The sequence below is a fragment of the Rattus rattus genome, chromosome 5 (assembly GCF_011064425.1).
Source record: "Rattus rattus isolate New Zealand chromosome 5, Rrattus_CSIRO_v1, whole genome shotgun sequence".
In the NCBI taxonomy this organism is placed as follows: domain Eukaryota; kingdom Metazoa; phylum Chordata; class Mammalia; order Rodentia; family Muridae; genus Rattus; species Rattus rattus.
In genome coordinates this window covers 6,885,551-6,953,286 of record NC_046158.1, presented here as the reverse complement: position 1 = coordinate 6,953,286, position 67,736 = coordinate 6,885,551, and the positions used below count along the sequence as shown (strand labels likewise).

The 67,736-nt window shown below is 50.4% G+C and overlaps 5 protein-coding genes and 1 long non-coding RNA gene across 7 annotated transcripts in view; 3 read left to right on the top strand and 3 right to left on the bottom strand.

The window, feature by feature from the left end:
* The window catches only part of LOC116901215 (mitochondrial mRNA pseudouridine synthase Trub2-like), a 6,363-nt gene extending 2,755 nt beyond the window's left edge, over positions 1-3,608 (bottom strand). Inside the window, exons 1-2 of the mRNA XM_032902932.1 lie at positions 3,174-3,608; positions 1,937-2,018 (exon numbers count right to left, since the gene is read on the bottom strand). Coding sequence (XP_032758823.1) covers positions 1,937-2,018; positions 3,174-3,359 — 268 coding nt within the window. The 5' untranslated portion in view covers positions 3,360-3,608. The remainder of the gene's footprint in view (positions 1-1,936; positions 2,019-3,173) is intronic.
* An 847-nt stretch (positions 3,609-4,455) lies between these two features.
* Positions 4,456-7,874, bottom strand: LOC116901216 (mitochondrial mRNA pseudouridine synthase Trub2-like). Its single transcript, XM_032902933.1, has 4 exons — positions 7,769-7,874; positions 7,014-7,260; positions 5,995-6,126; positions 4,456-4,898 (listed from the first exon to the last, which is right to left on the bottom strand). Exons 1-4 carry the CDS (start codon positions 7,784-7,786, stop codon positions 4,780-4,782), a joined length of 516 nt encoding a protein of 171 aa, XP_032758824.1. The 5' UTR covers positions 7,787-7,874; the 3' UTR covers positions 4,456-4,779.
* Coq4 (coenzyme Q4) lies at positions 7,786-15,948 on the top strand. The gene is made up of 7 exons (XM_032902930.1): positions 7,786-7,877; positions 7,958-8,089; positions 9,131-9,227; positions 9,701-9,803; positions 14,283-14,412; positions 14,889-14,982; positions 15,362-15,948. Exons 1-7 carry the CDS (start codon positions 7,808-7,810, stop codon positions 15,531-15,533), a joined length of 798 nt encoding a protein of 265 aa, XP_032758821.1. The 5' UTR covers positions 7,786-7,807; the 3' UTR covers positions 15,534-15,948.
* A 5,632-nt stretch (positions 15,949-21,580) lies between these two features.
* On the top strand, positions 21,581-34,405 carry Slc27a4 (solute carrier family 27 member 4). The gene is made up of 13 exons (XM_032902929.1): positions 21,581-21,906; positions 23,112-23,278; positions 24,561-24,955; positions 26,389-26,547; positions 28,071-28,140; positions 28,244-28,335; positions 29,192-29,301; positions 29,514-29,723; positions 29,868-29,994; positions 30,547-30,684; positions 30,864-31,028; positions 31,104-31,250; positions 33,449-34,405. Exons 2-13 carry the CDS (start codon positions 23,118-23,120, stop codon positions 33,604-33,606), a joined length of 1,932 nt encoding a protein of 643 aa, XP_032758820.1. The 5' UTR covers positions 21,581-21,906; positions 23,112-23,117; the 3' UTR covers positions 33,607-34,405.
* Positions 34,406-38,104: 3,699 nt separating this feature from the next.
* Positions 38,105-62,731, top strand: Urm1 (ubiquitin related modifier 1). 2 transcript variants are annotated; one of them, XM_032902927.1, is made up of 5 exons: positions 38,105-38,203; positions 51,438-51,508; positions 59,444-59,525; positions 61,487-61,535; positions 61,860-62,731. In XM_032902927.1, exons 1-5 carry the CDS (start codon positions 38,109-38,111, stop codon positions 61,926-61,928), a joined length of 366 nt encoding a protein of 121 aa, XP_032758818.1. In that variant the 5' UTR covers positions 38,105-38,108; the 3' UTR covers positions 61,929-62,731. The 2 variants fall into 2 exon arrangements, with proteins under 2 accessions (XP_032758818.1, XP_032758819.1); XM_032902928.1 differs by lacking the exon at positions 38,105-38,203 and adding an exon at positions 46,665-46,767.
* A 1,042-nt stretch (positions 62,732-63,773) lies between these two features.
* Positions 63,774-65,258, bottom strand: LOC116901210. The gene is made up of 2 exons (XR_004387966.1): positions 64,931-65,258; positions 63,774-63,951 (listed from the first exon to the last, which is right to left on the bottom strand). It is a non-coding gene; the product is annotated as an uncharacterized LOC116901210 (long non-coding RNA).
* Positions 65,259-67,736: the final 2,478 nt, after the last annotated feature.

Here is a 67,736-nt window from a genome sequence, read left to right as displayed (position 1 = left end):
TTGCCTAGCAAGCGCAAGGCCCTGGGTTCGGTCCCCAGCTCCGAAAAAAAAATAAGTAAGCAACACAATAGTGTTAATGTATTTTATTAATAAATCCATATTATTAATAAAGACATAAAGCTGCCAATTGTAGTGGTGTACACCTTTAATCCCAGCACTCAGGAACACAGGCAGATCTCTATGAGTCAGAGGTCAGCCTGGTCTAAAGAGTGAGTTTTAGGCCAGCCAGAGTTACAAAGTTAAGACTATCTCAAAAAATAAAAAGAGAACTTGATGAAGGGGCTGGAGAGATGGCCCAGTGGTTGAGAGCACTGGCTGCCTCTACAGAGGATCTGGATTCTGTCCCCAGAACCCACACTGTGGTTCACAACCATCTGTACCTCCAGTTCAGGGGATTCACGCACATGGTACACACACAGAGAAACACACAAAAGCACAGGTTATTTTTAAGTTGATGAAAACTGGACTCTTTCCTCGGCTTTATTCACTGTCTGAAGAGCTCTCTCCACAAAGAACTAGTAATGGAGTCAGTGACCGCAGGAGGCAGCACGTGGCCAGGAGCAGAGGCAGACACCCAAGGAGGAGCAACTATGCCTCCAGGCCCCACAAAGGGACTGAGCACCTGAGCCTGAGACTTTCGCCGAGGCCTTGAGGCACAGCGGGGTCACACACCAATTGCTAAGCAGTGCCAGGATTTGGGAACAGCACAGGGCTGAATGAAGCCTAGTTGGCCGCTGTCTCCAGTCTTCTGATTTCACTGAACCCACCATGCCACCTAGAATCCAGCTGTCACTGTCTTCCTGCCCTCTGACAGGCCCAACCCAGTAATTCCTCTTCCAGGAAGCCCTCCCAGATCTCCTAACTTCATCCCCCAAACCCAGCTCTCCTAGCTTCTTCTCTTGGTCACTTTGCATGTGGGTCTTTCCCCCACCTGGTATACTCTGACTTTTACTCTACTTTTCAGTTATGTGACTGATACATGAAGAGTTGGAACATTTTTAGTGGCAGGGCAAGCACAAGGCCCTGAGTGGTTCTCAGTACATACTAAGACAACAACAAAAAGGATGAATCTCCTTTAAGAAGTGGTGGTGCGGGAGCTGGAGAGATGGCTCAGTCATTAAGAGCACTGACTGCTCTTCCAGAGGTCCTGAGTTCAAATCCCAGCAACCACATGGTGGCTCACAACCATCTGTGATGGGATCTGATGCCCTCTTCTGGTGTGTCTGAAGACACCCACAGTGTACTCATATATAATAAATAAATCTTAAAAAAAAAAAAAAAAAGTGGTGGTGCACACCTTTAATCCCAGGGCTCAGGAAGCAGAGGCAGGTGGATCTCTAGTTTGAGTCCAACCTGCTGCACAGAGTGAGTTTCACGACAGTCAGAGCTACACAGAGAAACCCTGTCTTGTAAAACCAAGAAATGTTATTTATTATTATTATTTTATTATTATTTTAGTTTTTGAGACCGTCTCCCTATGTAGTCCTAGCTGTCCTACTCGCCGGAACACAGAGGTCTTCTTGCCTCTACCTTCCATGCTGCGATCAAAGGCATGAGACAATGCACCCACTTACACCTACACTACTAAACCTGGACAGTGACCCTGTTTGAAGTGTGCGGCCGTGAGACAAACCTTGCAGTCCATCTCTCCTGAGAATGAAAAGGCGGATCTTAAGCAGTATTTATAGCTTCTCCCCACTCTGAGTGCATCTGAGGTGGAGAAGCCTCCCCAGGGGTAGAACATTCGAACCAGGAAAGGAAGCAGGTTAAGGGGTATTCTGGGAGACAGGCGGTGAGGGCAAGGCTCCAACCTGAGCTTAGTTTGCCGAAAGCGCACAGGCACCGCTGTGGCCTGGAAAGGTCAGGAAGAGATCAAGGACACGGGAAATGAAGGCGCTGAGGCAGTTCCCTCTCCCGCCCCGCCTCTGGCTCTCACCATATGTTGTCTTCTCTATCAACTGCCCATCTTCACAGAAGTTGTCTGTAGCTTTGCCCAGGAGGCCACGAACCGTGTAATCCTGTGGGGACAGGCAGGCAGGGGAGTCCCCATCCTAAGCTCTGATGCTGAGGAAGTGCCAGTCCTGATGGTGGGTGGGGCCTCTCAGAGCTCCACACACAGCATACCCTGAGGGAGGGTGTGCACTCTTCTCTGGAGCCTGGGGAAGCTCTCTGTGCCCTGTTCTCCGTGACCAGGGGATGGGCATGGCACCAGCCCAGTCTCCACCCACCCAGCCAGACAGAGCAGGGTCACCCCATACATGTCCTGGGGCTGTTTCAGCGCCCAAGTCAAGGCATTCTGGATGCCCTCAGAAACTCCCCTTCCTCCAACTCTGTACAGACAGCCACCTCTTCCCTGGAGTGATGATAGCAAGGAGCAGAGAGACAGTGGTGGCAGTGATGTTGATTTGACCTATACTGCATGCCGGGCACTGAGCCAGGCAAGGCTTTACATGAAGTCACTTTAACTCCCATTTCTTCATCTCCATCATAGACTTGAGGGAACTGAGGCACAAAGAAAAGATGTTCATTGACTCACCAAGGACATGTGAGCTGTGGCCGGCAGACTGGTAGAAAATGGATTTTTTTTCCAATGCTGGCTATGGAGAGCCTTGTGTACAATGGGCAAGCGTGTTACCACAGCCTTGATTGGGATTGTAAACTGGAACCTTTAGTCCTGAATTCTGTGCTGTTCAGCACTGAAGACATAGCTACCCAAAGTGTCCCCTCGGCAGACTTCACAATACCACAGTCTAAGGCTCCACCCGGTCCTGGAGGAGTCTCGGGGACTGGACAGTGATATTCACGTTTCTTGTAGTGAGAACAGAACATGGCTGGGCTTGGATGGTGGTGTGGGGTAGATCTGAGCTCAAATTTCAGTTCCTAAGGCTTTAAACAATTTGTGCCTGGTTAGGCACGTCCTTCCTAAGCCTCAGTCTACTCAGCTGTAAAATGGGAGAGCAGCTAAGTGGTGTGGGGCTTTCATAAGGGGATCCACAAACAGCTTTTGGTGGTAGTCAGAATAGAACAGTGTGATGGGTAATGCTGCATCGCTAGTCTTTCCTAGCTACAGCAAGCAGAAAATGCTTGCTAGTGGCCTTGGTCTTCCCTATCTATGACCTCTGGGAAAGCACCAAGGGATAATTAGGCTGTACCTGTACTTTTAGCCACCATACCTTGGTGAGGTGAGCATCATACATGTCAGTGAGGAGACTGCATCCGTGTCCCACAGCGAGCACTGAAAGGCAACCAGACCCTTTCTCACACCCACAGTCCCTTTCCCTGGGAGCTACCCTTGCCCCTCCCTGACACCAAAACACTCTCCCCCTCCTTGCAGCCAGACAGGAACAAGGCTCCAGCATCAAGGGAGGGAGCCATTACCAACACTGGTCTCTAGGACTCACGTGAGGATGGCATCTGACTCATTGTGGGAAATGAGCCTGAGCACCTGAGGAAGCTCCCAGAGGGCCCTGAAACACCCCAAAGCAAGAGACCATTGTCCCAGCTCCACCAAGTTGCATTTACAATTGGGGTTGGAGGGGAGGCACACACCCATAATCCCAGGATGTAGGAGGCCAAAGTTGGAGAACCTTGAGTTCCAGGTCAGCCTTGAAAGTAGTCAGACTTTGTCTCATATAAACACATAAATTTGAAAAATAAATCAGCTGGGTAGTGGTGGAGCATGCCTTTAATCTCAGCACTTGGGAGGCAGAGGCAGGTGGATCTCTGAGTTTGAGGCCAGTCTGGTCTGTGGATCAAGTTCCAGGACAGCCAGAGCTACACAGAGAAACCTTGACTCAAAAAAACAAAAACAAGGGATTTAGCTCAGTGGTAGAGCGCTTGCCTAGGAAGCGCAAGGCCCTGGGTTCGATCCCCAGCTCCGAAAAAAAAAACCAAAAAAAAAAAAAAAAAAAAAGAACAAAAAAAACAACAACAACAACAAAAAAAAAAAACAAAAACAAAACAAAACATCCAAGTCAAGGTGACACATGCCTACAATTCCCAGCCTTGAGATGGAGAGTCAAGACTTTGAGGTCATTTATAGCCAACTGGAAGCCAGCCTTGGCCCACCGAGACCTTGTCTCAGAAACAAAAGCAGGAATCTAGGTTTTCTGACTCTTTCAAGCCCTCGATCAGTAAAACAGATAAAGATTCTCAGGCCTGTGTTTCACAGTCAGGTCTGTGTATCACAGACTGGGGGCGGGGGGTGGAGGGGTTAACAGAAAGCTAATCGTACAAAGGAAGGACCCCAAACAGTGGCCTATGGGGCCACTTCCTGCCTATTCTCTGATCTGTTTATCCCTCTGTCTAAAGAAATGAATGGCTTTCAATTCACTGCTAGAGAGGGAAACAGGGAGGGGGCATGAGATCATGTCTGACTGCCTGTACCTCAGGAAGAAAGACAAGGGAACCAAGACTGTACAGGCCGGACAATGGCTGCCACATGACCGGAGGCTCTGACTGGAGCTTTGTACCCAGCTTTGGCAATATGCAGACCGCAGCCAGAGGAGACAGAGCTGCATGCTTGCTGCACCCTTGCTGCACCCTTGCTGATGGTAGCTCCTCTGGGGACCACGGGCATTTGCTGGCCAGGCCTCAGCCCCAGTCTTACTCTCTTCACTGATAATATTACATGGCATCTATCATGGGTAGGGTAAACAAATGTCCATGAGGCCTTGAACCACGTGCCAAGGTGGGATCCCTCGACAGAGGTGGGACCTTCTCAGCTCATGAGGTCAGATAAACTATGGACTGGGCTCCGGATCACTTCCTGATCCTTCTCTAAGTCCACAGCACGACATCCCCAGACCGAGTGCATGACTCACCAAGCACACCAGAAGCCTGGACATCCAAGCGATGCCCCACACCGATCTTCAGGTTTCTGAATGCTGGACCACGAACTGCAAAGAAAAAGTCAGTCCATTCCTTCAACTAACGAGCTTTGAGAGTGGCTTTGGCATGAGGCCCTCACTCCACAACAGAAGGGCCTCATGGGGCTCAAATTTTGACAGCTGGACTTTTAGCCTGCTCCTCTGTGGCTAGGACCACTAATTCCCTAGTTCCCTGGGTTCAGAAAAAGGGCAATTCAAGATCTTCTTCCTCTGCCTATCACTGTTCTCCTATGAGAGGCTTTGAGATCAGGCATTACACTGGGGATCTAGATTATGGGGTTCTCTGCACAGCATCTGCTGATAAAAAACCTGGCCATTCTCCCCAAGTCAGTGAGCTCCCTCAGGTGGGACCTAGGTCTGTCTGTGGAACAATACTGACCTATGGCCCCAGATTCAGCTTCTTGGCCACTGAAAGACTAACTACAGACTAATGTGCCCCAGCACTTGGAAGGCAGAGGCAAAAGGATCAGAATCTGGACTTCGAGGTCAGATTCAACGACACAGTGAGTTCAAGACTAGCCTGGATTACAGGAAACTGTCTGGAAACACAAAAGCAAGGGCTTGTTGAGGTGACTCAGTGGGTAAAGGTTCTTACTGCCAAGCCTGATGACCTAGTTTGATCCTGGGACCCATCTGATGGCCTGAGAGAGGTAACTCTCAAAAGATGCCCTCCGACTTCCACACTCATGCCCTGGTGTGCATACATGTGCACACATACATACAAATAATACATTATTTAAAAAGAGATCTACCTTATAGACCTGTGGTAAGGACAAAGATAACACGATGTCTAGTACTGAGCAGGGGTTAAACTCCCCTAGAAGACACAGTCTATCGCATCCTGGTGTTTATAACTGCTCTCAATAGCTGTTTTCACTCCAATTTTGACTGAAATAGGAGAAGACTCTCTCCATACTGTCTAATGATGCTTGGCGCTACAATGGCAGAACTGAGCAGGGCCAAGGAAACCACAGAGCCTGTAGGCCTAAGCTGTTTAAAGTCTTCCCTCTCTAGCAAAGTTTGACAATCCCTGGGCTAGAAATCTAACTCAGGCCTGGGATTTCCTATGACATCATAGCCAGGATCCTGCCTGACTCTGCCTTACCAAGTCTGTGGGTGGTGAGGGAGGGCACACTGGTGGCCGTGAGAGTCAACTTCTTCTCTTCACTGCCTTCCACAGGGCCTAGTAAGAAGCGAACACGCTGTTCTGGAGCAGAAGGCTGCTGTGCATTGAGACCTAAACACAAAAGAACACACTGTCTATACGTTCCCACCACAGACAGAAGGGGTAGAGAGATGGTAGCATAGAATATAGATCTCCGTATTGTGGAAAACAGACTGTGAGTTCTTCAGAGGCCAGGTAGGATGGTGCATATCATTAATCCCAGCACTGGGGACGCAGAGGCAGGCAGATCTCTGAATTCAAGGCCTGACGAGTCTACAGAGTGAGTTCCAGGACAGCCAGAGCTCTACAAAGAAACTATTCTCAAAAAATGAAAAACAAACAAAAAGCAAAACAAAACAAAAATCCTGGGCTGGAAATATAGCTCAGTTCACAGAGTGTTTGCACAATATGAAAGATTCCTGGGTTCCATCACCGGTACCCTAACGGGAGGTGGTGGTACACAGATGTAGTCTAAGCCCTTGGGTAATGAAGGCACAGGAGAGTCAAGAGTTCATTCAAGGTTTATCTTCAGCGTACATAGCAAATTTGAGGCTACATGAAAGTTGTTTTTAAAAAGAGAAAGAAGAGAAAAAGAGAAAAAAATTGGTTGTTTGAAGTTCGGTGTGGTGGTTCATGGCTGTGATCCCAGCATTTGACAGGTGGAGACCGAAGAGTCACTTCTCAAGGCCTCACTGATTTAAAGGTCGGATTAATTACAAGAAATCCATCCTGTCTCAAAAAGCCGACAAAATAGTTCGAGTTCTAACTCCACAATAGAAATCGTGTGAAAACCAACACTATAGAATGCATTTCTCTAACGGAAAACAGCGGAAAGTGGAGAGTAACAAAATGTGTACAAGAGAAAACCAAGAGCTCCAACCAGGCAAACGAGTCACGTGACCTCGTTAAGCATCAGACGGAACTGATGCAGAACCGTGGGTCGGCGGCCGAATACTCACCTTTAAGCAGTTGCAACTCCACGGTCTCACGCACATGCAGCCATTTCAGCCCCGGAGGTTTATAGACAGCGAAGAGACCCTGCAGTCGAGCTAGGCCAGAAGAACCCATGGCTGGAACTCTGCAGTACTGCATCATGCAGAAGCGCGGATGCGGACGGAAGTTCCACGTGGTCCTTTCCCAAATGTGGTCCCTACTGTAGGCAGCGGCTTCGGTTCCTTGGCCGGAAAAGGTTCGTTTCTTATTGTCCTCCGGGGAAAAATACGAAATCCAGAAGGAAATAGGGCCGGATATTGAACAACCTAATTCTCGATTATGTCCTTTTTGGAATCCCTTTCAGGAGTTGTTTATTTCTCATATATCCCAGGCTGCCCTTGCTACGTTGCCGAAAATTCCTGATTTTCCCTTCTCCACTTTTCCAAGTGCTGGAGTGACCGGTAATTCACAATGGGCTTGGTTTTTTGAGACAAGGTCTCAAGTAGTCTGGTCTTAAGTAGACCAGGCTGTCTTCGAACTTAAGAAATAGCCAAGAAGGATCTTGAACTGATCCTTCGGCCTCCAGTTTTCAAATACTGAGTTGACAGGCATACGTTATAAATAACGCCTGGTTCACAGCAGTTATCTTACATCAGTGGCAAACAGATCTTGTTGCTTTTCTTCTCATGCTCCTGTCTATATTACAACATCTCCGATCAAAAAAAGCCACAGTGAGTGCAGTTCCCAAGTAGTCTTTTGACTTCTCGGGCCTCCGTCTTACCTGAGGAGCCCCGCCCATCCACCGCGGACGTCCGCTGCCATGGCGACCCTGCTGCTTCGCTCCCGGCGCCTCCACCGCAGTCTCCGGCACCGTGCGCGGCCAACTGTAGGTGAGCGGCTCTGACTTCGGTATCCGTGGCGACCGGAGGAACCGAGCTCCTCTCACCTTAACCTCTTTCCTGCCCCGCAGATGTGCTCCTCAGGGCCGGGAGCCATGGCGCCCGCCTGCTGTACCCAGACCACATCCCTACCACGCCGCTGCAGAAGATGCTGCTGGCCGCCGGCGCGGCGGGAATGGCGCTCTACAACCCCTATCGCCACGGTAAGGCCGTTCACTCCCCGGTCTCAAAAGCTCCGGCCGGTCTAGACTTCTGTCAAGACCTTGGTTTGTGGGCATCCAAATATGGCTGTGCCTATCCTATAGCTCCCAGAATAACCAGGTGCCTGATTCTAACCAGAACTGTTACGAATCTGCTGGGTACAGGGAGGAGAGGAGGAAAGAAATGTAAGACCTACAGGTCTGCTTTTTTTGTAAGTCTTGGGAGAATCTGTCATCCAAGCATATTAATCTCTGGGCTGAATGACTTACAGGTGCACACCACATTACAACATTCTCACTGGGTAGTAAGTAAACTTGGTAAGGTCAAGGATCATGATCTTCAGGCTTTTCTTTACAGTTCAGGGCCAACTTCTTATTCCGTACATAATTAATCTTGTTTGAAGAAAGAAAAGAAAGTGGGAGGAAGAGAAAGACAACATGTGAAGTGGCTTATATAGGATCTGGTGACTGCACCAGGACTCAACTCTAGCACCATTTTTTTAAAAATTGTTTTGTTGAGACATGGTCTCAGTAGACTGAGCTGGCCCCTAACTCCATAGATAGCAAAAGATGACTTTGAATTTCTGATCGCCCTGCCTCCCTAACCCTGAATGCTGGTAGTACAGGTGTGTGCCACCATGCCCAGTTTATATGATGCTGGGAACGAAACTCAGGGCTTTGAGTGTGCTAAGCATGCACTGTGTCAGCTCAGTTACTGATGTCCGTCACCGTTCAATCTCAAGACCTGTACTAGTCGGTGGAAACATGACAGTCTGTCTTGATAATGGGCTAACAAAGTGGTTCATACTGTTAATGAAAGCCACCATATTCCAATAGATTTGTAATGTCAAGAATAACAGCTAGCTGTCCTGGTGGTGTAGGCCTTTAATGTAGCGCTTGGGAAGCAGAGGCAGGAAGATCTCTGAGTCTGGGCAAACCTGGTGGACATAGTGAGTTCCAGGACAGCCTGTACTACAAAAAGAGAATGTCTCAAACAAACAAACAAATTCCTTCCTTTCTCTTTGCCCATCTTTGTCCTTTTAGACATGGTTGCAGTTCTAGGGGAGACCACAGGATGCTACACCCTGAAATTCCTTAGGGACCAGATGAAGAAGGATCCAGAGGGTGCCCAGATTCTGCAGTAGGTCCCAGCTTTGCCTTGGCATTTGGCGGGGGTGTGTCAGTTTTCATCCTGGAAGGAGCCCTTCAGAGGACCATGGATGGATGCATTGCCTAGGGCACTGCTCAAAGCCAGGAGCACACGTATGTGTGTGGGGGATGGATCCCCTGGGTTGTCTTAGTCCAGTGTCAGCCACAAGACTCTGCCTGCATTAAGCTCTCAATGGCAAGCAGTACTTCTCCAAATGTCCTCTATCCCCTCCCCTGACATCTGTGGCCCCTCTTCTCTGACTGGATTGTGCCTTTGATGGCACCAGCTCAGCCCTGGGTTGGGACTGTCTCCACAGTCCCTAATATCACCGTGCTCCATTAGGGATTGTGGCTACTACATAGGTGTCCTGTAGCTCTGTACTCACTTCAGCTTCCTTTGTGTGACCCTTTCACTTGCCTTGGCTGACACACACCCAGTCCTACCTCCTACATTCTATCTTTCAGAGAGCGTCCCCGAATCTCACTGTCTACCCTCGATCTAAGTAAGCTCCAGAGCCTGCCTGAAGGCTCTCTGGGCCGTGAGTATCTGCGCTTCCTGAATTCGAATGTGAGTTTCCAGGTTCTGTGTATCCCGCAGTACCCAATAAGGGTAGAGGGGTGGCACGGGAGGATATAGCGTAGGGCCGGAGGATGCTTATGCTGGCAACTAAGGCAGGAGTGCTTTTCAGTCTTTGATGTTTTCTGTGTGATGGATGAATGGTCTGATGATGTCATACCAAATACTGGAGGTTACTAACCTCCTGTTGCGTGCCAGCTCCCAGGCAAGTACGTGATCTGGCTAGATCCTCCCAGTGACCTTTCTAGTAAGTTCTGTTGTCAATGCCTCTTGCACATGATGAGGACTCAGTCACAGAGCAAGCAGTGAAACAACTTCACAGCTAGTCCAACCCTGGGCCGTGTTCCACTCAGAGTACTGGGAACCACTGTGCTGTGGCCAGTGTAGGACTCTCCAACACCAGGCAAGACAGATGGTGGTAGGAGGGGATTCCCAACTACTGAAAGACTCACTACTCACATCTGCCACCCATCATTCCGTGCGCTGCCATGTAGCAAGCCAGGTCCCTGACCTCCTGGAGCTTGTGCTCTTATTACGAAGGCAGTTAATAAAGTAGTTTTAAAAATTGAAATGAAGGGGGTTGGGGATTTAGCTCAGCGGTAGAGCGCTTGCCTAGCAAAAGCAAGGCCCTGGGTTCGGTCCCCAGCTCCGAAAAAAAAGAAAAAAAAATTGAAATGAAAAAAGTGTGTGTGAAAAAATATATATAGCTCAATTAGCCAAGTTCACGTAGAAAGCAAGTTCAGTCCTCAGCTTGAACCTGCATAGAATAGAGGAAAGGGAATCAGAAACTCAGCCAGCCTTACCCGCATAGTGAGTTTTTGGCCATCCTGGGTTATATAAGACCCCATGCCTCCTGCTTTTTGAGGTAAAGTATTTCTTAAGAACTTAGAATGCACCAGACAGCATGCTCAGCCGCGGAACACACCGAACTAAAATAGCCAAACATCTGTGAGCCTCAGCCTAGCAGGCAGGCATGCTGAAGGGAACAAGACATGGGGCAGAGGCTATCTCTGGATGGAGAGGATATCTACAGCTGGTTCACTGGTCAGGAGAAACCTTTCCAGGGAGACTTGGAAGATGGAGCATGGTCAGCTTTGTAGAACTTTGGGGAAGAGCACTCTAAGCAGATGAATCAAACAGCTCAAAGAAGCAGGATGACTCAGGGGCTGGGAAGATCGCTCCACTGGCCCAGTGCTTGCTGCTTAAACCTGGGCTCCTGAGCTTGTAAAAGCAGACCTGGCAGTTCATACCCGCAACCCTAGCGCTGTGGAGGGAGGAATGGCTGACCCCAGGAGGTCATTGTCCAGCCAGCTGCCCTGTATCAGCGGGCCCCTGGCGCAGCTAGAGGTCTGTCTCGGAAACACCAACCTCTGGTACCACACATGTCATACATGTGCATATGAGCACATAAGCCAATTGCTCTGATACACCCCTACAAGCCTGGTTGAAGCAGGAGGGTTACCACTGGATTCAAGGTCAACCTTGGCTACCTAGGGAGTGACCATGCCTACTTACAGGGCAAGACCCTGTCTTTAAAACACAGGCACACATCCTGGAGAGACAGCTCAGTGGTTAAGAGCGCTTACTGCTCTTTCAGAGGACCTGGTTCAATCCCCAGTGCCCACATGGCCGCTCACAGCCTTCTGTAGCTCTAGTTCCAGGGGATCTAACACGCTCTTCTGGCCTTCGTAGGCAGCAGGCAAACATTTGGCACAGACGTACATACATGAGAAGCAGTCATTTGTATATTAGAATAACAAAGCAGAGCTCAGTGGTAGATAGCTCGACATTCCTAGGGCCCTGGGCTCCGTCCCCAGCATAAGTCCACGGACAGACAAAATACACGACAGAGGCATGAGTAGGGGAAAGGGAAAGGTTAGGCTGATAGTTGTGCTGGGGCCTTGGGAAAGAAACCGCATTTTGTAACAGGAGCTACTAAAGGTGATTGGAAAGTTTGAAAATAGTAATCCCAGATGGGTAGCTCTCTGGTCTTCACAGTTCCAGGACAGCCAGGGCTACACAGAGACCCTCTCTCAAAATGAAATAAAGGAAAGAACAGTGTAATACAGTTTTCCTATCCACCTGCCCCCTCCCTCTATCATGCCCACATCTCCTCGAAGCTAAATGGCTCCCCAGCCAGAAGCCAGCCAGGCTGAAGGAGGAGGAGGGTGACAAAGGGTCACTGTAGAACAAGTCCTTAGTGTTTGTTATGCTACTGATGCTGTGGGCTGGGCTGTTCTTGGTTGGGAATTCCAACCTCTCCCTCCCGGATGCCAGTTGACTCCCTCATCCACCCAGTAGTAGCAACCTTAAATGTCTGGGCACTATAGAGATCCCTGATGAGCAGTTGGAAACCACTATTCAATAAAGGAATGGCCCCAGACAGCAAGCTGCCTCTCACCCTCTCCTAGCATCTTTGCCTTGGCAGGGCAAAACCTGCCCTAGTTTCACCAGGGTGCAGGTTATTTCATCAGTGAGGAACCTGCCCCAAGTGCCACCATGGGAGGGACAGCTTCTGTATTCCCCACAGCCTTTAGGCCTGGCTGGGCTGGGGAGGAGGTCTGTCAGGGCTGCCCTGGGTGCCTTACCTAACACATTCCCTACTATGGTGGCATGGAGATGAGGCCCTTCTAGCACAAGGAAACCAACCGCAGAATGGGAAGGAGCACCTTGAGCCTTACAGAGATTTAGGTGAAAGTTCAAGGTAAAATCACAGGAGCTCAGGCTGGCAGGGCTGAAAGGCGTGGTCATCCTTTGGCAAGGTTAAGGAACATGGGTAATGTCCCACCTCTCTTCCCCGTCTCACAGCCCTGCACAAATCATCCTCCAGAAAGAGGACAGATTCTTCACCTCCGGGGCATTAATATGATGGATTGATAATGGGTGGGCTTTGGAGGCCAGCAGAGTTTGTTCTGGCTACCTCAGCTGTGGTATCTTTACCTTCCTAGCCACATTTTTCTCACCCATTTCTGAAGTTAATCTCGACCTCCAAGACTACTGTAAGGACAGAGTGTGACAGTCTGTGTGAAGGACTTCAGTAGAGCCGTCACATAGTTGGTCCTTGGTGAAAGCAGCCACTGTTGCTGCAGTTACTTCCTGCTGCAGTTATTTCTTCTTCAGCAAGAAGAAATGAGGTCTTGGGGCCCAGCAAGGCCAGAGGTTAACACCGAGCACAGCACTGTGCCAGTTGCCCCGAGCCAACAAAGACCTCAAGTCCATCAGCTTCTGTGTGGCTGAAGCCATGTTGGACCAGGCCAGCTATCTGACCCCAGGGTGTTCAGGCACCCATGCAGACTAAGCAGGGTTGAGTAAGTGAGGATAATCAGCCTGTGCTGGGAGTGTACACACCTGTAACACCCAGCATTAAGGAGGCCGAGGCAGAACTGCCATGAGTTCAAGGTCAGCCAGGGCTATGTGGCAAGAGACTCTACAAAACGAGAGAAAAGTGTTCATCTGGTCCTGCACCAGGCACCAGCATCATGACAGTGAGCAAAGTGGGCAGCCTGTCCCAAGGCATACAAAACAACTCCAGCCACATGGGGCCTTTAAATCTTCCTACTGGACCCTTAAAAGCAAAAGGAAACAGATAGGAATAATTTAATGACATTTGGGGTTTACTCTGTATTTTGATTTTTGGGAAAGGCTCATAGCCCAGGGTAACCTCAGATTCTCTATGTAGGTAAGGATGACCTTGAACTCCTGATTCTTCTATCTCTATTCCCACTGTGGGGATTACAGCTATGTGCCACTCTGCCTGGTTTTATGGACTGCTGAGGGTGTGCTTGACCCTCCTCTATCCATGAAGATGCCCAGACCCATTACAGCCATTTCTAAGTTTACAGCTCAGCAGCAGTGTGTTTCTTTTACGTGTACATGTTTGTGTATACGTGTGTGCAGATCTTAGAGATTAACATCAAGTGTCTCCTCAACCTTATGTTTCAAGTCAGCCTTTCATTGAACTTAGAGCTCATCAATCTGGCTAAACTGGCTGGCCTGCAAGCCCTGGGGCACCTGTTGGCCTCTTGTTTCTGCCTTCTGTGTGCTGGGATTACGGGCACTTGAGCAGCGACTGCTTGCTTTCTTTGTTTCTTCATTACTCGGTGTTGGGAACAGGGCTCAGGTCCTCTTGCTGTACAGCCATTACTTTATTGACCAAGTCATCTCCTTAGCTCCTGGTCTGTTCATTTTTTTAATGCAGCTTACAAAACAGAAGTTCATCCCCACTCCCTCTTTCCTCACTAAAGCTGTAGATTCCCCCAGGCTGCCAGCATTATGAGAGGTGTAAGGTGGAGTGGGGGTTGGGAACAATCGCTACCTGAGGCTCGCCAGTTAGCAGCTGTAGAAACAACTGCAGGATTCTCAGATAGAGTTTGTGTTCAGTGAGAATACAGCTGAACATCAACTAGTGGCAGGCCAGCAAGGCCCTGGAGGCTAATGGGAAGGAGTCCAAGGAGGGATTGTGTTCTCCAGAAAGTCTCTCCAGATACACGAGCACCTACACGCTTCGTGGACGATGAAGAACTAGCCTATGTGATCCAGAGATACCGTGAGGTGCATGATATGCTCCACACCCTGCTGGGGATGCCCACCAACATGCTCGGTGAGTGCCCATGGGACAGCCAGCTGAGTGGGCAATGGCCAGAACCCCACCAGGTCTCTTCCAGGCAGGGTCCCCGTTCAAGCTCCTCCTTATCAACTAGCTCCTTCAGTCTGTCCTGCCTTCTGCTTTGTATGCGCCCTGGCAGCATCCCTCCCATCTATCCTCATCCTTCCCTGCCTCCCCATCCTTGTCTCAGCATCTAGTCACCATGGATCCCTGCTTCCTAAAACCCATAGCAACTCCCTGTGGCCTGTACAGCCTGCTGTCAGCCTAGCCTTTGAGATCCTCTGCATGCTGTCCCTGTGACTCCCCTCTTCAGCCTTCTCTTACTTCTAGCTAAATGTCCCACAGCCTACATAGGATGAAGCTCGGCCCCACCAAACCCTACAGTGTGAAAGTGGGCATGCTTCTCGGGGGCCATTTTGACATCACTGACTCCCCTCACCCGCACTTCTCCTACCCTCCCTTACTTCTAGGAGAAGTTGTGGTAAAGTGGTTTGAGGCTGTGCAGACTGGCCTTCCCATGTGCATCCTGGGAGCACTCTTCGGACCCATCCGTCTCCGTGCTCAGTAAGTTTTCTGGGGTGGGGGGAGGCCTCAGAAGAGCCGGGGCTCCAGGACAGAGAGATGGCATACAGGTGCTTCATGCCTCTCCAGGAACAAGGATGGGAGGACGAGGCAGCACAGGAAACTGAGTCGATGAAGCCCAGGATCTCTTGGGCCAGGCTTCAAGGGCTGGGTCAGAATGAACAGGGTCTGCATGAAGGTGCATGCAGTTTCTGGGATTGGACAGCCCTACATTTAAATCTGAGCTTCATCATTCAGGGTGTGTGCCATGAGGTGTGGGAGCTTTCCTCACTGAAATCTGCTTAGGTGTGAGGGAGGGTTGACTGAGAACTGAGTTCGTTTGGGAACCTTATGGCTTTTCTTCTCTCCGCTGACCCTCCAGGAGCCTCCAAGTGCTGTTCTCAGAGCTGATCCCTTGGGCGATTCAGAACGGGCGCAGGGCCCCATGTGTCCTCAACATCTACTATGAGCAGCGTTGGGAGCAGCCCCTGACAGCCCTACGGGAGGAGCTGGGCATCAGTCCTCCCCCAAAACACATCCAGGGCCTGGCCTAGCCTTAGCTGCCTCCCAGGGAGGATGGAGCCTTCCTTTCCACACACTGCCTTCCTGGAGACAAAAGAGCCCTCGGCTGCTTGTGTTTCTTCTCGTTGAACCTTGAACTCAGAGTGTCACTTATCATAATTTTTATAGTGCCATGTGCCTGCCAGGAAAGAGAGGTAGGGCAGTGAGGCCCCAGGGTGCTGTAAGCTATCTGGAGAGAGCAGTACGTGTGCCTGGAGCAGCCATCTTGGATCAGTCGGGATTGCTCAGGTCTGAGGCCCCTCTTCTGGACGGTGATTCTGACGGGGCTGTCAGGCTCTGTCTTTGAAAGCTTGACTACTTACTACATCATGTTGCAAAGCACTGAACCAATTGGTGGGAAAAAGAAGGCATCTCTGGTGTCTGAATAAAGCTTCCATCAGGCCTAGAGTCGGCTGGTCGTCCTTGGCCTAGCTCCCTTTACCTCAGGTACTGGTGAGGGGAATCGTCTCAACTGGACTCCAGTTGGTTGTCACTGTCATTGGGTCTGAAGGCAAGCAGTCTACGAATCAAGTCCCCAGCCAACAAGAAATTAATAAGTCCCTTCTATTTCTAAGCCAGACTTTTGATATCAGCTGAGGAATAGTGACAGTGCCTTTGGGTCAGCAGTGAAGGTACTTCATGCTGACATGATTCCAATCCCCAGGATCCACACGGTAGAAAGATAGTGGTCTCTCACAAGTTGTCTACCAACATCTGCATGCACCACACACATGTCTGCACACACAGATACACAAAATGAAACTTCAAAACCGGAACAAAACAAAGCAGGGCTTATGAGATGGCTTACAAATGTAAAAGCCACCAAGCCGGAAGACCTGACTTCTGGCCCCAAGACACGCAGAGTGGAAGGTGAGAAACAGCTTCCGCAAGTTGTCCTGAGCAGCACAAATGTGCTGTGGTGTGCACGCATTCATACGTGTGCAAAATAAAATAAAACTATCTAAAATGATGGGCTGGGGAGATGTCTCAGCAGCTAAGAACTCTTAAACAGAACCTGGTTTAATCCCCGGCAGCCACATGGTGATTCATAACTACTCTTAACTCCAGTGCTGGGATCTAATGCTGCTTCTGAGCTCTGGTCCCAGGCACACTGGTGGTGCCTATAAATACACACCCACAAATGTTCATCCACATAAATAAATCTTGTAAAAACTACAGTGAAGCATTGGAGCTACAGCTCCTTGGTAGAGCACTGTCTATCCTGCATGAGGTCCTGGGTTTGAGCTCCAGCACCACAGGTACATGCATAACACACCTGTCTGTGCTTGGGCACCCAGGCTCCTGGGCCAGCCTTGCCCATCGTTGATCTGCTCTGCTCCCTTGAAGCAGTCTCACTTCCTGAACGTGTGTTTCCTGGCCTTGAAATGAGTGTAGACTGCCTATTGCCCATAAGAGGGACATGGCACGGTAAGATGGCACTTGATGGTACCTGTTGGTACATCATGACACTTAGGAAATAGAAGTTATCATTGCCCAGGAAGGGCTATGGAGAGCTCACCACCAGCAAAGTCAGGCCAAAGTAGTAAGACCGTCACAGCTCACAGCTGCTCTGGCCAACAGGACAATGCGTATGAGGTAAGCATTTGGATGTGGTTGAGGGACACTCAGCCTGCCAGATCTAAAGACCTGTCAAAGCAACACCTTCTATCTCAGCACTCAGGAGGCAGGGGCAGGCAGTTCTCTGAGTTCAAGATCTCTGAGATCAGGCTAGCCTGATCTACAGTGTGAGTTTCAGGACAGCCAGAGCTACACAGAGAAACCTTGTCTCAAAAGGAGGCCGGCAGGGAAGGGGAGGGTTGCTGAAGAGATGGCTCAGAGGTTAAGATTGCTGACTTCTCTTCCAGGGGTCCTGAGCTCAGCAACTACGGGGAGGCTCACAACCATCTGTAATGGGATCTGATACCTTCTGATGTGTCTGAAGGCAGCTACGGTGTACTCACAAACATAAAATAAAATAAACAGTTTTAAAAAGTACTTGTTGCTCTTGTAAAGGTCTCTGGTTCAATTCCCAGCACTCACATGGTAACTCATGGCTATTCCTAACTCCAGTTCCAGGGAATCCAATGTCTTCTTACAGCCTGGTGCTCTCTTCTGATCTCCACCGGCACCTACCTGCAAGCAAAACATTCATTCATATAAAATGGAGCACATCTAATCGCTTCTGAAACTTCACTAACGTCAATCAAGTCTAGTGTCTGCGTATCAGTTTAGTACCCGGTACGCCCTCTGTCCTTGGCTCAGAGATTACATTTTTGGAGCTAGGAGTTGGAATGGAAGCTTGTTCCACCCACTCCACTCAGGACCTCTAGGAAGGGTGTACCATACATACATGTGTGCATACACACACAAATTTTTTTCATTTTTGTTTTTTGAGGTAAGATTTCTCTTGGTTTTTGAGGTAAGATTTTCCTGGCTAACCTGGAACTTGTTCTGTAGACCAGGCTGGCTTTGAACTCAGAGATCCGCCTGCCTCTGCCTCCTAAGTGGGAAGCCAGGTATCCCCACACCTGGCTCCAGACCCCTTCATTAGCTCCCTTGCTTTTACCTTGCTACTACGATGGACTGAAACTGAGAGCTAAAAGCAACGGTTTCTCCCTTACACTACTTCTGCCCAGCTTTCAACTTTTTGCTTGTTTAAACAAATTTAAAAAGCAGCTGGTCATACGTACAAGGGAAATGGGGACGGAGAATGCCTGTGAATGCTCAGCTAGCTCTATCTTTTGTTGGTTTTATGTTTGAGACAGGATCTCACTATGTAGCCTTGGCTAGCCTATAATTCACTGTGTAGGTCTTTGAACCCATAGAAATCTTTCTGCCTCTGCCTCCTGAGTTGCTGGGGTTAAAGGCATGTACCACCAGGCCTCGATAGTCTTCTTCACTTTCTATAGCCCAGAACCTTCTGCCCAGGGAATAATGCCACAATTAAGATAGATCTTCTCACAGTATTTATGTAAGATGATTGATTGCCCCACAGGCATGGCCTGAGGCCCACCTCCCAAGTGACCCTAGACTGTCAAGTTGTCAACACCATCACAAGCAATAATGGAAACAGTACCACTTCTGGCCTTAGAGTTGAGGCCAGCTGAGGGCTTCGTGGGCCAGCTCCACGTGTGTCACCTTGAATTCTTGCCATCCCCAGGAGGGTTTCTATTCAACAGGTGTAGATAGGCTCTGGGCTCTGGGAAAGTGATTCTCCAAAGCCTAGCCACTGAGGCCAGGGACTCCATCCTAGCTGTGGCTGACCAGCAGGGAAAGACAACAGCCCAAGGAGAGTGTTAGGCAGGTGAAGTGCCAGAATTTGGCAAGGAACAGCCTAGTCCAGTCTTTACCCACCCACTCCATGTTCAACCATGCCAAGCAGTTTGAAGGCAGGATGGCTTGCATACCTGTGTTTAGTTTCTAGACCTCAGACCCACCCCAGTGTTCTGTGGGATGCTGCCTTAATTTGACTACTGTGACAAGTCTAGTAAGAGGACAGCAGTCCCCTTTCCCAGACACACTTGCTCCCTTACTGATGATGCATGCTTACACTCACTGGTCACCATCCTCTTTCCCACTCCTTCTCTCTTTGATTCAACAAGCATTTGCTCTATTACTAATCCCTGTGCATGTGAACAGACAGAATCCTTCTGCCCAGAGTTTTTAATCTAATTCAAAGTCTTGCCGTGTTACATGGCCTAGACTGGCCTGCTCCTTCTTTCCTTATTTGAAAAAAATTTTCTATTTATATATGTATGCATGTGCATGTTTTGCAGAGGCTTAAAGAGGGCTTCAGAACCCCTGGAGTCGGAGTCATAGGCAATTGTGGGCTTCTGGGTGTGGGTGCTGGAAAGCAAACAGGTCCTCGGGTAAGCAACAAGTGCTCTTACTACTGAGTCTACTCCCTAGGCCCCTGGCTCTGGGTTGTTTGGTTGACTTTGAGGCAGGGTCTCTCTGTAGCCCGGGCTCACCTGGAACTCATTCTGTAGAACTTGCTGATCTCCAGCTCACAGAGACATGCTTGCTTCTGGCTCTTGTGTGTGGAGACTACAAGTATGCACACATGTATGTCTACACACGTGCCAGAGGAGGGACATACATGGGTGGGTGGGGAAGGTGTGTATCATAATTCCCTGCTTGGCTTTTTTTTTTTTTTTTGGTTGATTGATTGATTGGTTGGGTTGTTTAGTTCTGGGATCAAACTAGGGCCTTGGGCAAGCTAAGTAGGGCTCTACTACTAGGCTCTATGCCCAGCTCTAGGCTGACACCCTCTGCACTCAGGATAACTTCAAACACAGGGAGCCATAATGTCTCCTAGAGTTTGATTTAAATGCTGTCTGTGGCCAGCCTATAAACTATAATAATAAACATGCCAGCGCTATTTCAAATGGGTCCATGGATCTGCACACCAGTGCTGTGAGGTGAGCCCATGAATCATATCTACACTCACATATTGCTCCCTTGTTTGCTTGAGACAGAATTCTCCATGTATACAGCCTTGGTTGGGCACAAATTCACATAGATCCTCTGCCTCCCAAGTGCTGGAATTAAAGTTATGTACCACCATGCTTGCCTGATGCCCAAAGCCATTTTTGTGGGGTGTTGTCTGTTTGTTCTTTTTGTTAGTTAATTTGTTTGTTTTTGAGACAGGGTCTCACTGTGTAGCCCTAGCTGTCCTGGAACTCACTATGTAGACCAGGCTGGCCTTGAACTCACAGATTCATTTGACTCCACACGTCACCTCCTAAAACCCATTTTTAATACATAAGAAGGGACTGAGATTTGGGACTCTCTGCTGAGAACATGATTCTCCTGTTGGTGAGTAACGCCCGTGCCTTTGAACACGGAGCACCTGCTATTAGAGCCGTGGAGACACCCTTTTAGCTTACTCCCCAGACCCTCCGAAGGATGTGCCCCTGAACAGGTCCAGACCATCGTACCAAAATGTCATCTGTAATCCCTATAGACGGACCCTGAAGACTGCCCCTCCCCCTTCAATGTTACTAGGCTGAGTCATTGAAGGAGCTATTTAAGGACAAGTGGCAGTAATGGAGCAAGCTGCTTAGTCACCACAAAACTTTTCAGAGGCTCTCAACTCCAAGGGCTGTGAGTCTGGACCCTTGCCCACAGCTAGACAGGTGACATGACAAAGAAAGCAGGGTACTGGGGTGTTATCAGTCAGGGTTAATGTTAGTTACACTGGCTTTAAACCCTGGTCTTTGAGGAGATTCCCCTGAGGCTACCCCTCCTGGCTCTTCAGTTCTTTCTGAACCTTGTAAAGGTACAAAAAACTGTAAAAGTCCCGGGGGAGCAATCATACCCAACTGTGGTGAATGGCTGCTCCGGGATGGCCTAGAAGCCCCATGCCCTGTGTATTCTGCCAGAATCCATAAATACTCTTTGTGGCAGGCTTACCTCTGCCAGAATCCAGATTTTTTTTTTCATTGAGTGGTATTGAACATTTGTTAAATTCTATTTCAAGACAAGTGTGGTAGTTCACGCCTATCATGCCAGTACTCGGGGCTGAAGTAGATTGACTGCAGCAAGATCCAGGGCAAAGTTAATACCCTATTTCAATAAGCAAACAGGACTGGCAAGGTGGATCAGCGAAAGGTGCTTGTCCCATGCCTGAGGGCCAAGCCTAATAACCTTAATTTGGTCACTGGAGACCATGGTGTACGAATAGAACCAACTCCCACGAGTTGTCCTCTGATCACACAGGGGCTTTGGCATATGTATCTACACATACACAAATAAACAAACAAATGTAAATAATAATAATCATAATAATAATAAGTTAAATTCTACTTGAGCCTCAGCTCTGGCTCTGGATTCTCGAATGGTCTGTCGGCGGGTATATTGTACCTGGGTCTCCTGGTCCAGGGATTTGCAGAGGGGGATAACCCAAGGAACAGATCTACACACTGCCAGACCAGGACAATTTCAGCAGCCAGAACGGGCTAGGTTACTAGGACTACAACTCCCAGCATGTCGTGCAGCTCGGCCTATCACTCCCAGCAGGCCCGGCGCCTGCGGAGGCAGTGGCGCGCGCAGGGCTGAAGGGGCTGGGCGGTGTCGGGCGCGCTCAGGCTGGGTTGCGCTGTGGAACACGGGCTCAGAAGCTCGCCCTCTGCGGGGACGGCAGGGAAGGCGGTGCTGCCGGCCAGCATAGCCGGTGCGGGTGCGGGAGGCGGGTGGGGGTGGAGCGCGACAGAGGTACAGACCCTACAAGGGCGAGGAGTGGGCCAGACGCGCCGAACTCGGCTGTGTGCGCCCCGGGGCGGCCGATGCCCCCAGCGCACCGCACTCCGCTGCCGCAACCGGGCCGCATCCTGACGGGGCTCCGCGCCGCGCAGCCGCAGCCGGGTGAGCTAAGGCGGGGACAGCGGCTTTCTGAGCAGGGAAAACGTGCCAGGCCGAGCAGGGGGGAGACGGCGGCGCCGGCTCGGGCTGAGGGGCGCGCCCTCTTTCTCCCAGCCCTGCGAGCGCTCTGATGTCCTGGCTGTCTAGAGGCAGGTCGGTCCACGGCACCCCTCCTGTCTCCTCTCTCAGCGGTCTTGGACCGGCTCCTAGCCTCTTTTCTGACTGGCTCTGGCAAATCAGAGAACTAAGGATCTTAGCGATCCTGCAATAGTCCTCCCACCCATAGCTTAATGCTTTTCTCCAGAAGGCAGTCTCATAAGGGATTCCTTATGGTCCAGGCCGTGGTCCTCCGCCTAGCTTGGAGATATTCAGGCTGCTTCATATCTTTGACCTTCCACTCTTCCCAGGAAAAGCAGTCCATTAGCTGTCCTCTTGACTAAATTCATAAAAAAGCAGGAATAGAGCTTGGGCCTTAATTTCTGCCCTGGGCTTCAACACAGGTTTTCCCCTTCTCCTCAGCCCTAGTCCCCAAAGAGTCATCAGAATATGTGGGTATAGGTGAGTACAGTGCTTCAAAATCCTCCTGCCCAACAGTCATGTCTTCCCACCCTACCCCTGAGCTGTCACCTCTCAGGCCCCTCCTGCCTCTAACCCGTTTGCTGGCTAGCCCTCTATGGCCCAATAGAGGCACGTCACTGCCTTGAGTCTTTGGGCAGAGACAGTGCAGGGATCCGTCCCCTTCCCAGGAAGCTACCCTTTTTGGGTGTTGTCATCTCCAGAACCTCCTGAAGTCCCTAGGAGAGGAGTCAAGCCAGAGGCACTTATATCAATCCTCTCTCCCAGCCATCTTGTTAGGGTATTTGAATATAGGTGAATGGATTGTCCTATTTGGGCTAGTAAGACTCTAAGAACAAATCTTACTAACCCCACTGCATAGAGCAAGGTGCTATGGCCTGAGGTAGGAAAGGGGCTAGCCCAAGGTCACTTGGTGAGGCGGTCAAAGATAGAACCAGAAGCTAGATCATCCTCTTGTTTCTTAACCCCAGAGCTTTTTATATCTCAAGTCCCTTCTAAGCCACACCTTTTGAGGTGACTAGGCAAGCCCATAGGTTGACCCTTTGAGATCACACTAAAGTGGCTGTTGCTGAAGAGGTAGAGGCTCGGAAAGAAACAGTTGTTTGAGTCTCCTGACCACCTTACACCTGCAGGCCACAATGCTGGTTGGAGCATCTCTGGTGGGAGCGCTGCTGTTCTCCAAGCTGGTGCTGAAGCTACCCTGGATCCAGGTGGGATTCTCCTTGTTGCTCCTGTACTTGGGGTCTGGTGGCTGGCGTTTCATCCGGGTCTTCATCAAGACGGTCAGGAGAGATGTCTTGTGAGTACCATATCTAGCCTCACTTGGGGTCTCAACTGTGCTGGACTTTACCAGCTGTTATCCTCACAAGCAGGAGGCATCTGGGTCATTAAAGGAACAGCGTCTTCTCTTCCCTTCTCCTGGCAATCATACCTAGAACTTTCATCTTCAAGGTCAAAGTCTCTCAAGGAATCTCCTCAATCTAAGACTCGTTGACCTGGGCAGGTTTTGGAAGCTGGGGCACACATCAGAGCAGACTTGTTGAAGACATGTCTATGAAGGGTCCTGAGGGCACTGTTCATGGCAAGGTGAAGAAGACCCCAGTAGGAAAGTACCTTTTCTTAGATTGGCACAGCCTGAGAGAGCCCAGGGGGGCAATGGATGCTAGCACAAACCCTGAGTTAGATGTCTGGGAGAAATTGCTCCTAGCTGCTATATGCTAGGTGCTAGGCTGGTTCTGAAGTCCAGAGAGGAAGAAGGCAGGCTCCATCTGTGAAGCTCAGACTTTTAGGAGGTAAAAAAGGGGCGAAGTAACTCCCTAAACTGTCTGTGCCATTGCTGCAGAGACCCCGGTGGTCTTACTCACTCCGACGTTCTAGTACCCAGAACAGGGAGCCTTGCCTAGGATGGACAGCGTTGGTCAGTCTGGGCTGACTATAAAAGGTGTCTAGGGGCCCCACAGGAGCTGTGGGGGCCTCAGACAGGGAACTTAGGCCAGAAATCCAGGAGGTCTCCTGGAGGGAAAGGTCTTTGCTTGAAAGGTGCTGTGCAGGGAGGGAGGACAGAGCACAGCTGAAAGACCCAGTACTGACAAAGAAGCTAGCAGTTGACGGAGTGAGGGTAGGGTTTCCAAAATCACTGGACGTTTTCCCTGTGCCCAGCATAGAGAAGGCCTAGGAGACAAAGTAGTAAAGGTGACAGGTACCTGCCTCTACCTACAGGGAGAAAAACTCATCCCTGATTTTCTATGGCAGTGAGGGTTAAGGGAAGCTCCAGATCTCCAGGTAGTGAATCTAGACTATGGGCTTGGGGCTTCTAGCAGAACAGTAGACTTTGAAGAGAAGAGAATGAGAGTAGAACCCCTGGTGGTGTGCACCTTGAATCCCAGCACTTGGGAGGCAGAGGCACCTGGTTGTCTTTGAGTTGAAGACAACCAGGGCTACATAGAGAAACCCTGTCTCTAAGAACCAAAAGAATGAAAGCTAGCTAGCTGGTTCCTGAGCCTCAGGCCGTTTGGACAGCAGCCTGGGCTGAGGTGTCAGGAGCCTGGTTTAGCACTCACGACTTCTTTACTCCCACACAGTGGCGGCATGGTGCTCCTGAAGGTGAAGACCAAGGTCCGACGGTACCTTCAGGAGCGGAAGACAGTGCCCTTGCTGTTTGCCTCAGTGGTTCGGCGCCACCCCGACAAGACAGCCCTGATTTTCGAGGGCACGGATACTCACTGGACCTTCCGCCAGCTGGATGACTACTCCAGCAGTGTGGCCAACTTCCTGCAGGCCCGGGGCCTGGTCTCAGGCAATGTCGTTGCTCTCTTTATGGAAAACCGTAACGAGTTTGTGGGTCTGTGGCTAGGCATGGCCAAGCTGGGCGTGGAGGCGGCGCTCATCAACACCAACCTTAGGCGGGATGCCCTGCGCCACTGCCTTGACACCTCAAAGGCACGAGCCCTCATCTTTGGCAGTGAGATGGCCTCAGGTGAGCTCTACGTGGGAGACCCATGGGACCTTGCACAGCTGACAGCTCCATTTTATCCCTGAGGGAGGCTGCATGAGTCTTGGCACCAGAGCTTCTGGACGCAGCCAGGGATGCTGCAGAGCCGTTATGAACCACAGGTCCCCCGAGCCTCAGTTTCCCCACCCGTAGCACCACAAATCTCAAGAAGGTCTTGCTCTTAAGTATCCACAGAGTGGCCAGCGCTGTCCGGTCCTGGGTAGATTGGCCTCGTCTACTTCATCTATAAAAGGGGAGCAGAACTCGGTCCCTTCTTTCCTCTCAGACCTGATTTTACTTACTGCTGAGTCAGGGACCGGCAGTGCTGTGCAAAGCTTTGATCCTCACTAGGACCGAGGAGATAGCAATTGTCATCTTGGTTTTTGGACTGCGATACAGGCTGGATAGGAAGTGCAGTGTTCACCCAGAGTCACACAGACACAGCAGGCTTAGGAGTTGATCTTGGGCTGGACCACAGTCTTCAGTCTCTGTTCCTATGCTACTGTGGCTGTGAGGTAATAGGAGAGGCATTAAGATGCTTCAAGTGGAGAAGAAAGAGTACAGTAGGAAAGAAGCCCTTAGGTCAGTCAGAGGGAAGCCAGAAAGACTGAGGATATAGCTTTCTTGGCTTGCTCAAGGCCCTGGGTTCCATTCATAGCACTGAAGAAGGAATTTAAGGCCAGAGAAAGCAGAACCAGCAGGCCAGGATTGTCTCATGCCCAGGGTAGATGGAGTCTCTGTAGCTCCAAGAGGCCCAAGAAAAGTTTTTTTGGGAATGGGATCCTCCTCTTGTCCTCTGTCTCTGACAAAACACCATAATAGAGCAAGTAAAAAAAAAAATTCAGTGTGAGATTGCAACATCTCTTCCACTTTAGCATCACTTTCCCCATCTGTAGAATGGGCTGATGGTAGCTAACATGATGTTATATACCAAGAATCCCAGCACTAGGAGGCAGGAGGATTGGATTGCATAGCATTCAGGCCAGATAATAGCTACTTTCCTCCCCACCCCTCCTCCCTACTCCTCTTCCTCTTCTTCCTCCTCTTCCTCTCCTTCCTCCTCCTTCTTCCTCTTCCCCTCCTCCTCCTCCTCCTCCTCCTCCTCCTCCTCCTCCTCCCTCCTCCTCCTCCTCCTCCTATCTCTCCTTCTGTTCTTCCTCTTTTTAGCAGGGTCAGAGGGCAGGGCGGAAGGGAATTGGTGTTGGTAGCTACCTCCCAGTTCTGTGAGCAGGAGCCCATGAGTAAGGCATCATGGTTCCTAAGAAGTTCATGGGAAATGCATCTCCTGTCAATAGTAAATGTGTTTCACCCATTCCCCACACCAGCCAGTCTCCCCTGACTGTCAGCCATGCATGACAAGGGTCCTGGGAACACCGGTTTCCTAGCCTGCGTGCTGACCTGCAGTGTCTCCTCTTCAGCTGTCTGTGAGATCCAGGCTATCCTGGACCCCACACTCACCCTCTTCTGCTCTGGTTCCTGGGAGCCCAGCACCGTGCCTGCCAACACAGAGCATCTGGACCCTCTGCTGGAAGACACCCCGAAGCACCTGCCCAGCATCCCAGACAAGGGTTTTACAGGTGGGCCTCACCGTACACTGGAGGGTTCTGAAATGTTCCAGAACACAGTGCTGGCCTCAGGGCTGCAAACTTGCCATGGGCCTCGAACAGGTTGAGGCACTTCCCCTTTTCCACCTGGAAAATGAGGCGGGGAAGGTGAAATTGTCGATTTGTGGAGTAGCCCATGGTAATGGCTTATGTGTGGGACTGTGTACCCTGCAACTTGCTTTGAGTCTTAGCCAGGTGGCGAGGAGGGTAAGTGTGAGACCCTCAGCATATCCTCCCAGCTTGTTGAGTGTAGGCTCTGCCAGGTCGAGCCTTTGCCCTCTCCTCCAGGAAGCCCTCCTGGAGCCTTCCTCTACTGGAGCCTGACAGCCCTTCAGCTGCTGCTCTATTGCCTGGTGGCTACTGAGCCCCATCTGACTTCTGGTCTGGTCTGCTACTTCCTGGTGTGATCAGAGCCACCGACCTGCCCTCTGAGCCTCAGGTCCCGCTGCAATAAAGTTGGGGAGAGTAGCAATCGACTTTATGGGCTTATCATAAAGGTTGACCCTGAGGCTAGGGTATCAGCAGGCAGGGCTGTTACTTGTTATTGCCAGTATGGAGCCTCTCCTTTCCCTCTTTCCCTACACGCTTCCAGAAGCCACCTGAGGGCAGGGACCATGGTTGGCTCCCCCTTACCCTCATACCACCCAGGGCTGACACACAGCAGGTGCCAGTGCCTGAGGTTCCTGCTGGCAGTGCCGTCCAGCAGAGTTGTGAGAAACTCACAGCTACTGTGACACGGGGCTTGGTCCTTGGTGACAGTGCCCCCTCAGTGGGTAATGCACACCAGCGGTGTGGAGCGGCTGTAGTGCCTGCTCCTTTTATTCTTTTCTCCTGTTGTTTGAGACAGGGTGTGTGGCCCCGGCTGTCCTGAAACTCACTCTGTAGACCAGGCTGGCCTTGAACTCACAGAGATCCATGCCACTGCTGGGATTCTCCTGAGTGCTGTGGTTGAAGGCCACCATGCTCTGCCTTCGTTCTTTTCGTTCTAAGATGGCATCTGTCTATGTAGTTCTCGGTGTCCTTTAGCTTGCTGTGTCTCAAACTTAGGGGACCCTCCTGTCTCTGCCTCCCGAGCACTAAAGTTATACACCGCCTTGCTCAGCTAACACTCCCCTGTACCTAAGCCTGGAAGCAGGCATCTGCTCCTTCTAGAAGCCCTTCTGACACCACCCTGGCTCCCGTAAGCAGAGCCAGTGGGTGCTTAGCTGTCATCCGTCCTGCGTTCCCGTGGTTAGGCTTGGTGTTGAAGTGTTTGCCTTCATATGACTGTCCCACTCAGCTGGGACCTCAGAGGGGCCGGCTCTGTCCATCTCAACCACTGCTCTTTCACTCCGCCTGGCTCTGCGTGAGCCTGGGGGGGTAGGTGCTGTTGACGTCATCAGTAGGTCTCCTGGAAGAAGGACAGAAATAGGCTGAGGGGCATGCACTGCCCATCTCCCCACACGGTCCTGCAGCCGCTCTCCCGGTGACCCGCACTACATGTCTGTTTCCTTCAGATAAGCTCTTCTATATCTACACATCGGGCACCACGGGGCTACCCAAAGCTGCCATTGTGGTGCACAGCAGGTAAGGGACAAGTGCCCAGGGTGGACATGGGCTGTGTGGCACTGGGAAGCTTCCTCTTGCCATCCCAGGGTCCCACTGACCTCTTTGCCCTGTACCCTCAAAGGTATTACCGGATGGCTGCCCTGGTGTACTATGGATTCCGCATGCGGCCTGATGACGTTGTCTATGACTGCCTCCCCCTCTACCACTCAGCAGGTAACCCTGGGCCTGCCCGTAGCAGCCAGCACCCTGTGCCTTTGGAAGCCCCACTTTCCTAGCCACTTACAGGAAACGTGGGAGCTCAAATCTGGGTTTAGATTCAGGCAGGGCCATCGACTGACTCCAACCATGGTCTTGTTGCCCACTGATGGTGATATGAGGTTCCTGGTGGGGGTCAGTATCCTGGAGGGCATCCTGCGTGCTGTGTCCTGAGGTTGGTTTCGGCAGACACATAGCATTACTGCTTGGTTATAGGAACAAGGGAAGGTAGCTTGACATCATTCTGACCTCCAAGACTTTAAGAAGGTCTCTTTGGAGCCGGGCAGAGTTATGGCCACTCCACACCACAGAGCCGGTCTGTGTTGGGAACCTACCTGACACTCAGGAAGAGACGACTTAGAAAAGGTAGGAGTGGTCACAGTGAGGAAGCACAAGTGTCACACACAGGAAGACTAGTGGTGGGGGCTGAGAAGACCTAGAGGAAACATCCCAGGTAGGAGAGCAGTCATATCTGGTTGAGTGGCAGCTGTGTAGGCAAAAAGTGTGGGCTTGATCCCACAGGCACTGTGGAGACATGGCAGGTAGGGAAGAGGTGTGGCCAGTTAGCAGGACAGAACAGGAGGAGACCGAGGAAGGGCCTGTGAAGAGGCAGGACTGGAAGCTGGTTGTGGCAGTGAACCCCTATAATCTAGCACTTGGAAAGTGGAGGTGGAGGTCTATCTTCTACTACACAGCAAATTTGAGGCTAGCCTGGACTGTATGAGACACTGTCTCAGAAGAGGCAGGCCTGAATGAGAGGAGGAGGCTCTGGGGTGGGGTCTCTATCCTAACCTCCAGGCCCCTCTGACTTCAGGAAACATTGTGGGGATTGGCCAGTGCGTGCTCCACGGCATGACTGTGGTGATCCGGAAGAAGTTTTCAGCTTCCCGGTTCTGGGATGACTGTATCAAGTACAACTGCACAGTGAGTGCCCCATTCCCACGCCTCCCCCTGCCACCACACACAGGGGCATCTGAACAGCCGAGACTTCAGAATAGTCTCTTGGGCAATGGATGTCTTCATTGTTCAGATGGGAAATCTGAGGCCCAGAGAGGGGAGGGACTGTTCAGCCTCTGGGGAGGTGACGAAGTGGGACATCCCCAGAGTATGTCCCACTCACACCACACTCACCCCAGATTGTACAGTACATTGGCGAGCTTTGCCGCTACCTCCTGAACCAGCCACCCCGAGAGGCTGAGTCTCGGCACAAGGTGCGCATGGCACTGGGCAACGGTCTCCGGCAGTCCATCTGGACCGACTTCTCCAGCCGTTTCCACATTCCCCAAGTGGCCGAGTTCTACGGGGCCACCGAGTGCAACTGTAGCCTGGGCAACTTTGACAGCCAGGTGAGGTCTAATGAGGCTGCTGTGGGATGGGTCACCTCAGGCCCTAGGTTTGCAGTTCCAGCATGAGAATGGATACCAGACCCCCTCCAGCCCCCGTCTATTGGGGAGTCCATGCAGCCCTGGCCTGAGTCTCGGCCTTTGCAGGTGGGGGCCTGTGGCTTCAATAGCCGCATCCTGTCCTTTGTGTACCCCATCCGCTTGGTACGAGTCAATGAGGATACCATGGAACTGATCCGGGGACCCGATGGCGTCTGCATTCCCTGTCAACCAGGTCTGCCCCAGGAGGGAATTGGACATTTGACGGGGAAGGTCTTGTCATGGAGGGTAGTCATCAGTGTGGATAAACTGTCCTGAGTGTGGGTTCTGCTTTACCCACTGCTGTCACTAACCCTCCCTCATCATGCCATCTGCACACTTCCTGACAAGGCCCCATCCTGGCCATCAGCCTATAGTGTACTAAAGCCAGCCTCATACATGACCAGCCCCTCACCTTCATGCAGGGCTTATGGCAGTGCCTGACTCGGGTTGTGTGTAGTAAAGTGTGACACTCATTGAGGAGAGCTGGACGGGTGTGGGGCTCAGAGGTACCAGGTTGTCTGGCTGCCCAGTCGGGCCTGGGTTTGTTGAGTGTCTGTTCTTTCCTGGATCAATTCAGTTACTGCTCCAAGACTGCCTAGATGTGCTGCCTGCTCCCAGCCACCTCCCATCTAGGAGACAAATGGGGTATTTCTGTGACAGCATTAAGTCAGCTTAGGATGCAGGGTGCCTTTGTGGGTGAAGACAGGTAGAAGAGGCCACACCTGACTGGCTTTCTTGTCCCTAGGCCAGCCAGGCCAGCTGGTGGGTCGCATCATCCAGCAGGACCCCCTACGCCGTTTCGATGGCTACCTCAACCAGGGTGCCAACAACAAGAAGATTGCTAGTGATGTCTTCAAGAAAGGGGACCAAGCCTACCTCACTGGTGAGCCCCCTGCTGTTTGCTACCCCTTCCAGACGGGACAGGGAGAGATGAGGAGAGCTTCCACAGTCTCAGAGAGCACAGCCTGGACTCCCCGAAGCCCAGCCCCTGTGGTGACCGTCTGACTCAACCTGGGTCTGGAGCCAGGCTGGCCCAGTCATGACTAACTGTACCCTCCCTAGGTGATGTGCTGGTGATGGATGAGCTGGGCTACCTGTACTTCCGAGACCGCACAGGGGACACGTTCCGCTGGAAAGGGGAGAATGTGTCTACCACTGAAGTGGAGGGCACACTCAGCCGCCTGCTTCAGATGGCGGATGTGGCTGTTTATGGTGTTGAGGTGCCAGGTACGTGTGGAGAGGAGGGGATGGTGGGCATGTCAGGACATTGCCTGCCACTGACTGTGTACCCTCCCACTGCAGGAACTGAGGGCCGAGCAGGAATGGCTGCTGTGGCAAGCCCCACCAGCAACTGTGACCTGGAGAGCTTTGCACAGACCTTGAAAAAGGAGCTGCCCCTGTACGCCCGCCCCATCTTCCTGCGCTTCTTGCCTGAGCTGCACAAAACAGGTCTGTCCCTGGTTCCAGCCCCTGGCTTTCAGGGCTGGGTCTTTCTGTAGTCTGAGATCCTCTGCCTAATCTCTGACCTTGACAAACAGCCTTGCCCCAGGGCTGAGACACTGCTCTCCTGGGTGGATGTGTGCAAACCTTCAAAGAAGGTTCACCATCCCTTAGCATGATCCTGTACCATGCCTCTGGTACTGTGGTTCCGAAACACTGGTCTGACTAGGCTTTAGGCTCTCAGAATCTTTTCTCTAGGACCCAGAGGAGAAAAATTCTAAAGAAATTGCAAAGGTATGGGATGGGCTTGGTGTGCTAACACTGTAATCCTGATGCTTCAGAACGGGGGGGGGGGGGAGGCCAGCCTTGGCTTTACGGTGCCCAAGGCTCTCAGCAGCAGCAAAGCAGATCACGGCACAATAGACTGGGGACAGAACTCAGTGGGAGAGCTTGTCTAACGCACATGAGCGCTTAGGTTTGATTCCCAGTACCACAGAAAAGTAGTAATAAGGAAATAATAAGGCATGCAGGCAAATGGTAGACCAGTAAATTAAAAGGAAGAGAAGAGACCCCCAAACCTGGATGCTTTCAGGGTAGTGTGCTATGGGCCATCAGCAGAGGCCATCAGGACCAGAAGCCTATAGGATCTATAGGATCTATGGGAGTGGATAGCCTAGAAACAGTAGGAAGCTATCTAAATGTACGATTGTGTCCTACAGAGGTCTCCAGCTGTGAGGTAGACAGTGGCAGAGAACTGTAGATGTCTCAGGAGGAGTTGATGTGTCCAAGAGTGAACTGTGGGTGGGTCTGTGGTCACATGGTAGCACACTGACATCCTTCTAGTATTGGTCTGCTGATGGCTGTCAGGGGTTCCGAGTCAGGGAGGGAGTGTAGAAACTCCTGTCTAGGCCCACCATGCTCTCCTTCTTGTCCTCCTTGGCTCTCCCCATTGCTCATTGTTTTCCCTGACTGCTCCCCTGGGGTCCATGTGCCTGACCCCCTCCATCCCATGTGTCGTCAGTTCCAAGCCTTGTCTGGCTGCTGAGGTCTGTGTCAGCTCATGGACATCTGTAGCCCATGCAACACATGAAACGGTGGGAGGGGCCTAGGCTCTGGTGTGACATAGGGGGGGACACAGGTGCCAGCCTCACAACTGAGACTGAGCTTCCTGAGGGCTGGCTGTGTGACTCTGCCAGGACAAGCAGGGACAGAGCACTACATGCAAGGGTCTCTGGGGGCCACATTCTGTGGGTTAGTGATGTGGGGTTTGGATTCCACTGTGAGGTGTTGGTGGGGCAGCAGAGGCGATAGCCCCCCTCCTCTGTAGCCCCATCCAGCAAAACCGTGCTGGGAGGGGTGTTCAGCATCTCTGCTGTCCACTGCGGTGGCACTTAGCATCGTGGAGGAATTGAGCATTTGAGATAGAGTTGGTGTGACCGAGGAACTTGCACACGAGCAGTGCTGGTCGAAGGGACTCGTCTGGGTTGGTTTTATGAGAGATAAAGCTGCTCATTCTTCCAAGGCTGGTCTGATCTGTAGGTGTCTCTCCCCGCCACCCACCAAGAGCATGGGGGTGGAATGGCAGGGTCCTTGGATGCCTAGAGTCAAGGAATTCTACAGCATTGCTTCAGAGCAAGTTAGAAGGCCAGTCTGGTTTGGGGGAGTGCAGTTTCTGTTGGGAGCAATAGCTGGCATTTCAGAGGTTAGCAGATCCAGGGAGAGGGTCTGTCATTCCCAGGTTCAAATACTGACTATCACTTGTTCACTGTGTGATGACTTTGGCAAAACAACAACACCAAAAAAAAAACAACAACAAAAAAACAACAAAACAAACAAACAAAAAAACCCCGTGGTGACTCACCCCCTTAATCCCACACTGTAGATCTAAGGACCAGGGGATCTCATGGATTTGAGGGACAGCCAGGACTATCTAGTGAGACCCTGTTCAAAAGGAAAAAATGAAGAAGGAAAACACGTGCATCTTAGAATATGATTGGGCATCTGCCTCAAGATGTTGATGCCTCTGCATCCATTCAGTGCTCAAATAAAAGGGACTCAGATTCTGGCCTCTACTCTGCTGTCCATCAGCGATATCCCTGTGTCCTTTCTCCGCTCCCTAACTCTCCTTTTCTCAGCCCTTGTCATCAGATTTCTAGGAGCTCCAATGCCTGCCTTGCACTTTCTGAATTTTCTTCCCCACTCTCTAGGAACCTTCAAGTTCCAGAAGACAGAGTTGCGGAAGGAGGGCTTTGACCCGTCTGTTGTGAAAGACCCACTCTTCTATTTGGATGCCCGGACAGGCTGCTATGTTGCACTGGACCAAGAGGCCTATACCCGCATCCAGGCAGGCGAGGAGAAGCTGTGATTTCCCCCACATCCCTCTGAGGGCCAGAGGATGCTGGATTCAGAGCCCCAGCTTCCACCCCAGAGGGGTCCTGGGCAAGGCCAGACCAAAGCTAGCAGGGCCCGCACCTCCGCCCCTAGGTGCTGATCCCCCTCTCCCAAACTGCCAAGTGACTGACTCACTGCCGCTTCCCCCACCCTCCAGAGGCTTTCTGTGAAAGTCTCATCCAAGCTGTGTCTTCTGGTCCAGGCGTGGCCTCTGGCTCCAGGCTTACTGACAGGCACCTTTAGGATGATGTCTTGGGACCAGTGGGCCAGGATGTGGGAGAGGAGTCACTGAGATCCCTCCAAAAAGAAGGGAGCTTACAAATGAACCAAGACAAAAGCCTCTCGACTCAGGAAGCTAAGTGGCCAGAGACTGAAGTGGCCAGCCGTCCCGTGTCCACAGAGGATCTTGGTCCAAAGCTGCCAAAGTGTCACCTAGCCCTGTCTGCACCTCTGGGGAAAGGAGGACAGCATGTGGCCAAAGTGTCACTTAGCCCTCTCTGCACCTCTGGGGAAAGGAGGACAGCATGTGGCCACTGGGCCCCTGTCTCAAGGAGTTGGGATCACACACACACACTCCTTGTTTCTCCAGATTCCCTTGTCCTTGTCTTGGGGAGGGAGGGGGGTGTCCTGTCTGTCTCTCAGATGCAGGCTTCCTGCCTGTCTGTGAGTCTGTCCCTGTGTGTTGCCTTCTCCATCTGTCCTAGCCTGACTGTGGGTGGAGAGGGCATGAGGGGAGGCTCAGGGGCTAATAAACTCTGCCTTGACTCCTCTTAGTCTGACAGTCTGGTTCCTTGGCTAGCTCCTTCCCCTCTGTCCCTTTTACTTAGCTCTTGGGATGAGGCCAGTAGCTACCACACCTCTTCCCCTTCCTAAAGATCTGCCTTCCTATAACTCCTTAGGAGAAGCTCCCACCAGATCTGACAGGATGCTAAACTTGTGAACTTAACCTTTAGAAGAAGCATGTGACTTTGGGCAAGTGTCTCCTGAATGATGTGGATGATTGGGGGAATTCAGAAACTACTCGAAGTCTTTAGGAGTGGGAAGTCTTTGAGGGAAAACCTTCCCCTGCACAGAACTGTCCCAAGGCCTGTGCCCTGTTCCATCTGTCATCTGTTCCAAATGACCCATTGGGGCCTTCCCACTCCTCTGAGGCTTCCTGTGAGTTTCATGTCTAAGCTCTGTCTTCTTGGTCAGGAGGCCGCTGTGCCAGGGCTGAGACTGACAGGCACCTTTAGGATGATGTATGTGCTCCAGACAGACTGCCTGACCTGCCCAGGCAACCCTGGGCAATCAGCAGCACTTTGGTCCAGAGTCTTCCAACCTAGGAGTCCCTGCGAAGTACAGAGGTCCTAACCGCCTAGGTAGACTCCACAAGGGCCCCATTTCCACTATTGGACCTTCTCCTGTCCCTATAAGGTGGTCAATTGTTTGAGTTCTGATGATTTTATGGGACTGGCATTTAATTTGGTATGTTAAGGATGACTTTGAACTCAAGATCTTCCTGCTTCCTCCCGGGTGCTGTGATGAAGGACATCTGGCTGGAGTGTTTTGTCTTTTAGTAATGTCTGGTTATGTGCATATGACTCAGGTTTCTGCAAACATGAGACCAGAGGCTTCAGAGTCCCCTGGAGCTGGAATTAGAGGAAGTGGGTTCTAGGAGCCAAACTGGGTCTTGAAGCAGGGTTTTTGGGTTTTTTGTTTTTTTTTGTTTTTTTTTTTTTTTTGGAGGGGGGAGGGGTGTCCAAGACACGGTTTCTCTATGTAACAGCTCTGGGTTTCCTGGACCTCTGTAGCTGAGATTAAATGTGTGCAAACTGCCTGGCTTGAGGCACGCTCTATAAATGAACTATTCAAGAGTAGACCCAGTGGGTTCGGTCCTCAGCTCCGAAAAAAAGAAAAAAAAAAAAAAAAAGAGTAGACCCAGAACATAGAGACTGTGACTCACTCAGTGGACAATGTCACACAGGTAGTGGGGGCTGGAATGCAAAAGGCCATGCTCTTGCACTACCCTGCCACGTGATACAGAAGGCAGCAGGAAGCCAGAAATTGCTATTCCACACAAACCTGTGGAACCTGCTCTGGGCCACACCCAGGGCCAGCAGCTTACAGTTCAGAGGTGAGGGTGGCCAAACTAAGAAAGAGATCCAAGTGCCTCCAGGGGGAAAGGCTTTTGATTTGGGGTACTTGGAATGTTTGAGAGCAAACCAAGGGAAGGAGCCCAGAGATACAAGAGCAGGTGTGGAGCATGGCTGGGTGTCATGTCAAATATGGCCAGCAGAGGGAGCAAGGGGCTCAGATTTGCATTCCTGGCCTACAGTGCCCAGGCAGGGAAGCTGGACGAAGGGATGTGGGGTTTTGCCTCACCATTGAGCTAATGTGACACTGAATCTCAAGGCTGGTCTCTGAAGACTTTTGCTCAGACTTCCAAAGATTTAAGCTTGAAGAAAAAAAAAGAAACTTCAGATGTTAAGACGTCCTAGGAGCTGGAGAGATGGCTCAGTGGTTAAGAGCACTGACTGCTCTTCCAGAGGTCCTGAGTTCAAATCCCAGCAACCACATGGTGGCTCACAACCATCTGTAATGGGATCTGATGCCCTCTTCTGGTGTGTCTGAAGGCAGCTACAGTGTACTTGTACAAATTAAATAAATCTTTAAAAAAAAAAAAAAAAGACCTCTTAGTAGGTCTTAGTCTCTTAGGTTTAGAGAGATGGTATCACGGTAAAGAGCATTAGCTCCTACTCCAGAGGAAAGAGTTCCATCTCTAACTCCAGTTCCTGAGATGCTGCTGCCCTCTTCTGGCTTCCACTGGCACTGCACACACTACACATACGTGCAGACAAAACACCCAGACTGAAAATAAAAAGTGAACCCTAGCACCTGGGAGGCAGAGATGGATGGAAGGTTCAAGGCCAGCCTGATCTACAGCTTGAGTTCCAGGACAGTGTAGGTTACACAGAGAAACCCTGTCTTGAAAAAAAATTTTTTAATTAAAAATAAGAATTGTTTTTTAAAAAAATCTTGCATGGAGTGGTGGTGCACATCTTTAATCCCAGCATTTGAGAGGCAGAGACAGGCAGATTTCTGAGTTCAAGACCAGCCTGGTCTACAGAGGGACTTCCAGGATACCAGAGCTACACAGTGAAACCCTGTCTGAAACATGTCCCCAACCCCCAAATCTCATACTAGAAACCAGGTCTGATGTGACTCGTCCCTGTACCCACCGCTGAGGAGACTGTGGTGAGATGAGTCGGGTCTGGCTACAGAGTGAAACTCCTCAAAAAATAAGGGACCTGGGTTCAGTTCCCAGCTCCAGTTCCAGTAGATCCTACACCTTCTGACCTCCTTGGCTTCTACACAAATATAGACAAGGCTGTTTCCCACTTTTACACTAATCCTTCTTTGAGGGGCTGGCAGCTCCTGGACCTGCATCTGATTGTTCCCAGATCATGCCGAGCCCTCTGCGGACACACAGTAATTGACCAATACGTGCTTATAGCTTATAACGTCAACTTACATAGCTACTGTTACTGGGCAGTGCCTCACATTTATCAAGTACTTGGCAGTTTCAGAACACCTATCAGTCACCTAGATCCAACTCCATGGAGCACAGCAGCAGTAGCTGCTAGGACATGGACCGAATGAGGTGTGCCCTGGGACACAGGAGCACTGCTCTGTTGGTTTTGAAATATTCTCCCTGTGGAGCCTTAACTGCCCTGCAGCTTGCAGGAATCATTCCGCCTTAGACGGAGTGCTGCCATTACGAGTTCTGTGCACCAGGGCTTAGCAACAGGAGGCCTTTCAAGGAAGCATGCCAGGCAGAATGGGTCAAAGCTTCAAAACAAAACAAAAACAAAACAAAACAGTAGACCAGCTGGTCACGGTTCTTCACACCTTTAGTACTAACACTGGGAAGCAGAGGCAGGTAGATCTCCGCTTTCAAGCCAACCTAGTCTACATAGTTTCAGGCCAGCCAGGAAAGGAGTGGGGCAGACTGGAAGGATGGCCTAGTGGCTAACTTGCGGCTGGGTTTTCAGCACCCATACATACATAGTACACATACATGCAGCATGTAAATGCATAAAATTTTGTTTCAGAGGAGGAGGAAGGTGCTATCAGAGGGGTTGAAATGTAACTTTGAAATATAAGGGACTAGAGGAGCCGGCTCAGTCATTAAGAATTCATACTGTTTTTGTAGAGGACAAGAGTTTCCAGTACCAGCCTTGAGTGACTCAAATCTGCCTTTGACTCCAGTTCTGGGGTATTCGATGCTGTCTTCCGGACTGTGCAAACACTGCACTCACATAAACATACACAAAGACCTATATATAATTAAAATAATAAATAAATAACCAGTAAAAACCGGTATGGCAATGGAGCTGTGTGGTTGGGGAAAGGTGTCGATGCTGGAAGGTGTGAGCCTTGAACCCTTCCGGAAGGCGCCCCCTAGGAGACCAATCACTCCCTTACAGACTCTTAATGCCCATCAAACACAGAAAGGTAAGATTTTATCCTCATCCCACCAATGAAGAACAAGAGACTAGGTTTCTCTCCAAACACCAAGGAGTCTGGAGGTAAACGCCCCCACCCACCCCGCCCCGCCTCGATGCTGAGCTGGGCGCTCCTGGAAGGGCCAGCCTCCTGCATCCTTGGAGGTCCAGCGGTGCTCGGGACAGGCAAGTGGCTGCCCAGGCCAGTGTGTGGCTATCGTTTTCAATTCCTAGGAAGAAGGTTAAATACCTTCCAGAGGCCCATAGAGGCCGTTGTGGCGAGGGCGGGGGCGACCCAGTGACTTTCAAAGGGGGCCTGAAAGCTTAGCCACCCCTCCCCCGGGCCGCGGCTTCCTCCTGGCCTAATCAAATTCTGGGCTCAGCCCTCGTCTTTGGCGGCAGTTTAACCCGAGCCCGGGCGGATTTCTTTCTCACTGATCTCAGCTTGACACCCAATTAGCACAAGAATGGGAGGAGGAAGCCTGCGAGAGGCGCCTCCCAGCCTCCCGGGGCGCGCGAGGGGGCCGGCGGGAAAACAAAGGGCGGCGGGCAGGGGGGCACTTGCGCCCTCGCCTCCGCCCGCGACCTCGCTATTGTCTCTCTTGGAGCTTCAGAGAGGATGGAAGACTACGCCCTGGCTCGCAGGCTGGGGCCCCGGACCCTCTACTGCAAGGGATACTAGGGGAAAGTTATTTGGTTGAGACTCTGGCCTTAAGTGAGAAGCAGTGGGGAGGGGCAGGATCCCGAAGGCCTGGCTTTGGGAGACTCAGTTTTGTCATCTGAAAAATGGGAGGAATATACAAGGTGTAGTCCACCACGGCTTTACCGCTGGGCACCGCAAAGTTCAATCAACAAATGCTCTTTGAGGGAACACAATGCTCAACCTGTTCCGTTTCTAACTGATGGATTAAGCTTGGTTCTGGACACAGTGGCAGTAGCAGCAGGACCAATGCTGTCAACCTGAGCTTCTGTTCAGATGAAGCCTGAACTCGGACTCATCATGTTCCTGAAAGGGACTCCCATGAGGACTGCTGGGGTGACAGATGAATATCTTCACACCCAGTTTACAGGTTCTAGGGATTTACTGACCCCAGAGCTTTGAGCTAGGTCAGCACTGGACTAAATGCATTCTCGAATGTTGTTTTGTTTTTAATTTTTTAAAATGTTTTTAAAAGATGTATTTATTTATATGAGTACTCTGTAGCTGTCTTCAGACACACCAGAAGAAGGCATGGGGTCTCATTACAGATGTTTGTGAGCCAGTGGTAGAGCGCTTGCCTAGGAAGCGCAAGGCCCTGGGTTTGGTCCCCAGCTCCGGAAAAAAAAAAAAGAACCAAAAAAAAAAACCAAACAGATGTTTGTGAGCCACTATGTGGTTGCTGGGAATTGAACTCAGAACCTCTGGATGAGCAGTCAGTGCTCTTAACCACTGAGCCACCTCACCAGCCCCTTAATATTTTTTTAAATGTCTTTATTTATCTTGCGAACTTAAGAGGGCATTGGATTTCCTGAAGCTGGCCTTCCAGGAGCCGCTATGAGTGATGATAATCGTGCCAGCCTCTAGATAGTGACCAGCCAGTACTCTTTGTTTATTCATTCACTCTATGTTAGTATGTGCATTGGGCTTTGCCTGCATGCATATTTGTATGAGAGCATTGGATCCCCTGGAACTGGAGTTACAGTCGTGAGCTGTGGAACCAAAACAGGACCCACAGGCCTGGTGTCCTGATGACTCTCTTCCGCATGATATAGTCTTACACCTACCTACCCCAAAGGTGGGTGGCCTTGAGCCCCTCTGCTGTCCAGGTCCTAACAACCAATCGTTCCTAGAGCTGTTGTCTATCAACCCTAAACCTTCCCCCTAAAAGGGACCGCAAAAAGCCAGTGAGGGGCTGCTCTCTGAAATCACCACTTGGGGCAAAACAGCCATTGAGTCAATCCCTTGTACCCTGCTAAATACAGTTTGCTTTAATCAGACAGTACTGGAGTTTGTTTCTCCCCATCCCACCCCCCACCCCCAGCCCTGCCCCCGGTCTAACATTGCCTTGTGGGTGCTGGGGTCCTTTGGAAAAGCAGCCAGTGCTCTCTAGCTTTGGGGTTTTTGTTGTTGTTTTGTCTCTTTCCTTTTTTTCTTTTCTTCTTTTTTTTTCTTTTTTCTTTTCTTTTCTTGTTTTTTTTGAGATAGCCCTGACTAGCTGACTAGCCTGAAACTCACTATGTAGACCAGGCTGACCTAAAACTAACAGAGATCCACAAACCTCTGCCTCCTGAATGTTGGGATTAAAATTATGTGCAGCTTTTTTTTTTTTTTTCCTTTTTTTTTTTTTTTTTTTCGGGGCTGGGGATTGAACCCAGGACCTTACGCTTCCTAGGCAAGCGCTCTACCACTGAGCCAAATCCCCAACCCCTATGTGCAGCTTTTTTAAAGTTTATTTTATTATTTTATGTGTATGGGTGTTTGCCTGCATGTATGCACAGTCCCTTTGGAGGCCGGAAGAACAAGGGCATGTGATCCTCAGAAACGGGGTCGTAGGTAATTGAGAGTCACTGTGTAGATAGCTGGGAATCAACCCAGGTCTTCTAAAAGAACAGCTGAGGTTCTTAGCCTTTGAGCCCAACCCTAGCCATGGATTCTTGACTTATAGTAAGTACAGAGAGTAGTTTTAGGACTCCTTAATATGAGAGAAAGCTGGAGTTTACAAAAGAAAGATTTTTAATGGCAGGAAAGATATCAGAGTGGTTAAGAGTGCTTGCTGCTTTTTCAGAGGACCATTCAGTCCCTAGCACCCATGTCTTGTGACTCCCGGTAGCAAGTAACTCCAGCTTCAGGGCCTCCACCCTCTTCTGGTCTCAGTGGGTAGCCACATGAATATTCAAGAACACACACACACACACACACACACACACACACACACACTCACATACACACACAGATAAATCTACAAACAAAACCAGAACAAACAAAAACAGTCTGAAGAAGGGCAGAGGGAGTAACTCAGTCTGTACACCAGTGCTGGCTGGGGAGGTAGAGACAGGCCAGTCAGCCTACCCTATCCTCAAGACCCCAGTCTCAGTGAGAGAACTTGTCTGGGGGAAAAAAAAAATCAAGGTTTGTTATTTCTTTCGGAACTCCTCCCACTCTTCCCCCAGAGCTCCTCCCATCCCTCCCTCTGAACTCCTCCCACTCCTCCCTCAGAGCTCTGGGGTTATTTTTTTTAGTTTTTTTTTTTTTTGCCTGCTTATATGTATGTTTGCCATGTATGTAGCTAGTGCCCAAGGAGGTCAGAAGAGGACCGTAGGACTTTCTAGTGAAAGACCCCCCCAGAGCGGGGAGACCATCACTCAAGTCTGGGGATGAGGAGACCCCCCAAGAACTCACGTAAGACCATCCTTGCTGTAATTTACATAAGGTTTATTGATAGGAACCAGTGCACTGGGGTCAAGACTCGTATCACACACAGGGGCATTGGAGTTTGACCCCAAGAGACTGGGAGAAGAGGTATTTAAAGGAAGAAACCACAACCCAAGGGGGCAGGGATGGCATCATTGGAAAGTGTGGAGAATACCAGTGAAAAATCACAAGGAGAAACTCTCTGTTTCTCAAGACTGTTTAACTTTATGGTCTGTCAGTTCCTGGGAGAAGCTTTCTGCTTCTCAAGATTTTTTTTTTTTTCTTTTCTTTTTTTCGGAGCTGGGGACCGAACCCAGGGCCTTGCGCTTGCTAGGCACGCGCTCTACCACTGAGCTAAATCCCCAACCCCTGCTTCTCAAGATTTTAATCTAACTTTATGGTCAGCTAGTTCCTGGGAAAAAGCTGTTGAACCGGCCGATGTAATTGCAGTTCCAGGGCCTGACCAGTTTCTTTCTTCTGCTCTAAACTTTTGTCTAGGAGGGCAACCTTAAAACTTCTACCTTTCAGGGTTGAGGATTTAACTCAGTGGTAGAGCCCTGGGTTCGGTCCCCAGCTCCGAAACAAAACAAAACAAAACAAAACAAAAACAAAAACTTCTACCTTTCACTAGAACTGGAATTTGGATGGTTGTGAATCATCATATGGGTGCTGGGACTTGAACCCTGGTCCATTCTCCTGGAAGAGCAGCTACTGAACTCTCTCCAGCCCCTCCTTAATAAATCTTAGAAAGAAGGGAAAAAAGAAAGGAAGGAAGACAGGCAGGCAGGCAGGCAGGCAGGCCAAGCTTAGTAGCTAGTCCAAGCCTTTAATCTCAGCACTTGGAGGCCATAGGCTCCAATCTATATATATGTCAAGGCCAGCCAGGGCTACATAGCGAGACCCTGTCTCAAAAAAAATAATAATTCTGGGGTTGGGGATTTAGCTCAGTGGTAGAGCGCTTGCCTAGGAAGTGCAAGGCCTGGGTTCGGGTCCCCAGCTCAAAAAAAAAAAAAAAAAAAAGAACCAAAAATAATAGTTACAAAAAAAAAATAATAGTTACAGTGGATGGCTCTGGAGGAAGGCACAGGCTGACCTGGTCTACACACTAGAAAGGACTGGGGTGTTAGAACCTTTATGTAGGGGGTGTGCAGGAGACCCTGCTTCAATCCCAAGCACCAACGTGAAAAAGTAACCAGAGCAGTTAGGCTTAGCATGATGGTGCAAATAATCGCAGAAGACAAAATAATTCCAAAGAGAAAAAAGAAACGGCCTGGAGAGATGCTCAAAGGTGAAGAGAGAGGCTGCTGCTTCTAGAGAACTCTGGTTCCCAGCACCCACAAGGCAGCTCGCAACTGTCTGAAACCCCATGTTCTGTGGACCCAACACCCTCACACAGACACACAGTCAAGCAAAACACCAATGTGTAATAAATAAATAAATAGGAATCATTAGAAAAGGAAGAAGAAGGCTTGCTGTAGGGAGTGTGAGGGGGCTTAGCTGCTGTCCTTATTCTGTTTCAGGTCCACATGTATGCACACAAATCAATGGAATAAAAATGTAATAATGAGGGGTTGGGGATTTAGCTCAGTGGTAGAGCGCTTGCCTAAGAAGCGCAAGGCCCTGGGTTCGGTCCCCAGCTCCGAAAAAAAGAACCAAAAAAAAAAAAAATGTAATAATGAACAGTAGAATAATATAAAAATCTGTAACACCTTTAATATAACTTGGAACAAATGTAACTTGTCTTCAGAGAAAGACACTTTTAAAATGTATAATCTTAGCCGGGCAGTGATGGCATACACCTTTAATTCCAGCACTCAGGAGGCAGAGGCGGGCAGATCTCTTGAGTTTGAGGCCAACCTGATCCACACGGTGAGTTTAAAGATAACCAGGTTATATAGAAAGACCTTGTCTCAAAAAACTAAAAAGAAAAAGAAAGATAGTTAAGATGGCGTTTGTGGGAACTACCTGAGTGACGATCATATTTTACATGTACAAGTGTTTTCGCTGCATGTATGTATGTATGTATGTATACATGTGAGTGTCTGGCGTCTGTGGAGATTTAGCATCAGACCCCCTGGAGCTAGAGTTTCAGAGAGTTGTAAGTCATGTTCCTGCTGGGAACCCCACATTTAATTTTTTTTTTTTTTAATTTTCAAACACAGGATTTTTTTAGTGTAGCCCTGGCTGTCCTGGAACTCCACCAGTTGACCAGGCTGGCCTTGAACCCTAACCTTTATGTCCAAGATCTGCCTGCCTGCTTCTGCCTCCCAAATGTGTGTATGTCACTGTCACCACCCCCCAGCTTTGTGTTTAGTTTTGAGAAAGGGCCTCTGCTAACATAGAATGCACACAGATGTGTCTGTCTCTCCCTCCTGACTGCTGAGATTATAGGCATGAGTCATTAGCATTCCTGGCAACATTTCATTTTCATTCATTCATTCACTCACTCATTCACTTATTTGGCTTCTGAGACAGGCTTTCTGTTTGACGCCCAGGCTGGCCTCAAACTCACTGAGATCTACCTGCCTTGTCACCTGAGCATCATTTCTTCCTTTTTTTTTTTTTAAGATTTTATTTATTTACTTTGTATAGGAATACACTGTCGCTGTCTTCAGACACACCAGAAGAGGGCATTGGATCCCATTACAGATGGTTGTGAGCCACCATGTGGTTGCTGGGATTTGAACTCAGGACCTCTGGAAGAGCAGTCGGTGCTCTTAACCACTGAGCCATCTCTCCAGCCCCTTGAGCATCATTTCTAACAAGGGTTGGATCTATGATGTTGCGTTGGTGGCTTTCAAGTTACATTGTTCAAAAGATAGCAAAGAGTAAGTAAAAGCCAGAGTAGTGACCTTCATCCCAGCATTCAGGAGGCTGAAGCAAGAACATTGCGGCAAGTTCAAGGTGAGCTTGGCTACTCTCTCAAAAACTACAAATCAAAAGGTGTTTTGATAGACTTTGTTGCTCTGTTTTGTCTTGAGACAGGGTCTCACTGTAGCGTAAGCTGATGTTGGGGAGCTTCCTGACATGTTATTTTTAAAAGGAGTCAAGTCTGCTTCTGCTTCCTGAGTGCTGCATGAAGGCCCTTGCCACCGTACCTTTCCCGTACCTTTCCCTCCCTTTCCTCACAGCATCACATCATTAATTTAGGGTTACCTTGCACTCCCACTGAGTGCTCTGATCTCAGGCATACAGCAGCGTAGCCACTGATCTCCACATAGCTGTAGTTCAAACCCAGGGGTTTGTGTATTCTAGGGAGATAATTACCCAACTGCTCCCAAAATAATGTACTTTAAACAGTATTTACAACAGTCAGGGCGGGGGGGGGGCGGCGGCTGGAGAAATGGCTCAGTGGTTAAGAGCACTGGCTGCTCTTCCAGAGGTTCTGAGTTCAATTCCCAGCAACCACATGGTGGCTCACAACCATCTGTAATGGGATTCGATGCCCTCTTCTGGTGTGTCTGAAGACAACTATAGCGTACTTATAAATAAATAAATAAATAAACCCAGCTGCTGCTTCTGTCCTCCTCACATCTTCAATAGCTTCCCTTCTCTCCCAGACTTTAGAAGACATGGCTTGGCTCTGCCTACTTTTTGTTTTGTCAAAGCAGGGTTTCTCTGTGTAGCCCTGCTTGTCCTCAACTCAGAGATCTGCCTGCCTCTGCCTCCTGAGTGCTGGGATTAAAGGTGTGCCCCGACGTAGCCCAACCCCTGCCTACATTTTTAGCCTAACCTTTGGCCAAGCTCCCTGCTCTCCAATTTGCTCCCTGAACCTTCCAGTTAGTTTGCAACCTATGCTGTCCTCATATATACCTGGCTAACTTTAATAAAAGTTTAGAGCCCAGAAAGTCCACTGTGGTGTGTCACATATATACACCACCCAGTACTGGGCCCAAACCCATGCCCTTGTGCCAAGGCAAGCACTGTACCTTTGGCCTACATCTCCAGATGACACTCTTTTTTATCTTTGTGTGTGTTCCTCAATCATCGTTCTCCACCATATATTAAAAAAAAGATTTATTTTTCAGTGTACTGGTTTTTGCCTTTTATATGTAACTGGAGTTACAGACAGTTGTCAGCTGCCATGTGGGTGCTGGGAACCAACCCTGGGTCCTGTAGAATAGTAGCTGGTGCTCTTAACCTCTGGGCCACCTCTCTAGTCCACCATTTTATGGATTGAGGCGGGTCTAGCTTGCTCATTGGCTAGTGTCTCTTGCCAGTTTGCTCGAGGAGACCATCCTCACCTCCCCAGCACTGGTTTTACAGGCAGGCTGCCATGTCCACCCATCATTTCAGGTGGGTGCTAGGGATCTTATCTCGGTTCCTTACACTTTGACAGCAAGCACTTTAGCAGATGAGCCATCTCCTCAGCCCTAACGTTTTCTTTTGCAAGTCTCTATCATACTGATTTTGTAACTTCAGAAAATGTATTTCAGTTTAGGATTTCACATGTATTATTGTGGTTCGTACATTTAATTATAGTCGTGTGTTGTGTGTGTCGTCCCCCCTCCCCTCCTACACTGAAAGACCTAGAGACAGAAACTTCAGTTACATCCTTTATTACTCTCTCTCCATAGGACCAAACAATCTGCCAGACACATTGTTAACTCAGTAACCGCAGAGGAGAAGGCATACAAATCACCATCTGACACAGATGTTTGGATAGTATGACGGCAGCTCCGGAGAGACAACTGGGTCAGAATTAAGAATTTGGAGATAGCACGTATTACTCCCTTAAGCTTAAGGCAGGTTTGACAGAATTGTTTGTGGGTTCTCTGTTGTTTTTGAGCCCCGAGTGTCCTGAAATTCCCTACGTAGATGTAGATTAGTCTGGCCTTGCACTCACATAATCCACCTTCTCTGCCTTTTTCTAAGGGCTAGGATTAAAGGCGTGTGCTACCACGCCTAGCTCGAAAACAGATTTGTAACCAGTTAAAAATCAACAGTACGTGGCTCACAGTCGGGTCATTGGACGCTGATGAATTTCTTCCCCTTAGACGTCTCCTCCTTCCTGCCCAGGTTTTTTGCCAGGTCTGCAAATAACCTAGACAATCAATTCCCCAGCCCACTGAATCGGCACCGCGTCTTTGGCCAATAGCTGTGGAGTAACAGAGTCCCCTCCCGGGTACCGCCTCTTCCGTTTACGCTACCTAGTGGCGACCGGAAATACGCGAGCACTCCGGAAGTTAAAGGGCGTGTCCTGCTAGTTTGGCTTCCTCAACATGGCGGCGCCCTTATGTGTGGAGGTGGAGTTCGGGTGAGTGAGATCTGGGTCGCCTTGGGGATGGAGCGAAGCCGTAAGACCTGAAACTCCGGACCTCCCTCGGTCTGCCGAGGTTACTGTCGCCCTCCGAGAGCCGGGATAACCCCCTGGCCTCTGACTGGCGCGGTCTCCGTGGGCGACGAGGCCGTGAGTCCAAGAATAAAGGCGCGCACACACGGTTAGGGAAATGTGTTAGGAGTCCCTCGCCTTGATCTGTGTCGCGTAGGACTCGGAGGCATTGACAGCGAGCAGGCCGTCTTCCAGCATGTTTTACCTGTGCCATTCTGAGCCCGACCCACCTCGTTTGGCTTTTGAACTTCTAAGGGGAGCACGAGTCTCTCTGTTGAATAATCGTCAGTTCTGTCTTCAGGTGGCAATTCCTGCCTAGTTTCTTCCTAGAGGAAGATGTGGCCAAGACAGGACCCTTCTCTTTCTCAAATCTTAGAGTTTTAATTAGGCTTTAATCTCTTGCAAAGTAGTTTGGTAAGTGACGTCTGCAGAGTTCAGAGGAGATACAGGGATAAATAAGATGCCACGGAGGGAGCGACCAACACTGGCAGTATATTATGCACACGATGAAAAAGTCCAGATTGGGGTACATATCATTACTTGAAGGAACACAGGGAAAAGTGAAAGCCGTCTCAAATCTCTAGTTTGTTCTTCCAACACACAGAATGCCTGTCATGGTTAAAGAACCTGCAGAAGATAGACTTGGGAGCTGAGAACAGACAAAAGGCTGAGGCTTCTAGAGAAGGGTGATTGGTTTCTAGAATCATGGAAAAGCTAGGTAGGTGTGTGTGTGTGTGTGTATGAACAAGCCAATGTGTGTGTGTGTGTGTGTGTGTGTGTGTGTGTGTATGAACAAGCCAAGGTTGAAGTGAAGGGAAAACTGTGGTAGAAGTGTAAAATCCCTTCTGAATGCCTTTCTTCCCCTTTGGATGCCCCCCATTCCTTTCATGTTGTCCCTTCACTGGGCAGTTCATTCACCAGTCATTTATTGAGTGCCTACCATGTGCCAGGCAGTGAGCCAGACACCAAGGATACAAAGATAAATAGCACTCTGTCTATTCCCTACAGAGTTCAGCATTTCTATCCCTTGGAAGGGAGTAGTCTCATGAATGTTAAATGCAGTTTAATTGATGATATTGTCTCGCGGCTTGGATCCAATTTGAACTACATTGGTCTGGCCTCCTGACTGTTTTGCCTCTTCGAACCTTAGCCGAGCTAACACAGTACCCTTCCACTTCCCAGACTGAGGATAAGATGGGGGCTTCCTGATGCCTTGACCAGCCTCAGCAGAACTGAAAAGGAAGAAGCTACCGGCTCTCGGTGCTAATGTCTATTGGTAGCCAACTTGTCTTTCATTCTCACTCAGTGAGACATGGAGTTTACTCAGCAGAGATGTGTTCTTTCTGCCAGATACTGTGCTGGCAACAGTAAGGAAGTCATAAAGTGAATAAGACCGTTGCCTTCAGAGCTTACAGACAATACAATTGCTTCTTTACTAGCCTCCACCTCCTTTGCCTCTCAGCAATATTGACCTTCAGCAAGACAGGACAATCTTCTTTACCCGCCTGTGCATCTCCTTCCCCAGCTCCCCAGATAAGTGACCCATCAGAACTGCAGCTGCACAGAGCATCGTGGCTCCTGTCTGTTACCCCAACATTTGGAATGAAGGAGCAGTTGGATCTTTGTAGTTTTGAGGCTAGGCTGGGTACATAGTGAGAGAGCTTTCTATAAATGGTTGCCAGACCCAGAAGCCTTCCCTCAGTCCTCCCCTTTTGGCGTTGTTTGGAGGTAGGAGCTCAGACTGGCCTCAAGCTTTCTATGTTAGCTGAGGCTGGCTTTGAACTCTTGGTCCTCCTGCTTCCTGAGTACTGAGATTGCAGGCATGTGCCACCCTGCCAGTCATCTTACATGTTTTTACCTCCAACCTTTGATCAATTGTGTCATTTGACAGATAGGCTTCACCTTTTACTATAAAGCTGAGAAGATTTCAAAGGATCTGTAATGCCCATCATTCTCACTGGTCCTGGGAAGTCTAGAAACTGTTGTCTCTAAGCACTAGGTGGACGGGATCCTCTTGGTGCCACCAGCTCTGTTAGGTCCTTTAGAAGGCTTCTCATCTTTTTCTTGTTAGAACTAATTCTTTTGGTATGCCTCCTGAACTGCTGTTATCAGAGGAGGTTTTGTTTTGTTTGTTTTTTGAGACACGGTTTCCCTGGCTGTCTTGGAACTCAGAAATCCACCTGCCTCAGCCTCCCTTGCATTGGGATTAAAATGCACACCACCATCAGGCTTCTTTTTGTTTTTTGAGACATGATATTCAAGATGGCCAATATCTCAAACTCAGTAGGTAGCAGAGGATGGCCCTTATATCTCTGTCTCCCCAGTGCTGGGATTACAGGCATGCGCCATCATGCCTGGTTTGCAGTGCTGGCAGTGGAATCCAAGATTTCCTAAAGGCACAGCAAACATTGTACTGACTGAGCTACACTTCCCAGCCCTATAGAGTGTGTTTGAGGACATACGGAATCGGAAGTACAGTGCAGGTGTGTCTGGGCTCCTTCAGTTCAAGGTAGCAGTGGCCCAAATGTGAGGCTCCCTTCCCACGAGTGTGGGGAGGAGGCTGGGCACACTATTGAGATCCGAGGATTAGGAAAAGTAGTCATATTCATTGGTGTGGCAAATATATTTTTTAAATCCCTGCTGTATGCCAGGCCTTATTTCACTTAGAGGCTATTGTGTTTCATGATTAGCCAGAGAATAAACGTGGATGAGTAGATTTGGTGGTGGTGGTGGTGATTAGTTAGTTGGTGGGTTGATTGGTTATTGGTGGTGGTGGTGGTGATTAGTTAGTTGGTGGGTTGATTGGTTACTGAAGTGGGTCTTGTTTAATACAAGCTAGCCATAAACTTATTATGTAGCTGAAGAGATCCTTGAATTCTTGTGTCTCCTGCTTCTATTTCCCAAGAGGTGACCATCTTTTAGATAGATATATTTTAAAGAAGTAACTAAGACATGTAATACCTGTGGTATTAGCAGATCATACCAGGAATTGAGGTATTGAAAGCAGATGGAAGTGTCTTGATTAAATTTGAATGGCAAATCTTATAAAACAGAAGACACCCTGGCCTTAGGTCTCTGGGGTGCAAACAGCCTCATGTCTGCCTCCCTAAATCAACCTTCTTCTCTCACTCCAGTTGTGCTGAGGGAAGTGCTAGCCTCTCCCTTGGCCTAGCCCACAACAGTGACAGGTCACTCAAAGCCTCACTGCTTTGCTCTTCATCTGTTTGTAAGAGGAAAAACAGGCTCGGCCTCAGAGCCTGGTACTACCAGGTTTGGCCACTCTTGATGATTTGCCTTCAGTTCCCACCCCTCTTCCCTGACCCTTAAGTCCTGAACCCCCTGCTTATCACCCTCCCCCAGCCCAGCTGCTGCATGTGCCAAGCCCTACCCAGCAGAAAATGAAGCTCTTAGAAGGGGATAAATGGAGGTTCTGTGTGGGCTTGCAGCTGAAATGGCCCTGCGCACAGCCACAGATGGGCCTCTGCTCCCCCTCCACATTTCTGCATCAACAAAGCGTGACCTTGTTTAGATGACAGTCGTCCCATGTCTTCCCCATGACAATGTTTGCCTTGCCTTTGCCTCCTAGTGGGCTGCCTCAAGACATCTCTGTTCCCTGAGACTGGAAAAGGGTGGGGGGTAGGAAACATCACATCCATCAAAAGTCTGTTAAGTCCGTCTCAGTTCTGCCCCACGTGAAGTCGGAGATGGGAATCGGGATACCCACAAGAAGTAGTGTGGGACACTGAAGGCCCTACTGCCTACACTGAAGTCCTGGCTTCTGATCTTGGCTTTGAACATCTCTGCTGTCTTGACTGTCCCTTGGCTAGGTGCTGGGACACAGAAACGAAAAGAACTCTGCCCTTGGGGCTTTCAGAAAGAACTCTGGGGTTATGTAACCCCAGCTTATCACCCTTTCCAGCCCAGAGAGCCGAGCTTTAGCGTGTTCTCCATTCTGTCAAATGGAATTAACAATGTCTGCCTCCTCCCTCCTTCCCTGGGATGGCTAGAGAGTGAAATGGGATGAACAACACCCTGTCTGCAACTGACAAGGTGATGTGATGTTCTTAGTGCGAGCCCCAGTGGGCGCCCTTGCCCCTGTTGCTGTGTGCTCAGGAGTGCCATGACAGTGAGAAGGAACAGAGCTGTTCCCACCTTTATCTGGCCAGAAATGCACAGTGTCTCCAGAGCACCCCAGAAGGTGCCTCAGCAACATTTGAAATAAGGTCAAGGCTTTTTAAAGGTGGGTATATGGTCAGGGTGTGACTGGCAGGCAGGGGTAGGTAGGCCTAGTTCCCTTCTTGGGCTGGCAGCTCCAAAGCCTGTGTTCTACTGCTGTGTACTAAGCAGCCTCTCAGGAAGGCAGAGGAGTAAAGGAGGCTGCAGGCTTGGGGTTCCACTAATAGTGAAAATGGTTTCCATCTGCTTCACTGCAGTAAAAGGGCGTCTTGAGAGGCAGTCACGAGTTACTAGGCTCTTCCTGAACCTTGGTCTTTGCATGTCCTCAGCTTTTACCAGCAGCCCTGTCCCCAGTTACAAGATTCATCTCAGTCCTGTTAGCAGTAACTTAGCTGTCTTTCTCTGGCTTTCCTTTGTAGAGGTGGTGCGGAGCTCCTGTTTGATGGGGTAAAAAAGCATCAAGTCACCTTGCCTGGGCAGGAGGAACCCTGTGAGTATTGAATTTCCTGGCTGCTCTCTGGGGCCACTGGGCATGAGTGGGTCTATGGTCTAAGTGGAAATGGTTTGGGTTGCCATGACTGGTAGCAAGGGAAAATGAGACTATAAAGTGTGTTTTGCCTTCCTTTCTGGGACTGGCCACCTCTGCAGGAAGGGGTGGGAGGCCGGTCTTCACAGGAGAATGGCTGGACTGATGGCTCATCTGTTTGGAGCACTGGCTGCTCCTGTACAGCTCAGCCGTAGTTGGCAGCGCCCACAATCTCAGGATTCAAGACCCTCTTCTGAGCTCTGGGGCACTGGGAATGCATGAGGTATACTGACAGGCAGGCAGGTATAACATTCTTACCAGCTAATGTGGGGATATATACCTAAGTCCAGCACTAGGGAAGCAAAGGCAGGAAAGCAGCTAACCTGGTCTACACAGAGTTCCAGGCTAGCCAGGTACATAGTGAGACCTTGTCCTTTTTGTGGGATTTGAGACAGGTTTTCTCTATGTAGCCCTGGCTGTCCAGAAATTTACTCCGTAGACCATGTTAGTCTTAAACGCAGAGATCTGCCAGCCTTTGCCCCCTGCTTGCTGTAATTAAAGGTGCGTGCCACCACTTCCAAGCTTGAGATCTTGTCTTCAAAAAACAAACAAAAATGACACTGGTATATATAAAATAAATGAGTTTAAAAAAAAATAGATATGGTAACATACACCTTTCATCCTAGCAGTCAGTAGCAAAAGCAGGAGGATCTCTGTGAGTTCAAAACCAGCCTGGTCTACAGAGTGAGTTCTAGGACAGCCAGGGCTATACAGAGAAATCTTGTCTCAGAAAACCAAAAAAGAAAGGAAAATAAAAAATTGCATGAGTTTCTCAAGAAATTAAAAATAGTAAGTTAGAAATAAGCTTTGGGGCTGGGAGTGTGGCTCTGTGGTAGAGTAATTGTCTACCATGCATGAAGCCCTCCTTCAGTCCCTAGCACCAGAGATATCCTGCCAGGAAGAACATGAGGCAGGGGTGGGGGGCTAAATATCGAGGAGGTTTTCTATTCGGTTATTTGAAATGCTTGGTAACCTTTCCTGAAGAGCTGTGTGCTGGGCACCTCTTTGATGGCAAACCACATCCAGTGAGGGCGGCAGGAACCAGAAGAGCCTGGCCTGTGTCCGTTATGTTTTCAGTCCTTGATCACATTGGTGTCTGTTGAAAGCAAAGAGTTCACTTTCACAGGTCTGCCTGTGTGGCTCGCTCTGACCAGAAGGACACACTGACTGCTGGGACAGAAAGTTGCCAAAGCTAAATGTCAGGGTAGCAGGGGTAGGAAGGTTCATAGATAATAAATGTGACTGTAGTTTGATGTCACATAGCCTTGGTGGCCTTGAGAGGAAACAAGGAATTCTCAGATGATGCCTCTCAAAAGATTCTATCCCAAAGCCTGGTTAGAAGTTTATCAGAATACCAGGCCATGCATCGCCTTTAATCCCAGCCCGCAGGAAGCAGAGGCAGCTGGATTTGAGCTGGAGGCGGCCAGCCTGGTCTATAGAGTTCCAGGAGTGTTTTGTTGGTAGTGGGTTTCTCTGTGTGGTCGTGGCTGTCTTGTCACTAAACTCAGATCTACCTACTAGCCTTCCACTGCTGGGATTAAAGGCATGCTATGTCTAGCTAAAAAGGAGTTTATTAAAATACCAGTTTGGGCTGCAGATGTAAGTTAGTTGAGGTTTGCCTAGCATGCACAAACCCCTGGTTCCATCTGAGCACTAAGTAAATCAGGGCTACAACTAGGGGTGGGGCTGGGGAGGGAGCAGGACAACCGGAAGTTAAAAAGGTAGAGTAACCTTGAAGCCAGCCTTGAGACACAGAAGAGACTATATCCAAAATAAAATAGAGTTATGGTTTATTTCCTCTTACGTTTGCTTGACCCAAAAATACCCACATTTTCACAGTTCCCTCCGCATGTCACTTACTAAATACTCAGAAGTGGAGCCTGAGTAGTAATCATGTTCCTCTGCATGGGGCTGGAAGTGTCCGGTGCCTTCTCAGCTCTGGTTCCTGCTCATTGCTGACCTAGAAGGTACCTGCCATTTCTACTGGATGATTAGTCGATTCACTGACTGTCACAGGAGCGCTCTCTATGTAGCCCAGGCTGGCCCTTTTCCTCTGCTGCACTGTCACAGACAGACTCCACCCCTGCTCCGGTCGTGTTAAAGGGTAGCAAGCTAGGGAGGGCAGGGGCTGAGCAGCAGTTCCTGGGCGGTTTAAACTGCTTAGCATGCATTTCACAGCCTCTCTGGGGCCAGCTGTTCCTTTCTCTGCTCTCCAGGCCTGTTTGCTGATCCCTTTCCTACCTCCCTCCTCTCCCCTCCCTTCCCAGTCCCTGTGCAAAATTGCTTTTGAAAAGATCCACTTTCTGCTTAATTAAACAATGAGGAGCGTCCCCTCACACATCTGTAAACCTCCTTCTGAGGCCAGTTTAGCCCACAAACTGCTCCATTCTTACCCCCATTCACTTGTAAATGGAGCCTCTGAGGTTCCCTCCACCCCTCTTCTCTTTCATTCCTCCCAGGCCAGCTCTTTCTTCTCCTTTAGCTCAGGCCTGGGGTGGGAATCCTAGAAGAGCTCTGCCTTGGAGCCCAGCCTTGTACTTGGTAGAGAAGGGACACTTTCACTTAAGGGATGAGATTTGGGGCCCAGGTGGAGGTGGGAAAACACTTTTGTTGGCATGGGTCCTGTGCTTCAGCAGGCCCAGTGGACGGGTGTGGCAGAAGACAGACTTCTACTTGGGAGAGAGCAGTTTAAACAGAACAGCCCTGTCCTCGTGTGTTCACAGAGACTGGATACAGTTCTGCTGCAGCCATGATTCTTTCTCAGGGTTGAATCTCTTCAGCTCTGAGGGCTGGAATTAATACTCTCAGGTAGTGGTTTCCTCCTAATGTTGGGACACTTTGACACAGTTCTTCACGTTGTGACCCCAACCATCACTTGCTAACTGTAATCTTGCTGCTCTTATGAATTGTAACGTAGGTGTCTGCTATGCAGGATGTCTGCTCTGCTGCCTCAAGTCACAACCCCACAGATTGAGAGCCACTGCTCTAAGGGGCCTTGCCAGTGTGGGCTGTCAGTATCTCCTAAGCAAGGGAGCGTCACAAGAACAAGGGGTCCTTTCTTATCTCATCCTACAAGGTCACCCAAGACCATCTTCATACACGTATATAATAGACTTTGACTATGTCCTTCTGTTCTGTGACGACAATCCCCACACTAAGTCTTTTGAGGTAGGGTTTCGTGGAGCCTACGCTGGCCCATAAACTTGCTGTATAGCCAGGGATGGCCTGATCCTCCTGCTTCAACCTAAGACTAGGATTACTGGCTCTCACCATCAAGCCTAGCCTAGTAGAGGTTTCATACTTGTTCTCTTAGATGGGCACAGCACGGTTTCTACGCCATGGCCACCATGGCCATGGTCGGGGCTCTAGCAGTGCAGAGGATGAAGAATCGAGTCACTTGAGTCCCCAGCTTAGACCCCATCTGTGGCTGTTGCTGCTAGCATTTTGCCTTAATCCTTACAGTGGTGCTTTTGAATGTTGATTACTGTCCATATTTGTTAGGATAAATGATACCATATTTGAATATGTTGAAGTGAAGTGATTTCTCGTCTGAGACTATCTAGCCCTCGGTGCAAGCCTTCTCTGTTTGGCCTTTAACTGGTCTGTTACAGAGCAGCAGCTTCTCTGCACTGTCCCCACTGGGATTGCACTGGGAACCTTGCATTAGGGTACTGAGTGCACTGCTGGCTGTGGCACGCACAGCCTTGGACTGTGAATCTTCCCACACAGCCTGCCCCAGGAGCTTGACCAGCCACTGGCATCTTACTGTTCTGGACACATAAAATGGGAGGAAGATGGTGAGAGTGGCCATGTGCCTGTAGTCCCAACTTTACATGGGAGGCTGAGTCAGGAGGATTATCTGAGGCAGAACTCAGGAGAGCCTGGGCAACCTGGGAATTAAGACCAGTGTGTGAGCCCTACACCTTCTCCTTTCTGTCGATTGTTGGATTTGTGGTTTTTGTTTTTGAAACAGGGTTTCTCTGTATATCTCTGGCTGTCCTGGAAGTCACGCTGTAGACGGGGCTGGCCTTGAGCTCACAGAGATCCGCCCACCTCTGCCTCCTGAGTGATGAGATTAAAGGAGTGTACACCTCTGCGTGGCTATACCCTCTCTCTGTCACTGACATCTTGCTTGCAGTGAGCACTTAGCCTGTCCTATGGAAAGCCCAGGATTATGCGAGCAGTAGTGCTCCTCTCTCTAAGGTTAGGGGCCAGGCAATAGGCAGAGCACTCAAAGAGCCAACATACTAGAGAGTCCAGAAGAGACAGTTTCTTTCCCTGGATTCAGGAATAATCGATAGTCACATTCTAGGCCCAGCTCCAAGAATCATGCTATCAACTGTCTTATTTGATCCTTATAACAACACACTCTTTTCTCAAAGTTTTCAGTTTTGTGTGTATGGGTGTTTTGCCTACATATATATTTGTGTGACATGTGCATGCCTAGTACCCACAGAGAGCAGAACAGGGCATCAGATCCCCAGGGACTGGAGTCGCAAGGGACTGCGACTGTCATGTGAGTGCTGGGAGTCAGACCTGGGCCTTCTGCAAGAGCAGCTGGTGCTCTTAACCATTGAACTGTCTTTCCAGGTCCACATGTTCTTTTCCATTTTTTACAGTTTTATTTTTGTATATTCATGAGAGAGGAGAGAGAGTGAGTCTGCTTGAGGAGACTAGAAGTGAGTATTAGGTTCTTATGCTGTATTGAAGGTGGCTGTGTGCACCCACATGGGTGCTAGGAACCTAACATTGGTCCTCCTGGGAGAGCAGCGAGCACTCGTAGCTGCCAAGCCATCTCTCCAGCTAAGTAAAAATGCGGTCTTACGTCTTTTTCTTTCTGTTTGTTTTTCTTTTTTCTTTTTTTCCCCCAGAGCTGAGGACTGAATCCAGGGCCTTGCACCTGCTAGGCAAGCGCTCTACCACTGAGCTAAATCCCCAACCCTCTTTCTTTGTTTTAAAGAAAAGGTGAGGCTCTTGAGAATTCCTTTCCTGAGGTTGTATAACTAGGAGTAAACGGAGTCCAACTCCAAACTGAAAGTGGAAGGCATGGTGGTGCATACCTGTAATTTCAGGACTTGGGAGGTGGAAGCCCCAGGATTGGGAGTTCTTGGCTTACATAGCCAGCCAGGCTGGCTACATAAGTCTCTTGTCTAAGTTAAGTCTGTCTAATACCAACTTCAGTGATCTTCACCTTCTCCCTCCCTCTGGTGCTCCAGTGGCATGGCATAGAGTTGTGACAGCAGCATCCCTGGCCCTCAGACTTCACTCTGGGAAGGGTAGTGGGGGCGCCATGTTCTGTGGCAGGACAGAGAAGCACAGCTCACCAGAACTTCTAGGGTTCAGAAGAAGGGACCAACCTCATCCAGATCAGGCCCTCTTCCCAGGACCTCTAATGCTGCTCCTCCTGCTTTCTCCATCCTGCTGCCTTGAACCTGTCGGTGGCATGGTGCCTCAGCTCTTCCATATGTCCTTCCTTCTGTCCAGACAGCTATCCCCACCCAAGCCCATCCATCCTTCAGGTCTAAGCTTCACTGTTAGCACTTTGGGAAAGGCCTTTTCTGATCCCAAAGGAGGGAGCACACAGCACCACTAATTAAGTAATGCCTGCTGCCTCTGCTGCCCTCTTTTACGAGAAAAACTCTGCATCCATCTTGCTGGCCTAATCACCCTAGTGTCCTGCACAGGATAGTTGCTCAATAAATGTTTGTCTTGTGAATGGCAGCCCCAGGAGGGAGACCATACTCAGGAGGAGCGAGAAGGAAGGAAAAGCAGGCAGAAGGTGAAAGTAAGGGTCTCTACCCCTGTCTATCCAGAGCCACCCCAAGCCACCAGTCCCTGACTGCTTAACCCTTCCTCCTCCCTTGGGCGCCTTTGGAAGCCGACCATCTGGCTTGGAGCCTATTTGCATATTGTCTGGGCCTCAGCAAGCCAAGCAAGATGTCCCGAGGGTGCGTTTTAGGCCAGTCTGAGTGGCCCTTGCAGCCTGAGAAGGGAGCCATGAGTTCCACCTCTCCCCACCCCCAAATCCAGGCACAGGGACAATACAGGCGGCTGTGATACAGCAGCCTCACCATGGTAACAAGCTATCAAAAATGTGGGCGGGCTTGGAGGGGGGCAGGCAAAAGCGGGAGGGAGTGACCTCAGCAAATAGGAGCATCATGATAAATGAGCCAGCACTGGGCAGCAGACTCATCCCCCACCCCACCCCTCTGGAGTCCATGACAGTGTCATCAAGTGGATGACCCCCACATGACCACTAGCTTCCCCATTTCCAAACTATCTAAAGTGGACCAGAAGCACTCTGTCTTTGGAGGGAGCCAGGACTTGTCACCAAAAGAATCCTAGACTGTCAGATATAGCCTGTGGTCATTGGGCAAACCTCTTCTTGGTTCTTCCTGTGTCTAAACATGCAGGGACAGCTCTGGCTGCTGAGGCTGGCTGAGGCTGGCTGATGGATGTGTCAGACTCCAATGGTTCTATCGAACAGCCATAAGATGTATGGGCCGGCGGCTCACCAGACAGTGCCAAGATGGAGGCCAAGGGGATTCAGGGCCAAGGGGAAGCCTCTGCAACCTGGGCCTTGGGAAAGAGCCCAGGAGTCCAAGCGCAGCTTGAGGGAGGCAACACCCTTCTTCCTTCCTAGGAAATTACACATTCACTTTGTTTAAAGGGAATTTTAAATTGTGAGATGACAGCTTTAGTCCATGAACACCGTCTTTTGCCCTGTGGGATATTTGTGTCCAGCAAAAAAGTCCCCACTGCATCTTTCCACCCTCTGGCCCTACCCAAGACTAGACCTGCATATGCACTGTAGCCTGAGGTTCACACTGGGGAGAGAAACTTCCTGTGAACTCAGTCCTTTGTTCCAGGACTTTGGGCTCTAGGCAGGACTTCTTAGCCATATTCACCTTGCTTCAGTTGAGCCTCAGAGCTTTGTCTCAGGCACTGTCAGAGGCAGCAGACCTCTTTAAGGCCCAGGATAGCTCCCCTAGGGCTTCCTAAATGCCACTTGTTTCTCTGGGACCTTTGTCAAGTCACCCCTGAGAGCAGGACCTCCAAGAGCCTCAGGAACAACTTGAGTAAAGAAGGTGGTGGAGGTGCTGGGGTGGGGGTCTTGGAGATACAGGCCAGTCCCAGTTTGTTATAGGCTGGCCCCTGGCTCCTTTGAAAGGACAGGTAACCCTGGAGACCACTGCCTCCCCATGCTGCACAGATACTGGTGGCAGCAGACCAGGAGAGGCCGTGGCAGCCCAGGACCTCTTGCCATGTCAAGGTGGCCACCCCCCAGGGCTCTGCAAAAGTGATTTGTCAGTGTCTGTCTGGTGAGGAGCCTTCTCTCCCTCTGCTAGAGGAAATTAACTGATGATATCGGCTCAGCGATTGTTTTTCTCCCCTTACAAAGGAAAATATATGCAGACCCTGCTCGCTCATGAGCAAAGCTGAGGCCTCCCCAGCTGGACTGTCAAGAGAGATAAAGGTGTCAGTCTTTGATGTCCTCTAAGCAGCCTTGTTGAGGTAGCATCATCCCAGCTCTGTCCCCGAGTTCCTTTTTCTAATCCTTTTAAATTATGTGTACATACATGTGGGCGTATGTGAGTGTAAGTGTATGCTGAGTCAGAAGAGTATATCAGATCCCAGATTGGAAGCATATGTGGTTGTGGGCCACGCAGTGTGGGTGCTGGGAACTGACCTTTGGTCTCTGACAGGTCACTGACCTCTCCTAATCAGGTTTCTGGGCCCTGGGAACCTCATGTTCACTTTCTTTTGTGCCAGGCATGGCTTTGGGGCCTAGGAATGAGTTGGGTTTGACATTTGTTTGCTCTGTGCCTCTCTTTCTAGGGGATATCCGGAACCTCCTTGTCTGGATCAAGAAGAATTTGCTAAAAGAGCGGCCAGAGCTATTCATCCAGGGAGACAGTGTGTGAGTTCCCATCCCCAATCACTGAGCAGGGCAGAGGGGGGAAGCCTTATCTAAGTCCGTGTCTTGGGGCTCTGAATGTCTCATCCGCCTGAGTCCTCTGGCCCATATTTCCTTGAACTCCTCTGAAGATAGAGCTGTGCTCAGATCTGTTTCTATTTGTCTACTACCACACTAGGCATTTTAGGCTCTTAAAGACCCCTATGAAACACACGCCTTTAATCCCAGCACTTGGGAGTCAGAGGCAGGCAGATCTCTGAGTTTGAGGTGAACCTGGTCTATGGAGCGAGTTTCAGGACCACCAGGACTACATAAAGAAATAATGTCCGTAGTCTCAAAAAACAAACAGAAACAAAAAAACCCATATGAAAGGAGCTTGGTAAAATTTCCCCAAAACGTGGGCTATGCTTCACGTTACCACAGCCTTGATGCGTGCAGAGGTCTGGGTGAGTTACGGTGCTTCTCTGGGCCCTCACTTATCCTCTGTATAGAAAAATGCTAAGAGAGCCATGCTGCCCAAGAGAACTGGGCTGCCCAAGAGCTCCCCCTCATCCTGGTCTAGGACATTTGTCCCATAGGCCTTTTCTTAATGACAGAAGCACTCTTCAGTAGTGCTGTCTGGTGGTAGCTCCTGCCATTTGTGGCTGCTTGAACCCTCAGAGTTGACCAGAATGACTGAGAAACTAAGTGCTCCATTTTTAACAGAGTGGTAGCACACATCTTTAATCCAGCTCTTGGTAATTAAAGGCCAGTGGATCTCTGAGTTTTAGGCCAGCCTCGTCTACAGAGGGAGTTGCAGGACAGCCAAGGCCACACAGAGAAACCCTGTCTTAAAAAATAACAGACAAAAACCTGTCTCAATAAAATAAAACAAAATAGGTGGCAGGATTGCCACAGGTTTGAAGACAGTCTGGGGACACAGCAAGACCCTGTCTTAAAATCAAATGCAGGCTGGAGAGGTGGCTGAGGTTAAGAGCACAAGCTGGTTCTCCAGAGGACCTGAGTGTGATTCCCAGCACCCACACCAGGTAGCTCCCAGCTGCCTCAGCGGCTTGTCTCTTCACCTCTAGCCCCCACTCCTCAGCCCCTGCTGTGCCTGTACTCACCTGTACACACTTCTACAGAATTGAAAATTAAATACCACTCAAAACACTTGATTTTCATTTTTTATCATTTAAATAGGTACATGTGGTCAGTAGGGTCAGTGTGAGGCATCACAGAGACACGGTTCCAGGTCATTGCATGCACATACCCACTCAGACAGACACAGAGCTTTTCCACCCATCCCGACTTGCTAGCGAAGGTCCAGTTCCTTATAGCAAGTCACTTCACTTGTGAACAAGGATGGCTTCTGTGTAAAGGAGGGCCACAAGGCTGTGAGACTCTCATCTGCCCTCAAGCATGGGTCCCTGTGGCCCAGGACTGCTCTCCAGTCTCCAGTGTCTGGCACAGCAGTCCTGGAAGCCACCTGCAGGACACCAGTGCTCCCTGGACCATTGCCTGTAGGAACCAGACTGATTGGAGATTCATCAGGAGAGGAATCCTGGAGACTTAGAAGCCAAAGCCCTGTCTTTTCAGAGCCTAGGAGAGTCGGGATAGACACTGAATAAAAGTAGGTTCCCCTTGCAGGTTACCTAAGACAGTGGCAAGCAAGCCCTGGGCACCATTTTGTTGTGTTCTCAACAGACCTTGGGCAGGCCTTATAATTGGCCCTGCTTCACACGAAGGAAGCTGATTCTCACAGAGGTGCGGTGCGGTGCCTTCCCTGAAGTCTGGGCGGCAGGTGGTGCTGACCTTTGCCCATGCCCTCCAGACCATGATTGTCTGACCTGGTTTCCTGACTGTGTACACTGGCTTCTACTTGCTGGGAAAATGGGAGGAAAGCTTCTCCCACATTCCTGTACCCCACAGACTGAGCCTCCTCCCTTCTACTCCCTGCATCCTCACTACCCTCTTCCCCACAGGCGGCCTGGAATCCTGGTCCTGATTAATGATGCCGACTGGGAACTGCTGGTCAGTACCTCTAGTGACACCCGCCCCAGCCCTTGCCTTCCCTGCTCCAGTGGGAAACCCTGGGCTTCAGTCAGGGCTGGTAATCTCTCTCATTAATGCCTCCTCCTACCCCTAAAAGAGCCTGTTCCTGTATTCTGACCCAAATGAGGGAGGGAAACTGGGAGCTCGCCCCTGGAGACTTGAAAGTCAATGTGTAGACTCTCCATTTTTCTGCTGGGGGTTTTCTTCCTTTCCTAGAGCACCCACCTTTCTCCTTTGTGTCCCAATACCTGTCAATGACCTAGACCACGTTCTGATGGTCCCTGCCCCTTTTTCCTGACCCAGGGAGAGCTGGACTACCAGCTGCAGGACCAGGATAGCATCCTCTTCATCTCCACCCTGCATGGCGGCTGAGGCCTCCTCGATGAGCCCAAGCACCTTTGCAAGGGGAACACAGGACAACCACAGACCCCTCGGATGCTTCCAGGTCCTCCGTCCCCCTTGGCTGCCTCCTTCCCTGCTGTACCCCTGAGCTTCCTGTATGCAGGAAAAGAGGCCAGGTGCTAAAAATGAGCCTTTCTGGGCAAGGCGCACGTGAGCAGGGAGAGAGAGCAGGGAGGGAGAGCAGCCGCCTGAGCCCAGCACTCCTTCCAGCAGCTGAGGTGGGGGAGGGTGCTCCTGTGCTGTGTCAGGGGTGGAGGGGCTCTGTGCCCAGGTGACCCAGCTGCTTGCTGCTATGTCTTGGTGTATGTACGCTCTTAGTGGTGGCCTGGAAGGCACTCCAGTTCCCGAGACATCTTCATGGGGAAGATGGATGGACTGTAGTAACTGATGAGAGGCTCCTCCCTTGCCAAAGATTAGAGGGGCCTCCGCCTCAGTTTCCCCATCTGGACACAGAGAGCTCTGCTTGTCCCCCACTGATGTCATTATGGAACCCCAGCTGGGGTCCCCTATTCAGTGCTCACCTCCCTCCCCTCCACTCAGCAGCTGCTCTCCTAGCTATACCCCTCCTCCCGTTCCCCCATCCCCAAGCCCTTGACCCTGGCTGGCCTCCCCCCCACATAGGCCACCAGATGGGCTCCTGAGACACTCTCCAGGCTGCCTACAACTCATTCTGTTGGGGGTAGAAAATGGAAGGAAGTAGCCTAACCTTAGGCAGAGGGGGGCGGGGCCTCAGCATGTGTAACTCCAGGCTTCCTGAAACAAGCAGGATTTGGGTGTGCAGCACCCAGGTAGACAGAAGGCCGTGTCCCCCTTTCCTCCATCCCTTCTGGAACTCTGGAGACTTCGTGCCTGCAACAGCTGGCCTTGGGCGAATAAAGACACCAGGTTGTTTACTAGCCTTGCCTCATCCTTCGGGTCTGTGGGCTCTTATTCAAATTGCCTGTCCTAAGCCAAGGGCTCAGAGGCCTTCACCTGCAAGGTAAAGCATGCACTGTGCCAAGGAGAGGGTGGGTCAGGAGGACCGTCTGGGTGGGGAAGGGAGTGCGAGCCCGTAGTGACCACCCAGAGCCTAAGCCAGAAATTCTCATCAACCAGCCCAAAGCTAGGCTTTGTTCTGCCAACTGCAGTCAGTAGTCCCCAACCCAGAAGAGGGGTGGCCTAAGTCAGACTGCTGAGCCTCATGACTCCCACAACCTGCAACAAAAGCTTCTGACCCAAAATGTTGCTATCCACTAAATGTCAGTAAGGTGCAGTCCTGCACCTCGCACAGACGAGAATGTCTAATGTTGTGGGCCGATGCTGACGCTCTCATGGCCCCTGCTTGGTGGGCTGTTCCCAGGCACTGCAGCACAGCAGACCCTCGGGCTTGTGTGGGTAGGAGCAGCCAGCCAGTGTTGGGTCCCAGTGCAGTTGAGGGTGTGCTGAGGTCAAGCCTTGTCATAGTTTTCTCACTGTGACATTTTTAGAGGGTCAGCCTGTCCTGGTTCCTGGGCTTCAGCTTCTAGACATAAAAGTGCTTGGATGCCTTATGCAGCTGATGTGGGGACCCGCGTGTAGGCAGGGACCTCCTTGCTTCTGTGGCACCCCAGTTAATGGTGAGCATTTAGGAGGATGGGCTGAGGAAATCAGCTTCCCTATGGGGTGCCGTTGTGCAAATTGGTCAGAGCCCATTCACCATAGTCCGCTCAGGTCCTTTCTTAGTTTCTAGCAGAAAGGGGTCAGAGACAGGTGACTCACTAAGCCCCATCAGTGCCCAACAGCTCCCCTCCCATGCAACTCGTGGCCCTTGCTTTTGAGGAAATAAACAAGTCCCACTACCTCCGAAGATTTTTTTTTTAATGAAAAGGATTAATTTGTCCAAGTTCTTATTTCCCAAGCCGTGGCGATTGCCCGGCTGGAGCGCATCGTTCCCCAGCTTCTCAGTTTCATGGCAGCAGCGGGAGGCACAGCCCATCCAGTCGGTCCAGAGGAGCTTATGGGAGGGGTTGGTTGGCTGGTTTGGGGTATAAGGGTTGATTTCGGGTTTGTTTGGTTTTTGTTGTTGTTGTTGTTGTTTGGGGGTACTGGTCAGAGGATAGGTTAAAACAAATTCAAAACGAGTTAGCAAAAGAATTTTGCTGGCATCTACCTTCACCCCCCACTAACTGCGGTTCTGACCAAGGACCGGCCGCACGAACCACATTCGGGTCCCACCGCTGTGTGCCAGCTTCGTTCCGGCCGAAATTTGAAAGCCGGGAAACCAGGCATGATCGACTGGAGGATCCTGCCAGCCGACACGGGTCACCGCAGAGGAGAAGGAAAGAGGCGAGGATGAGGATGGCGGCGCCGGTGGCAAGGACTTTTGTCCCCTCTTTAAGTGCCAGTCTGGGGCCACTATGTTGGTTCTGGGACCTGCCGGCTGCCCAGGGGGTCTCCCAGAGTGGACCTCCTCTCTGCGGCCCCCGTCTCTGTTGAGACCGGAGCTCAACCACAGATGTCCAGCCACAATTCTCGGTTGGCCGCAGACTCGTACAAGAATTGCGTTTGGACAATCAGTGGTGAAGCCCCTGAGTTCAGGGCTCCGGTCCCCCTCGGGGTTCTGCCTGGCTCCTTAAAAGCGCACACCAGATCTCCGGAGCTGCGTATCGGAATACCTCGCAGAAGCTCAGCAATCGCAACCCGTCCCGCGGTAAGGTGGACAAGCCGGTGTCCAAATCCCGGCCCTGCTAGGGCATCCCCATCGCCCCCCGGCGTGTTTCCTTCCATCGTGGCCAAGGGTCCCTAGAGTAACCCGCGTTGTGCCTCTGGGCTACCCCAGCCTGGAGGAGATATCCTGTCAGGCCCAGGGAACCCCACTCCCTTCTCCCCGCCCCCAAGACTGGGTTCTGGGAATCCAGAAAACTGGGGCCCGAGGCCGGTGGCATTTCTTGAGCCCCGGGTTTGGGATGCTGGACTCACGGGGCCCCCTCCCCAGCCTGGCCCCGCGCACGCACCGGCTCGGGCGCTCTCTGCTTCCTTGTGGCTGAGTCGCGGGTGGTGGTAGCCCGGGCAGCGGGGAGCGCCGGAATGTGCCGCCGGGTCACCTGCAGCGCCCAGGGAGCCGGACTGGGAGCCGGCGTGCTGGCGAGGCGCAGGGCTGAACCCGAGCGGGCGCCTCTGGCGGCTTGGGGCCGGGGCGGGCTTTTAGTGGGCCGCTCCAACAATACGGGCCTGGCGCAGAGAAAGGGGCTCGGCTGCAATTGGTACTGGATTTGAATAACGCCACGGGGCCATCAATGGTCATTGTGTCGACGGGTAATGAATCTCCGCTGTCTCTCGGGCTGGCCAGGCAGCTGCAACCTGCGCTCAGGCAGCTCTTAAAGACATAGCATGCCCCTCCCTGGGGGCCGCTCCCCCACTCTACACCGGCAAGACCCTGTGCCCTCCCACCCCACTCAGCACCCTCCACTCCCGATGCCCCGCCTGCTCCTTCAGCTTGACCCCTTTGCCGGTGGCCCCCTCCCTCCAGGGCCAGGCACCCACATCTCGGTCCTGGACTCTGGACCTGAATGAGGCCTCTTTGAGCTTGGCTGAGTTCCCCAAGAGTAACCAGGGGACCCCAGGATCTCTTAAGGCCCAAGCTTCCTTCCAGTTAAATCTTTATCTCTTGAGTCCTCACTCCTTAAAGCTCCTTCCCAGGGGTTTCTCCGGAGTGTGAGGGGGTAACAGTCTAGAGGTCAGAGGGTTACCCCCCCCCCTTAGAACGCTCATCTGAAGAATAAGGGGGAAATCATTTAGTCCCAACCAACAGGCCGAAGATGCATTCTCCAGAAACCACACCCCCAAGAGGGATCTGGAGGCTACCCCTCCCCTCCCCAAAGACAAGGGCTTAACTCGCAGGCTCCTGGACCCTTAGCTGCTGCTCCGATGGATGAGGGAAGCATGTGTGTGTGAAAGGGTGGGCAAATCTGTCAATGCTTGTCTCCTGTGTCTTCCTTTTGATGGCCCACCCATCCAGAGGTTCAGGAACTCTGGAAGGTCTAATGTGTACCCTGAACAGGTCTGATACAGAAGAGATCTGGTCTGCCCCAGAGATAAGCCTGGTGAGTGTCACCCCAGTGAGTGTCCCATCCCAGAGGGGAGTGAGTGGTGGTCTTCATGCATCCTGCCTTCCATCCACCCTAGACTTCCTCGAGCACTCTGCCTCTTCCATGGCATGCCCTGCACTCCTGCCCTGAGATACTCTCTTGTTCTTACCCTGTGAGCATCACTGCTGTGAGCCTAGCTGCACTGTGGTTGCAGATTTGTCTGGTTCTCCTCACTGGCACAGGAGGCAGGTGGGTGAATCTTTGTGCCTCTGGAGCCTCTCTAGTTCCTTCCCTCAGCCACTCCTTAAATGTGTGGAGGTGTCTGCATGCCCTGTGACTAAATGATGAACTACACAAACTTTGGGAGTTTTTCTTTTCTTTTCTTTTTTCTTTTTTCTTTTTTTCGGAGCTGGGGACCAAACCCAGGGCCTTGCGCTTGCTAGGCAAGCGCTCTACTACTGAGCTAAATCCCCAATCCCCTTGGGAGTTTTTCTTAATGAACGTTGACAAAATGTGGTTTCTGGGTTTATAAGAGCGGGATCCCTGCTAGCTAAAATCTCAAGTTCCTTGATGCTGACAGTAAGTGTGACGTGTGCCAAGTATCAAGCGCCTATGGTCTCTGGCTACTCAGGGCAACTGAGGCAGGAGAATCACTTGAAACCAAAGAGTTCCAGACCAACCTGGGCAATATAGCAAAACCCATCTCATGTAATGAATGATTAAGAAAGGCAGCAACTTGCTGGATTCTGGCAACAACCTTGGAAGTGGGTATGTTAGCAGTTCCATTTTACAGATAAACGGCCAGTGGCTAGGAGGGGACGGAAGCAGGGTCGGAACCGAAGATTGTCCTAGGCTTTCATTAGCTGCTACAGAGGAGCTGGCCTAAGTGCGCTCCAGGCAGTGGCTACTAGGAGACATATAAATCGTAACCCACTGCAGTCTGGTGTGAACACAGCCTGAGTGGATTGGGCATGAAACTACAGGAACTGAGAGCATGAAAAAGGCTTTCTCCTCCTGCCATCTTTCCCCACGTCATCACTGCAGGCTTGGTTTTGTTTGTGCTACTAGAAATCTAACCAAGGACCAAGTGCTCTTCACAGACTGAGCTAAAGCTGCCCTCACCCTTGCCCATTCCCCTCAGAGAGTGTGGAGCCAGTGAAAGTCCTCAATTATGGAGTGCCTGCCTACCCTGTGGTTGGTAGTCAGGACAGTGAAGGACAGGCAGTCCCAAAGGAGGTAACCCAGCTACATCTGAAGCAGGTCATAGAGAACGGAAGTCAAGAGAAAGAAATGGACAGACACTGGACACTGCCACAGGCAGAGAGATTCCAGTGACTCTCAAACCAGCCAACAAGATCATGACAAGTTCTGAGTAGAGGTGGGATTCCCTGGGTCTGGAACTCTGAGTTTCAGATGAATCAGAGGCCCACTCTGCCAGGCCTAGTGGAGCTTTGGGAGAATTCTATCCTAAATGCTTTAGGGATCCTGAAAAGGCCCTCTGCATGTGAGTTTATATGTTTAAAGATCACTGGGGATGAGGCAGGGAGGGAGCCGAGAAGTTGAATGATCTGGACCAAACCAGCTGGTTTGCTAGAGAAAGCAGGGTAGGGTCAGTCCTGTTGTGCTCATCCCAGTCTGTGCTGAGCACCATTTAGTGAGCACCTAGTGTATACACCAACAGCCAACTGGGGAGAAGGATTAACAGTGCAGTTATCTCCGCAGAGGTATCTAG

What these genes read in the sequence shown, in the direction of transcription:
- LOC116901216 (XM_032902933.1), bottom strand. An exon ending in GGAGTTGCAACTGCTTAAAG is followed by an intron (nt 6,127 to 7,013) that starts GTGAGTATTCGG and finishes TTTTGTGTTTAG; the next exon opens with GTCTCAATGCACAGCAGCCT. An exon ending in CCTCACCACCCACAGACTTG is followed by an intron (nt 4,899 to 5,994) that starts GTAAGGCAGAGT and finishes TTTTCTTTGCAG; the next exon opens with TTCGTGGTCCAGCATTCAGA.
- Coq4 (XM_032902930.1), top strand. Translation starts at nt 7,808, where the DNA reads ATGGCGACCCTGCTGCTTCGCTCCCGGCGCCTCCACCGCAGTCTCCGG. An exon ending in CTACAACCCCTATCGCCACG is followed by an intron (nt 8,090 to 9,130) that starts GTAAGGCCGTTC and finishes TTGTCCTTTTAG; the next exon opens with ACATGGTTGCAGTTCTAGGG. An exon ending in CCCATCCGTCTCCGTGCTCA is followed by an intron (nt 14,983 to 15,361) that starts GTAAGTTTTCTG and finishes CTGACCCTCCAG; the next exon opens with GAGCCTCCAAGTGCTGTTCT.
- Slc27a4 (XM_032902929.1), top strand. Translation starts at nt 23,118, where the DNA reads ATGCTGGTTGGAGCATCTCTGGTGGGAGCGCTGCTGTTCTCCAAGCTG. An exon ending in CCCAGACAAGGGTTTTACAG is followed by an intron (nt 26,548 to 28,070) that starts GTGGGCCTCACC and finishes TGTTTCCTTCAG; the next exon opens with ATAAGCTCTTCTATATCTAC. An exon ending in CCCCCTCTACCACTCAGCAG is followed by an intron (nt 28,336 to 29,191) that starts GTAACCCTGGGC and finishes CTCTGACTTCAG; the next exon opens with GAAACATTGTGGGGATTGGC.
- Urm1 (XM_032902927.1), top strand. Translation starts at nt 38,109, where the DNA reads ATGCCCATCAAACACAGAAAGGTAAGATTTTATCCTCATCCCACCAAT. An exon ending in AAACACCAAGGAGTCTGGAG is followed by an intron (nt 38,204 to 51,437) that starts GTAAACGCCCCC and finishes TTTCCTTTGTAG; the next exon opens with AGGTGGTGCGGAGCTCCTGT. An exon ending in GCCTGGGCAGGAGGAACCCT is followed by an intron (nt 51,509 to 59,443) that starts GTGAGTATTGAA and finishes CTCTCTTTCTAG; the next exon opens with GGGATATCCGGAACCTCCTT.